General features: G+C 37.5%; 5 protein-coding genes across 6 annotated transcripts; 4 read left to right on the top strand and 1 right to left on the bottom strand.

The window, feature by feature from the left end:
- The first annotated feature begins 9493 nt into the window (after nucleotides 1-9493).
- ghrb (growth hormone receptor b) lies at nucleotides 9494-26249 on the top strand. 2 transcript variants are annotated; one of them, XM_053648840.1, is made up of 9 exons: nucleotides 9494-9934; nucleotides 14714-14806; nucleotides 19675-19807; nucleotides 20084-20256; nucleotides 21829-22013; nucleotides 22658-22799; nucleotides 22902-22992; nucleotides 23232-23301; nucleotides 23428-23520. In XM_053648840.1, exons 2-9 carry the CDS (start codon nucleotides 14725-14727, stop codon nucleotides 23449-23451), a joined length of 900 nt encoding a protein of 299 aa, XP_053504815.1. In that variant the 5' UTR covers nucleotides 9494-9934; nucleotides 14714-14724; the 3' UTR covers nucleotides 23452-23520. The 2 variants fall into 2 exon arrangements, with proteins under 2 accessions (XP_053504815.1, XP_053504814.1); XM_053648839.1 differs by lacking the exon at nucleotides 23428-23520 and adding an exon at nucleotides 24673-26249 and having other exon boundaries at nucleotides 9497-9934.
- A 265-nt stretch (nucleotides 26250-26514) lies between these two features.
- On the top strand, nucleotides 26515-38144 carry LOC128622391 (coiled-coil domain-containing protein 152-like). Its single transcript, XM_053648853.1, has 4 exons — nucleotides 26515-29471; nucleotides 32223-32350; nucleotides 34353-34448; nucleotides 35100-38144. Exons 1-4 carry the CDS (start codon nucleotides 29405-29407, stop codon nucleotides 35223-35225), a joined length of 417 nt encoding a protein of 138 aa, XP_053504828.1. The 5' UTR covers nucleotides 26515-29404; the 3' UTR covers nucleotides 35226-38144.
- Nucleotides 38145-38923: 779 nt separating this feature from the next.
- nim1kb (NIM1 serine/threonine protein kinase) lies at nucleotides 38924-43874 on the top strand. The gene is made up of 3 exons (XM_053648857.1): nucleotides 38924-40290; nucleotides 41459-41727; nucleotides 42704-43874. Exons 1-3 carry the CDS (start codon nucleotides 40014-40016, stop codon nucleotides 43451-43453), a joined length of 1296 nt encoding a protein of 431 aa, XP_053504832.1. The 5' UTR covers nucleotides 38924-40013; the 3' UTR covers nucleotides 43454-43874.
- A 1887-nt stretch (nucleotides 43875-45761) lies between these two features.
- gadd45gb.1 (growth arrest and DNA-damage-inducible, gamma b, tandem duplicate 1) lies at nucleotides 45762-46927 on the bottom strand. The gene is made up of 3 exons (XM_053648858.1): nucleotides 46619-46927; nucleotides 46276-46480; nucleotides 45762-46156 (listed from the first exon to the last, which is right to left on the bottom strand). Exons 1-3 carry the CDS (start codon nucleotides 46759-46761, stop codon nucleotides 46043-46045), a joined length of 462 nt encoding a protein of 153 aa, XP_053504833.1. The 5' UTR covers nucleotides 46762-46927; the 3' UTR covers nucleotides 45762-46042.
- Nucleotides 46928-50590: 3663 nt separating this feature from the next.
- On the top strand, nucleotides 50591-51536 carry LOC128622392 (growth arrest and DNA damage-inducible protein GADD45 gamma-like). Its single transcript, XM_053648854.1, has 3 exons — nucleotides 50591-50697; nucleotides 50818-51022; nucleotides 51142-51536. The coding sequence occupies exons 1-3, from the start codon at nucleotides 50597-50599 to the stop codon at nucleotides 51253-51255; spliced, it is 420 nt and encodes a 139-aa protein (XP_053504829.1). The 5' UTR covers nucleotides 50591-50596; the 3' UTR covers nucleotides 51256-51536.
- The last annotated feature ends 8464 nt before the right edge of the window (nucleotides 51537-60000 follow it).

The raw sequence follows: 60000 nt of genomic DNA, 5'->3' as shown, positions 1-60000 counted from the left end.
CTTGTGCAATAAATGTTTTTTTTGGAATTAAAAGTCCCAAAATGCTAATAGGGTCAAAAGTCTAAACCGATAAGTCTAAAATGTTTCTTTTTTTGGATTTCAGGCCAGTTTATACAGAAATATGATAGAAATATGTTTTTATTTTGTAGCTATGTAAGGCAGTGTTTACATCGGGCTGCTGGAGAAAGCCACTGATGATAAACAATAAAAAAGAAAAGAAAAAAAAGAAAACAAACCAAGCAATAAACAACAAGAAAACCAGAATAGTGCACCTATTCATATCATGTGAACATTTTTGGTCTTTGTCCCACAATCCTCATACTAGTGTCTTCAAGAGCTACCACGACTTCGCTTAGGATTCCTGTGGTGAACCTTTCTGGCAAGCTTTCTAAAAAAAAAAAAAAAAAAAAGAAAATCCTGACGATTCGTTTCGTATCTGTATTGGTATCTGTTTAGAACTTGTTATTTGTTCAATCTGAATGTATCTGTATTTGGTTATTCATTTTGTTTATACCTGCCTGCTATATTTTATCCTAATAGCTAACACCACCATGACACCATGTTAGCGCCTTGCATGGCAGCTCTGCTACCATTGGTGTGTGAATGTGTGTGTGAATGTGTGTCTGAATGGGTGATTGAGACACAGTGTAAAGCGCTTTGGATAAAAGTGCTATATAAGTGCAGACCATATACCCTGGCCAGGCAGTTAAGTACTGCCACATGTTCAGCTTGAGCGAATTTTTTTATGTTGCTGTCTTAATTGAGCATGTTTTCATAACCCAAACACTGGCACCTAGTGGACATAGTGGAAACGAACTATTAAAGCATTCTTTCTTTCTTTCTTTCTTTCTTTCTTTCTTTCTTTCTTTCTTTCTTTCTTTGCTGTACACTGCTGACAGTGTACTAATTGAACCATGTGCTAATTTTATAAAACGTTTTTTGAAGAGTTACTTTTTTTTTGTAAGCTCTTACTGTTACAATCATAAAAACATTTTGTATAGTTTGACAATGATATAACATTTACTTCAGAATTTTCTTCCCTATTACTGCTCTCTGGCTAAACTACAGGCATTTTGTTGCTTTTTGTTTGTTTGTTTGTTTTACTAATGTTACAGAATGATGCTGTCCATGTTAGATAACTGTTAACTCGTGATCCTCCCTGTGAACACTTAGAACTAATCAAATAATAAGGGTTATGTGATGCAGCCTGACACATAGAGGAGTTACTATTACCCTGTTTGATTATTTTCCTAGCAGATCCTGTTGTAGTGTTTTATTTCTCTTATACCTCAACAATTTGCCAGGGATTACAATTTTTTCGCTTACATTTTGCACATTTTATCCATCCATCCATCCATCCATCTTCTATACCGCTTAATCCTTTTCAGGGTCACGGGGAACCTGGAGCCTATCCCAGGGAGCATCGGGCACAAGGCGGGGTACACCCTGGCAGGGTGCTAATCCATCACAGAGCACACAATCACACGCCCATTCATACACTACGGACACTTTGGACATGCCAATCAACCTACCATGCATGTCTTTGGACTGGGGGAGGAAATTGGAGTTTTTGCTAAGCTTGAAATGAGTAAACATGCATGCAATTGGGTTTAATAATCTTTTATTTAGTTTGTTGTAATCTATTAATAGGAAATACTAGACAAATTTGACCATATTCAAGATGTTTTCACTTGCTAAGATGGATTTTTTTTTCCAGAATAAGCAACATTAAACGATACCCTACCCTGTTTATGAACTTACATGTCAGCCTGTCCGCTACTCTCCTACTCCTCTACTCCTCTGATTCGCTTTTTCCTGTGTTCAGAATGGGCAGAGTGATTTCCCTCTCATATTGTCCAACATGATTGGACAGGAAGCCATCCTGAAGGCATGCTGTAATAACACAATGTTTCCTCCATCATTAAGATAATGGAGATTGCTCACGCTGCATTGTAACTGGAGGCTGTGAGATGTTTCACTCCTGTTTTCAGCAGACCAGTGATGAGATTCTCTAGTATACCCAAAAAAAAAAAGAAAAAAAAAGAGCCTGTAATAGAAAGATGGAAATAGACCCAACAGGAGTGATTTGTGTGGGAACACTGATAGAGGAAATTACAACAAAACAACAGCTTATCAGATAGGAATGAATCCAATTATACAGTATGACTCTAAAAATAACAATTGCATAAATCAATTGCATAAAAAGGAAATTAGACAGTGCTCGTGTTTACTTTATAATGCAATATTAATTCATTTGCCACTAAACTAAAACAACAACAACAACGACAACAAATGTCTTTAATAGTAAAATTAATTCAATGAAATTAATTCGAGTGTATAGCGTTGAGTGATGTGAAATTACACTATCAATATTGCAATGTATTGATATAATGTATTAATAATGTATTAAGATCATAATACACTTTTAACCACCTCAATATTATGGGTATTATTGTGTGCCAGTGTCAATGCTTAAATAATTCTCTTTCCTCACACTAACACATTTTCCCTATTAAATCGTTTAAGGTTTTGTAAATGTTGACTAAAATCATATCTAAAAATAGATATATTTTTTTCCTAATATGACTGCTTGTTTGTTTGGATGTTTTGCGTTACAATATTTTATCATTCTTAAAATATGGCGGTATGAAATTTTTCACTCTTTAATGATCTGGTGAAAAATCTTCGCTTTTTTAAAATAAAAATATATATATATATATAATCTTTTGATGCGAGCTTAGCTGAAAAGTTAGGACTGACCATGTGAGAGGAATGAGGTGAGTGTTATTGTATGTTGTATGCAATATAGTGTATGTATACAATGGATTTAATTACCAGAGAAAGGGTTAGGGGACATGTTGGGTTAGGGGTGGGTCACTCAATGTGCATATTCATACAATATGGATTTTTTAAGGGTGACATGGTGGTTCAGCAGGTAAACTTGGTGGCTCACAGCATTAGGGTTCTAGGTTTGAGCCTGAGCTTAGGTTACTGTGGAGTTTCTTTGCATGTTCTTCACATGTATTCATGGGTTCTCTGGTTTCCTCCCACCTCCCAGAAAAATTCCAGTAGTTGGATTAGCTACGATAAATTGCCCTTAGATATGAACGTATGTGTACACGGTCCGTGAGATGGACTTTCTTCTCATTCAGGGTGCATTCCAGCCTCATGCCAAGTGTTCCTGGGATTCTCTCTAGAGCCACCATAACCCTGACCAGGATAAGCAGTTACTGAAAGTGAATGAGTGACAGTGGAATTCTTGGTAAGGGAAAAATTATAGATATATATATATATTATATATATATATAACTTAACAAATTCACTGGAAAACTGGCTTGCAAAATAATAACTAAAAAGTAGAAAAGTAGTTACTTTTTTATGTATGCAATGACTCTTGGTGTTTGATGTAAGAAGTTTAATGAAATTAGAGGCATGTACTTTTTGCGGAACCAATGGGTGAAGAGATTTATTTTTTATTACTATTTTGTATTATTTTTTAACTACAATCACCCACCCACACACACACACATATACACACAATAATACTGTACATACATACACATCTCCATCCATACATACATGCACACACGCACACACATACACACACAGTAATACTGTACATACATACATATCTCCATCCATACATACATGCACACACGCACACACACACACATGCACACACACAATAATAATAATACTGTACATAAATACATATTTCCATACATACATACATACATACATACATACATACACACACACAATAATAATAATAATAATACTGTACATACATACATATTTCCATACATACAGACATACATACATACACACACACAATAATAATAATAATAATACTGTACATACATACACACACACAATAATAATAATAATACTGTACATATATACATATCTCCATACATGCATACATACATACATACATACATACATACACACACACACACACACACACACACACACACACACACACACACACACACACACATTCTGCATACTTTCTACCAGCAGAATGGAACCATGTGGAATTTGTCTTATAGTTTCTGTCTGGCTCCTATAGAAACATGTTCTTCTGGAGGGGGAGGGGGAGAACCAGCAGCTGCTGCATTCCTACAGAGCACACAGACACATGATACAAATCCACAAAACAATGCACACATTCATAGGGGTCAGTGTAAATCTCTTGTTTTGCTTGGTTTAAACAGGAACTACAAAGTCTAATTAGCTTTATGTGTTCATTTCAAAATAATGCTAGATCAAATGCTCAAATGGATGCAGCAGATGTCACTGTCTTTAAAGTTCTTTAAAGGTTTTTGTTAGAAACCTGATGTGCATGTGTGGCCACAATGTTCACTTGTGCAAATAAAGTGTCTGTTTGAACAGTGAGTCCATGGTCTGATTTTAGCTCAGCAGGCTGCTGAAAAGTTCAAATCAAACATAACAGCTATTTTATTGAGCGCTAGGATTATCATTCAAATATTTACTGTCAATAAACATTTACTGCTATCATTAAAAAAAGAAACAAACGAACATACAGTATACAGTGAAAATGTTTTGTATCAGTCTAAATGTGCTTATAGTTATATTTGGAAAATGAAAAAGATGCTAATTATAGCTGTCACATAACCAAATGGTTACTGAATCCAAAAATCACTCATCACACTTCTCTTACCATACAGAAGAGCTAGTGTGTTGTTGGCTTGAACTGCAACAGATATGCTTCTAAGATATGCATCTGACCTGAATGACACTCACTATATTCAAGACAAGTGACATTCGTGACTTTTAGAAAACCTCACATTTCACAAAAATGGCTGGATCCTACTCCAAACTAGACTTCACAATTTATGCCATTTATAATGTATATGATTCATTTGGGTTGGTATTTTTTGTGTAGAATTTTTTTTTTTTTTTTTTTACAGATATAGCAGAGACATGGTGCATTAAGAATAATAAATAATCTAAAGAGCCATAAAAATCAGGATAATTATTTATGTTATATTACAATAATAGTCTGAAGTGATTTGGAGGTGATTTGCATCTTATATTTTCCTTAAATTTCCTTAAATGCATAACATGTTGAACCGGGAGGCAGATAGGCTATGGCAGCAGAAGATCACATCGGGTTCCACTGCTGTCAGCCAAGAATGGAAATATGAAACTACAGTGGGCACAGGCTCATCAAACCTGGATACACTTCTGTTATTGTTTGAAAAGCGTGGAACTTGATGTGGCTTTCTACTCTTGCAGCCTAAGCGTCTCAAAGTTCAGCGTATTGTTCATTCTGAGATGCTTTTCTGCTCAGCACGGATGTAAAGAGTGGTTATTTGAGTTTCTGTAGTCTGTCCATTCTCCTCGGACCACTCTCATTAAAACAGGCATTTCCACACAGCCTCTCGCTGGGTTTAAAAAATATATATTTTTTAAAAAAATTGTACCATTCTGTGTAAATTCTAGAGTTCTATGTAAGAAAGTCTCAGGAGATCATCAGCTTCTGAAATCCTCAAACAGCCATGGTCCAAGTCACTGAGATCACGCCACATTTTTGCCCATTCGAATGTTTGATACGAACATTAATTGAAGTTGATTAGACAGATGCACGAATGAGCAGATGTACAAAAAGAGCTCAGAAAACAGTGGGTTATGATACTGAACATGAGCTTGTTCTGCAAGGATTATCAAGGATTATTGTTCTGTAAGGATATAATTGATATTCAATCATTTATCTATACTCATATACTAAGAGAATGAGTGTAACTGATAGTGATGGTATAAATTAAACATTAAATACAATGATACGTTCTAATAAACAAACAAATAAAAAATGAGCATGTTCTTTATGAGGTCCTGTTCTCTGAGATTCGAAAACAATACTGAGGCTGACCTTAGGAGGAAATCATTTATCACAAAAAAAAACCTGTTGTAATCTGAAAATGCAGCCCTTTTGTTTTTCTCTATTCAGGCCATATAGCTAACTAATTCATTAAGAGAGATATTGTAATATTTGATCTATCTTAAGAAAGTTGGAAGTTGGAAAAAGAATAAAAGTAAGTTACACAAGGCAGTAAATTACAATTTTAGACATGTCATATTGAAAGTAATGCAACTTTTAGAGACAAGTGGTGACGTAATCCGAAAATCCTATCTTCCAATATTACAGAAATTAATATTTCTGGTAGTGTTTACTGTTAGATGTAGTGGTAGAATTTTATGAACTTTGTTTTATGTTGGGAAATAAGAAGGGGTGATTTACTGATGATAAGGACTAAGAGGAGTGATTACATAATCCTTGAGAACAAATGTCTAAAGTGCACTTACTGTTGTGTTTGTTTTTCTGTTTGAAAATCAATAATGTCTTTCTGGGGGAAGAAAAAAAAAAAAAAATGAGACTGGATTTAACTAACTTTTAAAAATCATCAGGTTGTTCATTCAGTACCATTCTGTGCAGTTCACATATTAAGATCAGCTACACGGATTTACCGATTTAAATTCATGGTTGTGATGTCACTACATGAACACGTTTACATCTATGAATATGCACTGTACTAATATGCAAGTAGAGATGTAGAGAATATCAATGAAACATGGTGCTGTTCCTGGCTCTTGGAGGTAAATCTCTCTTTGCAAAGCCATCCAAAATGAATTTTGTCCCACATTGCTGAGACGTTCAGTCCAAATGTAACAGTTTCCGTCGAAAAGGCATTAAATCGTGCAGGGGTCATCAAAACTAAGAAGCCATTGAAATATTATTGAATTAAGTATACAGTGGCAAGAAAAGTACGGTGAACTCTTTGGAATTACCTGCATTTATGTATAAATTTGTTTTAAAATCTGGTTTAATCTTCATCCAAGTTACAGTAATCAACAAACACAATCTGTTTAAACTAACAACACACAAATTCTTGCATTGTTTTTGTACTCGTTGAATATATAATTCAAATACTCACAGTATAGGTTGGAAATAAGTATGTGAAACTCTAGGCTAATGACTACAACAGAAGCTAATTTGAGTTGGAAGTTGGCAAACCTGGTGTCCAATTAATGAGACAAGACTGGAGGTGTGGGTTCGAGCTACTTTGACTTATAAAAAGCACTCAAACATTTTGAGTTTGTTATTCACATGAAGCCTCTGCTGATGTGAACCAAGCCTTGCAAAAAACAGATCTCAGAAGACCTATGATCAAGAATTGTTGAGTTGCATAAATCTGGAAAGGTTTAACAAAGTTATCTGTCCACTGTTAGACTAAATGTCTATGACTGGAATCGATTTAGTACTCTGGCTACGCTCCCTAGAAGGGATCGTCCAGGCAAGATGACTCAAAGGGCACACCACAGAATTCTCAATTAGCTTGTTTATACCTATCCATCCTGTACATGGTGTCATTAATAGTAGTAATGACGTTCATCTGATTATGTCTACATTTTAGCAGGTTTGGACTATGTAATAATACTAGCGACCTTGAAATTTTGCGTTACACCACTGGTCTTAGAGTGAGATTCGTGAAAAGTGTTGGAAAGATTGTACATACATTATACGGCCAAAGGTTTTTGGACACCGGACCATAACACTTATATGTGCTTTTGAAAATCCCATCCCATATCTAGTCTCCCTTTGCTGTTATAATAACCTCCACTCTTCTGGGAAGCCTTTCCACTAGAGGTTGAAGTGTGGCTGTGGGGATTTGCTCATGCAGTTATAAGAGCATTAGTGAGGTCAGGCACTGATGTCACGTGAAAAGCCCTGGGGAAAAGCTTCAGTGTTCCAGTTCATCCCAAAGGTGTTTAGGGAGGTTGAGTTCAGGACTCTTGCAGGACTTTTGCAGGCCACTTGAATTCTTCCACACCAAATATTGGTAATCCATGTCTTCATGGACCTCTCTTTGTGCACAGGGGCACTGTCATGCTGGAACATGTTTAGGCTACTCTCCTTAGCGATGTAATGCTACAGCATAAAAAGACATCCTATACAACTGTGTGCATTCACCTTTGTGGAAACAGTTTGGGGAAGACCCACATATGGGTCTGATGGGCACGTGTCCACATACTTTTGGCTGTATAGTGTATAAAATGGTACACGTTGAGCAGACATGAAATTTCCTGATCATGTGAAGCCATGAGGTTACTTGCTTACACTATAGAGTATAGCATGCATAGATAAGCTAGCTAAGCTAGATAAGCTATGCCCAACCAATGGTTTCAAGTCAGACAATGATCATGCAAAATGTCGCAAAATCAAACCATACACATTGTGTAATTTGACTTCTGAGGAAAAACTTAAAAAATAAAATTAAATTAAAATAAGAGCCCTTTTAAACCTAATATTGAGCTTGAGTTAGGTCTGTCAAATACTGAACTAACAGGAAAGACAATTCTATACAGTAAATGTATTACTTATATTTAAATTCATTGCCAGTTGCTGCAATTCAGGTGACAAACTGAGCAAGCAACTGCACTAAAAGGTTAACGTCAGTTTGTTTGTGCCCTGAGGCAGAGTGAAATCACAGACAGGTACAGGACATGCTGTGCAATGCCTCCAAATAATGATACTTGTGTAACCAACACAGCGCAGTACAGCGGGTCATTCGATTGTTTTATTCACATGTCAGTCTGCCTAGTCTGGGGTTAAAGGTCGCTTTTCTTCTTCTTCTTCGGCTGTGCGACAACACTCAGAGCACAGTGGGTCATAACTCATGTAGGTTCAAACACAAAGTATTGGCACCCTATATAAGAATAGATCTAAATCATTCTAAACAGCAAACATTCAGTATAACGATACATACATACGTTTCCGCTCGAACACTTGAAGAAACATTTCCTGTAATAAAGATTATTCTTATTAGACCGTCTCTGAAAACAGACTGTTTAATGAGACTGAAAGTACATTTCCCCTATGTGGCGAAAGTAGTGGCACCCCTACGTGTTAAAAACAAAAAACAAAAACAAAAACAAAAAAAACAAACCCAAGGAGCCCACACACAAAACCTGTGCTTTTATTGTGACATCAAGACATTTTTATTTAATTTTTTTTAAAAATAATAATAAAAAAATCATTTTTGATCATTTTGTTTACACCTTTAAAATAAACGCAAAGTAATGATCCTTAAAAGTAATTATATAAAGGCATGCTTCCCTGAAAACAATAGCCTAAATAAAGCTTTGTATATCTGGAAAAAATAAATATAGGCCTATATATTGTGTTAAAGTCACGTCAACGTCATGAATAATGGATTATTCATTTTTTGGCGCATTTTCATCAAGTGTGCCAAATATTTTGGAAATGTTCCCCATCGTATCTCGTCAATTCCTGTTATTCAAAGCAGTTCAGTGCATCAGGGTTTTATCTTATCTGTCCCTTGTTTGCGAAAAGTAGGACACACGGCTCAGAAAAGCTGGTTTTACATGTTCAGACATGCTGAGTATTTGGACAGATATTTCCAATTAGATTTTTCCAATCGTAGAGCATGTCTGATTACTGAAATAATCTGCAGTGTTAAAGTCTACTCGTATTAATGACAGTGATTTAAAAAAAACCATGACATGAATTACTAGAAAACAGGCGAGGACGGAGCGCGCGCGCTGAGGGCGGAGTCCCCGCCTCGGTTAGGACACGAACGCAAAAACACGTCTCAGCTCAGGGTAGAAGATCGGAACAGCTTCACCCGTCGTCTGATCTGAGTTGTGCATTTATTTAGTGAGTCTCACCATACAGGCGATCGCCAGGAAAGTCAAACGGATGAGGGATTAATGAGAGCAAAACTCGGAATCTAATCTAGATTGACCAGCGCACGCGGGTGTTTATCGAGGAATCCGATACGCACTCTGCTAAAGCGGGTTACATGCAGCTCCTGGCGATTGGATCTCCCACAATTCCCTGGGAAACCTGCTCCTGTGAGGTTTGAAGGCTCGCTTACTCGCTGTAACGGTGAGTGATGAACTGTTGTAGCACTTCCTAAACATGGTATTAAAAACAAACAAACAACAAAAAAACTAACAAACAGGATTCCCAAGGTCCCCCTTTCCCAATGGGGGCTGGGAATGCTGTGGACATTCCCAGTGTGGAATTTTGTTTTTCTTGTCAGGGTTCTTGCACAAGAATAATAAGGGGTTGGGATATGGAAAATAAAACCTCAGCCTTCATGGAAAATTGTGCAAATTCAGACAATGTTTTTAGAAAATGTTTTTTTTTTATTATTATTTAAAAAAAAATGTATTTTTTTTTTTTTTACGTAAATAGGTTATTGTGTTTTTGCTGCTTTTCACACTTTTGTGTGTTTGTGTAGGCTATATAAGATGTGTGTGTGTGTGTGTGTGTGTGTGTGTGTATTTTATATTCTATATGCCTTGAAAGTTCACATAGTTCAAAAAAGTTGTTGAAATAAACAGGACAGAGGAAAAAAAGAGCAAAGCTCAAGATATTGAGGTGGTTTACACAAGGTTGTTTACTCCTTACAATGGAAAGTCTTTCTTTTTCACAAAGAAACTACAAGGACCCTGTTTTTCTGTTCTTAGTTATACCAAAAGTAACCTTCAGCAGTGTCAACATTGTGTGTGTTAGGTTATTGCTCAATGCACAGAGACACTGGTTCAGGTTACATGCTGAGAACAGATAAAAAAGTTTTAAAAAAACAAAAACAAAAAAGCAATAAAACAGTATTTTTTTTTGTGTGTTAGCATTTTATTTGTATTTAAAGTTCTGTGAATATTTGCACAGAACTCAAGAATATGAGTCAAGTACTTATAGACCGAATGTATGTAATATGCAAAGTAGCTCCTATGGTGTAATATTGCCCCAAGCGCATTTTGCTTGAGGTTAAGAATTCAAAAGCTAGAACAAGAACAGAGTTTCTTAGAATTTGAAGAACTGTTAGATTAGTTTTAATTCACCAAGTTGCTCATGAATATGCTCATGCAGTTAAAGAGGTTGCAGGTTCAAATCCCTTATGGAGTTAGACAGACACATGCACACTTACACAGAGTAATACACTAATATGTCAAGTACCGTAGTCATGCAATAATGTTTATCTGCGTATAGATTTAAACATGTTGTGTTGGTCACTCGTGTGAATTCTTTTTTCTATTTCTTTTTTAAACACATTTATTGGATAATTTACCACAACATGTGTTGAAATAGTAATAACACAAAATTCTCAGAATAAATCTAACGGTCTGTCGTGTGAAAACAAGGCACGGTGGCTTAGTGGTTAGCACTTTTGCCTCGCACCTCTAGGGTTCCCCTTGTGCATGTGGAGTTTGCATGTTCTCCCTGTGCTTGGGGGTTTCCTCCGGGTACTCCGGTTTCCTCCCCCAGTCCAAAGACATGCGCTGTAGGCTGAATGGCATTTACAAATTGCCCATAGTGTGTGAATGGATGTGTGAACATGTGTGTGATTCTGCCCTGCGATGGGTTGGCACCACGTCCAGGGTGTCCCTTGACCTTGTGCACCAAGTTCAGATGGGTGGATGGATGTTTTCAATTATGGATAACGTTAAGATCGGATGGATTTATCTGTAGCAGCTGTGTGTAATGTGATGCTAACATTCACTATATATAAAACATGGATTTGGATTACAGCCAGTCGATATGGTGATATTGTTCTAACTTACGTTATGAGTATTGTAGGAACCATCACTGCTTGAATGCTTGATTATGAGAAGCATTAAGGTGTTATGGTAAGCAAATTGAAAAGATTCGTGAGCCATTGCTTTTTAATTTCATCCACGAGTGATTTAAAAAAAAAAAAAAGAAGAAGAAAGATTCAATTCAAATTGACACACTGAACAGATTCATTTCCAAGATTCTTGTGCTGTATAGGCATTGACATATGGAAGAGGAATTTGTTTAAACCTGCTTATTTTGCACCAAAATCTTGATTTTTGGTTTTGTTTTGTGTTATTTGTGTTTTTAATATTTTTGGAATATTTTTTTTAAAAAAAAGTTAAATACATTTTTAATAAATGCAAGATCAGTGAGGTTAAGATAGAGGGGGAGAATTTCTAACTGCTGTATTATTTTAATTAATTAATTAATTAATTTAGTTTTTTTTTGTAATATAAAACAAGATAATTAGAGACTTAGAGATTCTGTACTTTGGCACTCCTCAACAAACCAACATCCATCATTAGTACATTTGTATCCATACATGATGTGACCGTTTTCTCCCACCACTTATTTGTTCTGAAAATGAAAATAAAAATGAGAGGACGAGCTGCATGGAGATATTTATTTATTTATTTATTAATATCTCAGAATACACAGTACAGAATTTGTCAAGCACAGTTCAACAATTAAATGTCGTTAACGATACAATCAAATATAACATAAATGTAATGTAGTGCAGATATTAAGAAGTAACTGGAAAGAGTTTAATAGTAAATGGCCTATAACCTCCTTACATGAGATGATGTTCTCGGTTGGTGTTAAGAGAATTGTGACTGAAAGGCTGCTCCTTATTTGTGCAAAGGTAATAGCTGCTGATTCGGAGATGCCATTTCTGAGAATCCAGTTTCCAGTAGCAGGAGAGGACAGAGTGGAGCACAAACATTTCGCAAGCTCTCCATGTAGCTCGGGTGTTCTACTTAAAGGAGTGTTATATTTCATGCTGAACTATTTACTGTGTTCAGTTTCATGATCCCATTAACACCATGACAGGTGGCTGTCCATAGATTGACCATAATTTTACAAAAACTGAGGACGTTGGACAGGCGGGGGTTCTTCTTCTTCTTCTTCTTCTTCTTCTTCTTCTCCTCCTTCTTTCCCTTCGTCTTCTTCTCCTCCTCCTCCTCCCAAAAACGTGTCAATAGATGGATTGGCTAAGTTAAATTGCCACTATTTGAGAATGACTGTGTGTGTATGGTACCCTACAATGGACTGGTGTCCCATCCAGGGTGTATGGGAGGGTAGTGTGTTCCCACCTCACACCAACATACTCATGATAGGTTCTAGATCCCCCATGACCCAGACCAGGATAAAGCAATTACTGAATATGAATGTTTTCACTGCACTACTTGATATCAGTTATTTGTGACAAGAACCACAAAAACCAGCATAAATTCAGTGCAGAGAAGGACAGAACCAGGACGTTTAAGGATGTTGGCTGTCTCTATACGTTGTTACTATAACAACCGGTTTGACTCTATGAGCAAGTCCAAGCAAACAGATCGGATTTGGTTACTGCCCATAAGAATTCTTTGGTTGTTCCTCCTTAACGTTTCTATATCGTATTTCTATAACATTCCTACAACACTCTCAGAAAGAGGGTTGTTTTTTTAAGCTAAGAATTCCTAATTATCCAATGAAGCCTCACAGAACCCCAGAAGAACAATTTTTTAAAAAGATGTTTGAGAAATAAATCAGATTTCCTCCGCAGTGTGGAAAGATTTCAAATTGTCAGTGTCTTTAATTTTAACAGTTAAACTTCCCACATGTTACACAACTTCCTGGCTAAGAGCACATATATTTATTTTTAGCTCATGTAAATTTATATTGTCTTTAATTGTGTTTAATCGTATTGTGCTTGCACTCTGTCCTCCTCGCTGTGAACTGTGTCCAACTGCCAGATAAACTTTTGTTTAAACAAACCCCTGCACATTTCCTAGCAACATCTGGTACAGAGTTCACATAATTACTATGTCATGCTGTGTGCACCTTCCAAACATCCACTACTGGTGCATGGAACAAATGGGAATATGCAGGCTGTTGGTTAAATATTCTGAGAAATGATTAACCCAGAGTATTAGAAGCTCTAGGAATCCTGTCTCAACATATATTTTAAGCCTTAAAATATATAGTCACCATACTGTGATCTGCATGTCATAGTTTGGAACATAATACAGACCAGTGTTCAGTAATAAAGATAACACTGATTTGATGTCCATTATTTATTCTAATCCAATTTTGAACAAGCTAACCGGTGATTTTAATGCTATACGAGGACATTTTATTTATTTTTGACTGTAATGTTTTTTTTTACTGGTAATAAAATGACTTTATTTATACTCGGTATAAATATGTATTAGGCTGGAAGTCCTGTTTGTTTATAAAGGGTTTATTTAAATAAAGAAAAGCTGCAGTTTTGCTTAACATCTGCTGATGGATATGTTTTTTCCTGTTGGTCAAGAGGGAACTTCAGGCATGGTAACTTTTTAGATGGCTCTATTAAGTGAAGTGCTTTATTTTAAGGTTATTGCGTAAATACATACCAGATCAGTATCAGCCGAGACTCAAGGTTTCAGCACTGGTATTAGAAAAGAAAAAGTGCTGTCGTCCTGTCTCTATTAATTAATTAATGAAGGAAGTACACAAAGAAGTTTTTGTTCATTTTTTCCCCCTCTTAGTTTCAACACTATTTGTGTTTACAATAAAGTATAATAGAAAGGGTTTATTACGCAAAGTTTTACTTCATTTTCCTTGAATTGTTTTAATCAATGTTCCAAACGTTCGGCTCTCCATACTACTTGTTATGGCTAGCATTAGCACACAAAGTCCGAGTTCAGAAACTGTTTGAAATTTGCATTTAGTAGGGCTGGACAATATGATATAATATGATTACCTCAATGAGCTATATCCTGATATGCTTTTTGGAGAGTATCATTGGAATAATGTATATTTTATTAACACTGGTTAATGACCACGTTCTTTCTTCATTGAATACTATATATAACTTCAATACAAAAGTCTGAGTTATTATCCTACTCTGTGTAGGGGGCCGTGCCATGGGGATCCATCACTCCTTCTTCATCTGCCTCTTCCTTGTTGCTGCTGTTGCAACAGAAGATCTACCAGCCTCAGTGCAAGGTACAGTCTTGATTTTTTGTCTTTGCGTTATGGGCAGTTCCAGCATTATGGCTGTGCGACTGTATTGACTTGCAAAGCTCAGCCTTGGCAAGACAGTTTGTGTGTCTGGTCATGTGATTCTTCAGAATAAACACAGATGCATGTTTAAAAGTAAGATATTTATTCATGTATTTAAAAACAGTTGAGGTGAGCACACAGCACTGTTGATTGTTATCCTGACATTTGCATTGAATTACTCATCAGTATATTCCTGTATAAAAGTTCAAGCATGCAAGGGATGCTTTGCTTGGGATCTGGCTCATTTGGGCTGTATTGCTGAAAGTGCACCAGAAACAGGATGTTTTGATGAGGACACTCCTTCTAATATGGGAGGAACAATCACTAGTGATTGTGAGAAACAAATAGAGAACCCCTCCTCCCCCTGGAAGCACAACGTCTCTATAGGAATTCGCTTTCGTCCTCAAGAGGCCATTGTGTGTGTCCTGTTCAGCCGTTGCAATGCCGCTCACACTTATAGTATAACAAAAGGTATAATTCACAGTTGTAGTGTTAAATGTGACGTATAGGACATGTAATTTGTGTTTAAAAAAAATGAATTAATTAGTTGTAAACAATGCATACTAAATGAAGGAGCTATTTGGTCCCAGGACCAAAATTGGACAGGACAGAAAGTCTTGTAGTAAGTATGTGGGATATAAAAAGAAAAACGAAGCAGAGCTTGAGGACAGAATCCGTGTGTTAATTAACAGTGAGCGTTAATTTCTCAACCTCTACCTTTGCCATTTTTTTCTCTGAATATTTCAGCTGAGGAGAAAGACATGTTTTGGGTTATAGTCTGAAAAATTCAATTCAGTATGCAATATTTATGTAGCTCTTTTAACAGTGGACATTGTCACAAAGTAGCTTTAAAGAACCGCAGAAATAGATTTAAATTGATCCCTTTCATTGTATGTTTCTGTATATTTCAGTCTCCAGTGGTAACTTTGGCCAGCTAGCTAAGTTAGCATAGTCTGTGAGCATAATTCATGGGTGGATTGTTGTGCATTTGATTGACACCGTATTTCATCAACCAAGTTTAATTCTCAAACTGGAAAATGAGGAAGAACATTCGTGTTCTTATCTATATATCGAGGATGGATCAGTCAAACTTGGAAACAGTACAAATTAATATAATATTTGATGCTAAATGTAGCACATTTTGAGTCTATTCCCAGGAGTTCCCTCCATTGTTTGTTTTTTTTTTCTTTTTTTTTTTTATATAGCCGTAAAAGTTTTTTTACAAGGTGACTTGGCAAAGATGTTCTTTTCAGGAATGCTAGTCGAATCTTCACATTCCTGGTACTCTGAAACAGCACACTTGTAGCCTTGAAAGTGCACTTTCTCCTTAGCTGTTGACATGGTTAAGATATTTTGTTGGCTGCTTCACATCCCTAATTTCTCCACCTGGGGATTAATAAAGTATTATCTTAACTTATTTAAATGGTAATTAGACATGTACATTCATTTCTCTGCTAAAGGGGGCGATGCTAGCTTCTGACACCAAGGGTGTACTTTTTCCATTTCCATTTATATATTCCGAGTTATAACTGTATATTCGGATTTACATTTATATCTTGTGAATTATAACTTTGAATTCAGGATTCATAAATATATATTAAAATTTCATACATATATATATATATATATATATATATATATATAGAGAGAGAGAGAGAGAGAGAGAGAGAACCCAATTAAACAAATGAGACAAACATATTATACATGGTCATTTATATATTAAGGAATTATTATGATAAGAAATATTAAATATGATCCAATATTACATATCTGTGAGTGGCGAAAGTATGTGAACCTCTAGGATTAGCAGTTAAATTTCAAGGTTGGTGTTGGTGTAATAAATCGTTTTTAAAATCATAACAATTTAAATATATTTTCATATTTAGGTGTTCAAACATGTTTATTGGCATTATTATAAGTTCATAATTTAAATTCATTTAAAATAGCTATACATGTTTATGTGGGAACAGTATCAGATAAAAAATGAATGTGTGTGTGTGTGTGTGTGTGTGTTTGCACATTGGCTTGTTTAGTACAAAGATTAGTTACAGATTAGTTACACTGCAGTGCTTCTGATTGCTTCATGCTTAATCTGCCTCCTGTAGGACAAACAGAGGAACTTCATATCTAGCAGCCTTTGATAAACAGGATATTAATATTTTGGCTCTGAGCCAAAAATGGAGCTGCTGCAGCATGCTAGTTTTCCTTCCAAATTCCTCACACTCACACTGATCTACCTTCATATGGAGAAGCTTTGACCGGATCTATCTTCCATATGAAGGTGTCTTTAAACTGTTTAAAATTCGCCATTCTCTTCTTGAGCACTGATTTTGTCTTGTGTATAAACATAGGCTTACAGGTACATCTCAAAAAGTTAGAATATTGTGGAAAAGTTCCTTTTTTTCCATAATTTAATTCAAAAAGTGGAACTTTCATATATACTAGATTCATTACACATAAAGTGAAATATTTCAAGCCATAATCTTGATGATTATGGTTTACAGCTCATGGAAATCAACAATTCCAGTATCTCAAAATATTACAATACAGAATTTATAATACAGAAATGTCGACCTTCTGAAAAGTATGTTAATTAAAAAGTATGCACTGCATCAATGCGGCATGACATGGAGGTGATCAGCCTGTGGCACTGCTGAGGTGTTCTGGAAGTCCAGGTTGCTTTGATAGCGGCCTTCAGCTCGTCTGTATTGTCGGGTCTGGTGTCTCTCGTAGATTCACCATGGGGTTCATGTCAGGCGAGTTGGCTAGCCAATCAAGCACAGTAATACCACGGTCAGAAAACCAGTTACTAGTAGTTTTGGCACTGTGGGCAGGCGCCGAGTCCTGCTGGAAAAGGAAATCAGTATCTCCATAAAGCTCGTCAGCAGATGGAAGCATGAAGTTCTCTAAAATCACCTGGTAGATGCTGCATCGACTCTCGACTTAAGAAAACACAGTGGACCAACACCAGCAGATGACATGGCACCCCAAATCATCACTTCCTGTGGAAACTTCACACTGGACTTCAAGCAACTTGGATTCTGTTCCACTCCACTCTTCCTCCAGACTCTGGAACCTTGATTTCCAAATGAAATGCAGCATTTACTCTCATCTTCCCCATGATTGTGGTTGTGTACTGAACCAGACTGAGAGATTAAAGCCTCAGGAAAACATTGGAGGTGATTTGAGTTAATTAGCTGATTAGACCTCTTCTCAGGTCGACTTTTCTGTATTATAAATTCTTTATTCAAATATTTTGAGATACTGGATTTTTGAATTCCATGAGCTATAATCCCTAATCATCAAGATTAAACTACAAAAAAAGGCTTGAATATTTCACTTTATGTGTAATGAGTCTAGAATATAAGAAAGTTCCACTTTTTTAATTCAGTTATGGGAAAAAAAACGATATTCCTATTTTTTTGAGATGCATATGTGTGTACATGTATGTATGGCAAAGATCTGAACTTAAAATATATAACAATGTGATTTTTTAAAATTGTTTTCAGCAGTTGGAGTTTTATCTGTCCTCCTGAGTAAATATTTAAAATACACATTTAACTATCAGGGCTCAGAGAGGGATTCTGGAAGCTTTGGCAGAAGCCCCATGCTGACACACCAAGGCTTTTACACATAAAGCATGTTAGCCAGCACTTCCAGGAAACAGCCACCTGCTGGCCTGAGAACACCATGATGAGTGTCAACATGTCTACAAATAGGCTAGAAGTGGATATACTCTACTTCAAGTCCTTCATTTCAAAGCTTATAAAATATGTTTAAAAGCAGTACTAATCCTGATGCAAGTCCATATTGATGTGCATGGTGTTTATATTAGTTTAATAATGCAATTTTTTTTTTCATGACCAAACTGAATAATTTAATCAGTATTATTTATTTAATCAGCTTTAATAGAGTATCAGGTGCACTATTAAGGTATTAATCTTGGAGCAAGCATCGGCAGTACTGATTCAATTCTGGTTATACACAGGATAAAATATAAAGCCAAAAATATAGCAATAAGGAAATAAAAGGAAGAAACTGATTAGGTATATGAATAGAAAATTAATTCAGCTTTATTGTCATTAGGGTTGTTTCTTTATCTCTTTCTATTTTTATAGATATAAAATATTATGGAATATAAATCATTTTAATGTGACCGTAAAGCAGGTAGTCAAGGATAAATTCATTTTTGACAAATTCTGAGAAATCCCATCTCCGAACCCATTTTAAATCTTGTTATGATTGGCTAGTTGTTCTTAATCAAAAGACATCTCCAAAGCAGCCATGACCAGGAAATTTTATTTCATGTCACATTATGTTTACTATTGCACACAGATACACTATATATGACATTATACTTTCTTCATATATCCCAGTTGTAGACAAGCTGATGTGAAAGCACAGTGTGTACTGGTACTTCACACTTCACCAGGAAACTGTTGGGTGGAATATAATCTTTAGTTTGTTAAATGAAATTCGATCAAAAATGATTTGGCTTTAAACTATCATGGATAAACTTCTGATATCAGGTGTTGGACAGCAACAAAAATGACATTTAAAAAGCATTTTGTGGAGTTATCTGGTGGTGGTGGGGATTGGGGGCATTTGAAATTTATGGTGGGGGGCGGGGCAAAGTTTTTTTTTTTTTTTAATATTACTGAATTATGTTGTACTTGTTTATTTTTTAACCATTTAAAACCAAATAAAACTTTATCCTTGAAATATGTAGCTATTCAATGATTAAATCTTCATATCTTTCTAAGTGTAGATTAAACCCAAGCCATTGTATTAACAGTTTATTTCTTTTCCAGCTCAGAACAAATCTCTGCCTCATCTGACTGGCTGCTATTCCCGGGATCTCATGACGTTCCGCTGCCAATGGGATGTCGGATCTTTCTGGAACCTGACGGAGCTGGGCGACCTTAGACTGTTCTACTCGCTGAAGTACTGACAAAAATTTATTTTTATGGTTTATCCATTTGCATTTCATGTTTCCCTGCACTAACCCCCAAATTTAATACGGAAAAGTTTCAAATTTAATACAGCATGGCGTTGAAAAGGAAAGAAAGAAAGAAAAGAAAATTAATAATCAATTCTTGATCTCATTACTGTGATTAATATGTTACCTGTACCCTGTTTGATCAGATAGGTGGTGGTTTTGCTGTTATCTTGATGCATGCCTGTGCTTAACATCCCTTATTTCTCTTTTCTGCTTTGCAGAGATTCGAAGAGTGATAGCACATGGCACAACTGCCCAAGTTACAGCACTGCAGTTAAAAATGAATGCTACTTTGATACCAACCATACAAGTATCTGGTTACATTATGCCATCCAACTGCGTTCACAGACCAATGATGTTTATGATGAAATGTTCTTTACAGTGGAAGAAATTGGTAGGTCAACAGAACAAATCATTTTTGACAGTATCTGAACAAAAGAGGGGGTGTGTTCACATTTGGTGGCTGCTTTTAAAACACAATGTCTCTGGAATACTTTGGCCACAGTGGAGCTTACAAAAAAAAAAAAAAAAACCTTGCAATGCAAGGAATAACAACATAACGAGTGAAAATAACAAGTGTGTATGCTTGGGACCTTCACTGGTATAGGATGCAATGGCCCACTTTAGTGACTGTGGTTTAGTGCTGCAAGCAATCTCCAACTAGCACCTACACTGAAGACTTCAGTTCATAGGGTGTTAAGAATGTGAAGTAGGTGATGTCTTCTTTTGTGCCTTACCTGCTGAATCACGATATGGCAAACGACTTGAAACCAGCTCAACAGATTATTCAACTGGGTTGCCAGTCCAAATAGAAAATATGGACATGTGGACTTGTAGAGCTCTGGCTGAATTTCTTTTCACTGTTTTTCTTGGAATGCACTGTTGGAGCTTTCTAAACCATGACTCTGCCAGCACAAAAGCTAGAGACTGATGTCAACATGCTCAAATATGACAAATCGCACGCAGATGGTGGTGTAACACTTATCCTATAGTCTTATACAGAAGAGTTGGTGGTCTGCAAATGGCAGATGGCTAGTTGAAGGTTGAATGGTTAGCTGTTCCTTTTCAGCCTTAAGGTTATTATAAATGAAATTTTCAATTATTCTGACAACGTTGTCTTGGTGGCCACTTGTTCAGTGCTCCAGGGTCCTCGGTATGATTCTGAGCTCTGGGACTGTATGGAAATTTTAATGTTCTCCTCATGTTCATGTGAGTTTTCTCTGGGTTCTCGACCACTCAGAAATGTAGCTGGATTGACAGCTCTAAATTGCTTCTAGGTGTGAATGAGTGTGATGCCCAGTGGTCCAATCCATAATATATTCCCACCTTGTGCCCAGTTTTCTGTAGATAGACTTCATGTCCTTTACACTAGGACAGTGGGTCAACGGTTAAGGGTCACTGATCAGAAGGTCAGGGGTTCAAGCCCCAGCACCGCCAAGCTGCCACTGTTGGGCTCTTGAGCAAGGCCCTTAACCCTCTCTACACCAGGGGTGCTGAATCATGGCTGACCCTGTGCTCTGACCCCAACTTCCTAACAAGCTGGGATATGCGAAGAAAATAGTTTCACTGTGCTGTAATGTATATGTGACAAATAAAGGCTTATTTGTGGAAATATTCATACATTGTCTGTTCACCACCTCATGAGGGTGTTGCATTTTTTGTTCTATCACAGCAGAGGGAAAACAGGGACTGAGTTAGAAAAACATCCTGGATGATATGCCAGTACATCACAGAGCACCATGTATACCTAGTGCAATTTCACATAGAACGTGCACAGAAACTACTCAAAGACATTAATCCAAGATCAGGATTGATACAGGGAGCTGTGAGGCAGCAACTCTACCATTGTAACAGATGATGTTTAATGTTTTCTTGTATAAAGAAGCTAGCCTGATGTAAATCAAACACACTCTTATATTATCAGATCATATGATATATGATGATACATCATACTTTGTGTTTGTAGTATTTCCAGACCCACCTGAAGTGCTGAACTGGACGTTGTTGAGTTTGGGCCCAACTGGATTGTACTGTGATGTGATGGTGAGCTGGGACACACCCCCCTCAGCAGCAGATAATGTAAAGACGGGATGGATGACGCTTTGGTATGAGACCCAGTACAGTGAGAGGGGCTCAGAGCAGTGGAAATCTGTGAGTCTGAATGTACTATTATAATGAATCTATATGACAATATTTATAATTCTGGTTACAAGTTTCTGAGCTACTGAGTACTGATTTTTTTCCCCCATACTTTTGAGTGTTAAGTCTTTCATTTTGGTATACTTTTTATTTAATACCAGTATCATCAAACTGAATTTTACATTGTTTTTAAAAAAATGATATTTGTATCAGATCACCCACCCCTAATCATCCCCTAAACATAGCTACACTTACCTGCTTAACTGAAATCAGCCAAGACATTGCTGTCCAACAGTGGGTACTTCTTGAGTTGCTAACAAGTAATGGAAGCCAATAGCCTTCCTTGTGTAAACTGTGCATCTAAACAATCACATACTCACGTCACTTCAGTTGGCTTTATGGAGAAGTCGTCATAAAATACAAGAGCCAATCCCAATATACACCTCTATTTTCCATTAGGCAGAAGGTTGGTGCATGAGATTGTTTGTTTGTAATTTCCCTATATAAAGGATATGGATTTCTCGATGAGAATACAGCTGTTTCATCATTTTTAGGTGTGATTCCCTATGATGAACATTATCATACTCATTATGTCTGTGCATTTTAATACAAAACAAGCTTAATTTGTACTTTTGGCTTAATTTGTCATTTTCCAGCTCGACAATGGCAAGGACACACAGGCAAACATCTACGGCCTTCACAGCAACACCGAGTATGAAGTCAGGGTGAGGTCCAAAATGAGGGGCTACAACTTTGGGGATTTTGGTGACTCCATTTTCATACTTGTTCCCAGCAAAGGTGCAACTTTAGGCTAAACTTATTGCTCATAATATAATCACCTCATGTTCAATTAACGTATTATTTGAATGATCGAAATCTCATCTCTGCTGTTGTTTTTAGGCTCAAGAATCCCCATAACTGCAGTGTTTATCCTCATGGCTACTGCTATTGTAATCATGTTGATCCTGATTGTGGTGTCACGTAAACAGAAGTAAGCGACTACTTTGATATTGTCATCCACAGAATGATTGTTTAGTCAAAAAAAAAACATGCTTGGGTTCATTAAGAATCCAGTAATTTGCAATATGTACAGAGAAAAATTACACTAAAGTCAAATGGGAAAATTCACAGCTGATTTAGTGCTTTAGTGTTTCACTTGTATGATGAGTAACCAGCATTTGATGGAATGAGAATCGAAATTTTAAATTAAGATTAAAACTGTTCTTTCAGGCTTATGGTGATTCTTCTGCCACCTGTTCCTGGACCAAAAATCAAAGGAATTGATCCACTTCTCCTACAGGTATTAAGTCTGTGATGCCTATTTAATAGTATACAAACTAGGGCTGGAAATGTATTAAAAATACACATTATTACAAATGCAAAAAAAGATAATCATACTTTAAATTTCAATTTCTTGACATGACAGGGCCTCCTGAATATGAAACTGTGAGGGAACAGGAAATGGCTCGTAAAATCTCCCTTATTGTAAATATACAGTGGATATGAAAAGTCTACACACCCCTGTTAAAAAGGCAGGTTTTTGTGATGTAAAAAAGAAACCAAAATAAATTATATCAGAACCATTTTTTTTACCTTTATTGTGAAATTTTAACCTATTAATTAATGTGGAAAACAATAAAAATCATTTTAGGGGAAATTTTTTTTTTTTTTTAAATAAAAAAACTTCCAATACCCAGCTTGCATAAATGTGCACACCCTTTTATAACTGGGAATTTCGCAGTGTTCAAAATCAACCAATCACATTCACACTTATGTTAAATACTAATTAGTATACACCTGCCCTCAATTAAAGCGACTGATTATGAAGCAGGATCTGATTGTTGAAAAATATCAAATTGGAGGGGGTTACAAAAAAAAAAAATTCCAATGCATTGGATATACCATGGAACCTTGTAAAGGCAATAATCGACAAGTGGAGAAAAATATGGCAAGTCAGTGACACTACTAAGAACAGGACGTCCCTCTAAAACTGATGAGATGGCTACATAGCTAGATTGATTGATTATTGGCACCATGAAAACGACAAAATATGATTGTATAACAAAACACACAATAGTTAAAATTTTGATTCAAACAATAGGAAAATCTGTTTATTTTTGTTCTAATAAAAAAGGATACTTCTCAATAGAATTACTTTTTAAGAAACAATACTGTTTTCACTTGCAAAAATGATTGAGACCCTGAAGAAATATTTTAAATAAATTGCAAACAAATCGTCATTCCTGTCATTTTTCATTTGCTCTCAATCCCCCAAAACTCTGGTATTGCCTTTAATCATGTCCTGTTTCCCTGGGATATACATATAAATTTGCAGACATTTAAAATCCCTTTAACAACCATCACTATGAGTAAAACCAAAGAACTTTCAACACAAAAGAGACATGATTGTTTTTGACCTGCACAAATCCGGTATTGTAAAAAAATGTAAATACATGACAGGGTTAATTAGGCCCAAAACAAAAAGTTTTACATGTCTAAAATAGTTGCACATTTGCCATAATAATTATAATAAAAAATGATAAAATAGTTAATTAACTACTTCACATTGCTTTATCATACCAGTATACCATTACACCCTGCATTCACACTTATTGTTTTTGTCTATAAGGTTAACATTTCCTGAGATATTTTGCACTTTTTGTCTTTATAGAAAGGCCAGCTAACCGAGTTCACCTCGGTCCTGGGTGCTCACCCAGATCTGCGTCCAGAGCTCTATAGTAATGACCCATGGGTGGAGTTCATACAGGTGGACATTGACGAACCGACTGAGATGATTGAAGGCTTGGACACACCACTCCTCTTTGACAAATCTCATGTCTCTGACTCCCCTCCGACATCCAGTGGGTTCCAGGATGACGACTCGGGTCGGGCGAGCTGCTGTGACCCCGATCTGTCTGATCATGACCACCAAGATGCTAATCACCCTTCAACCAGTGCCCAAGATTGTTTTCACACTTTTATACCTCCTGAAAATTTGGGATCTCTGCAACCTGTTGTTCCTCCTGCACAGGAACCTGCATGGCAGAATTCCATTTACTCTCAAGTGGCTGAAATTATGCCATGTGGTGAGACACTGCTGTTCCCAGAGCAGAACGTGACTGATGGCTGCAGTGTTCAAAATAAAGCTGAGTATAAAGAGAAAAATCCCTGGATGATGGTGACCCTTAATGAAAGAGGTTACAGTACCAACGAGCCAAGCTCATCCACAGCAAACCCTGGGTCAGAAAGCAACAGTACTCCACAACAGTGTCAGAACCCCATTGCAAAACCAGAGGTGACACCCATCCTCTCTGCCTTTCCTATCCTCACGATGCCGAGTCCTCCAGTATACACTATGGTGGATGGAGTGGGCTGGAAAGATAGCCTTGTTTTGAAGGCAAGCAAATATCCTGGGGGATATTTGACTCCTGACCTACTAGACAGCATTACTCCAAATAAGTAGTGCCAGAAATGTACTGAGATGGGATTTGGGGAAAGAATGCATTAGCTGTAAAGCATGTTGGACATTGTTAGCCAACACCAAACAAGACTGGGCTAAAAACTTGGAATCCAAGCAGATTTTTCACTGACTGGTCCTTATTATATTGCTGAAACATTTTGGCAAGATGGACTTGGACTGCTGGAGCTGCTGCCCCCGCGACCCGATTACGGATAAGCGGTTGAGGATGGATGGATGGACTTGGACTGGATTAGATTTATTGGATGAAATTACAATGACCTATTTTCTGAGCTGTATAAATATTGCAAATCATAGTTAATTACTGTTTACAACTATAAGGAATGATGCCGTTAAATGGAATCATAGCTGGGTGGATTAGTATATCTTTTGTATAAAATCTTCTCAGTGGATTAATGAACTTTAACATGGATGAGGAACCTGCTCATTTGTTTGCATACAGTAATTCTCTATCTAACAGCACCGTTTCTAACCCTAGCAAGCATAAGCCAATTTTTGCTGAAGTGAACTTGTAAGTCCAGAACTTTTTCTCTAAACCCCAGCACACAATGTATCTGGGTTACACCACAAATGCCTCATCTTGTTTGTGTTTCTTTTCTATTCTGTTCTGCTCTGCTCTGCAGTGCCTAGCTAGGTAAGTTTCTAAAAAGTAAGTGTCAATGTCAATAGATATGACTCTCTGTGTGGCTTGTTAAAATGTAATATATATTATAATAAAGAACAGATGTATATATTTACAAAAAAGTAAGCAATTAAAGTTTACATTTATACATTTCTGCTTAATCATTCGAGTCGATTCGTGAATTGATTCAAAGACTCAACACTTTGGATTCGACTCTCAATTCCTAATACACGGGAATCGAAGAGCCGGCTCTTCGTTTGATTCATCTGCCAGCTGCGATTCAACCGTAGATTTTCAAGTTAAAATGAAGAAAACGGTTGTCAACCTCGATAAACTAATTCAAGACTTCAGTCTTCTGGAGCAAGTATATCACTGACAACACGATACAACCTTGTTTGTTTGTTTGTTTGTTTGTTTGTTTTTCTTCCTGAGAGAGATTAACAACTAGTAACTGTAAAGTCTGTGGTTAGCGAGTTAGCTAGCTGAGGACGCCATGTTTGATTGATTTGATTTACCTGAAAGCAGCCGTTCTTTTTTTGTGTTCATAAAGAAAATAACAGAGCTAAGGGGGAAGAACAACATCCTTGAAATAAAACTGGACGAGGCCAATAGACTTCTAAAATGGTCACAGAGCAAGGAAAAACATTTAACTGAAGGTGCTTACAGGTTTAATATTTAGTTAAGAGGATTTTGGTGCTGCAGGGTGGTTGCCACGTCCATTTATTTTACTCGTATTTTCACTCCAGTCTTAACAAAATGAATAAAAACTCAGAAAAAAACATTCAGAAAATCAATGGATAGGAATACAAATAAATAAAAATAAAATCCTATCAGTGAAATAGAGCTGTAGCAATAGAAACAGCTTTGTGACTTGTCTGTACAGTTGATTAAAATATTCTGTAAGCATTTTATACCAATCCTTTTGTCTTTATACCTGCCTCCAATATTTTCATATCTTGAAAATTACTTTTGGATCCTCTAAGATGTGATTTGCTTACATTTCCCTTGTCTTTTAATCCAGACCTTAAGGGGGGGATGCAAATTCATGTTGGGGGGTGGTTAACCAGATTAACTAGTTAGTGTAATGCGAATTAAACAAAAATACTAGTTATAATAGTTAGTTAAAATAATAGTTACACCATACCTCAGTATGCACTGTACACAATAGCTCTCGATGGCATGGTGTTGTTTTCGAACAATTTAGAAAAGAACAAAAAGAATATGTTTAAAACACCACAGTTTTTGTATGATACACCATCTCAGTGTGTCAAAATTGAATTGAAGTGATTCCTAACCGTTTCACAGCTGAATGGATGTTCATGACAGAACGCATAATTCGCACCCTGGCTGTAGGTATTAAAGTGATAGTTCACCCAAAAATGAAAACTTACCCTCATGTCGTTCCACACCTATAAGACTTTCGTTCCCCTTCAGAACACAAATGAAGACAGTTTGAATGAAATCAAGCTCCACAAAGATCATAAAGGCATCGTAACAGTAATCCATGTGACTCCAATGGTTTTAACCCAATTTTATCAAGTGCTTCGAATACTTTGTGTGCGCAAAAAAAAAGTCTCTATTCACAAAATATCTTCATTCCACATAGACCTCAGACACGCGTTCACGAGAGAACCACGACGCGTGCGTGTTGTGTTGACCGAAGAACGGATGTTCTCACGATACAACGGGAACCGGAAGCGCTGCACTGTTTACAGAAGAGGAGGAGGGACGCTGTACACAAACTGAATCACATGGGACAATCTATGTAACAAAGATGTCTGCAGATTTCCACATCGAGGAGGACTTTAAAAAAAAAAAAAATGTAAAAATTTGTCAGCTTTCTGGAACATCTTTCGCGTCGCTCTCGTATCAACACAACACACATGCATTGGGGTTCTTTCTTGAATGGGCCTCTGCGATGTATGCGAAAGTGAACATATTTTGTGAATAAAGCATTCGTATCGCTTTAGAAAACTGGGATTAAACCACTGGAGAGTCACATGGGTTACTTTTACGACGCCTTTATGAACTTGGCGCTTGAACGTTTTGGTTACATGGAATGTAAATGGAGGGACATAAATCTCCCAGGTTTCATTAAAAATGTCTTCATCTGTGTTCCGTAGATGAATGAAAGTCCTATGGGTTTGGAATGGCATGATGGTGAGTGATCGATGACAGAAATTTCATTTTTGCGTGAGCTATCCCTTGAACTAACCATGTAATATTCACCTACTGATAGACTTTGTTACCCTCTAGTGGCAGATAATGTGTGTGAACGTATTAGTGCAATATTCTGCTTACTGTAGTTGTAATAGAATTCAACCTGTGTCTTCAGAAAAAGATGGATTGTTGGGAAGCATTAAATGTCTTCAGAACAACTTGGAACAACAGTGTAACCTTCGAGGTAGGATATCTGCTAGACATAATTATGTGTATGTAATGATATAGTGTATGATAGAAAAAAAAAAGATTGCAGTGACTTCTGGATGAGGTCCTTTTCCCTTTTAATCTAGGTGAAAACGAGAAGCTGAAAAATGTCATCCTTGAGCTGAAGAAGCAAAATGAAGATCATGTGGCGGTAATCTAATTCATCTTAAACTTAAAAAAAAAAAAATATGAAAAAACAGTTAGAGGTTGAGGTGGGAAAATTATTTTTCACAGTGTTTAATTAGAAAATGTTAAATAAAAAGCTTTAACACAAGTAAAACAATGGTATAAAGTGTTGTAAAGAATAATTATGAAGCAATATAATTAAATTATTATTATTGAGTATTATTATTCTTATTTTCTTATATAGTATATTATTCTTGTGAGTTTGTTTTAATTGAGTTTCTTGTTGTTTTTGTTGTTCATTTGTTTGAATTTAATATAATATGCAGGGGTTTTTTTAAATTATTTTTTTAAATTATTAATTTAAAAGCAGATTTGTTAAACCCAAAGTTGCTTTACAGGACGAAAGCAGAACCAGGTGGAATCAGAAACTAACATACATTAGATACAACAACCTCTCTCAAGAGAAAAAAGGACAGTGAGGGAAGTATTGAGAGAAAAGGAAAGTTTTCCTCTCTGCTTTAAAAATGGAAATGGAAGAACAGGAAGAAGAGTCCGGTTATAAACGTATTCATGATACCTACAGTAGCAAGTTTATTCTAATATGAATATTATAGATATTGTCATGTGGTTCATGCCCATTTGTAGGATCACATTTTTCCCCCCATAATGCATCAAAAGAGCGAAATCTGAAAACCTGCCTGATTGTACATGTAGGAGAGCAGAGCTTGTGTTCAGAGGCTGCAGTGTGAGATGAGAGCTTTGCAAGAGCAACACCAGAGGGAGACGGAGGACTGTGCTGCAGATACTAAGAGGAAACGTGAGCGCAAGCACACACTGACTATATCACCCTCAGCTCAGTAAAGATACACATATATTTATTACAAAATGTAGATCAGTACTGTTAAATATGTCAACTGACACACTTACATACAAGGAGGAGTATACAAACGATTAAAAAAATAAACCATTTTATGTAGCATTAGGCATTTAAACTTTTTAAAAACTGGTTATTGTTCACTTATTCCTCTTAAGTAAGGAATAAATCACTTGGGGACCTGAAAATAATCAGACGGGTGGTGCAATATGACCCGACTTGAAGTGGAGTTGCTGTTACCACCCCGAAGTTGATTATTTTCCTTTATACAACAGTTAATTCCAGTCCACTAATTTGATTGGTCGAGCAGTGTTCCAAGAGTGCCAATATTTTGTATAGCAGCCCTGGGATGTTTCACTGTGTGTTTCACACCATTCATCTGTGTTGGCCATGCAAAATTTCCCTTTCCTAGTTCGAAATATTTACTACAGTAGAGTCTGCGACATCATCTGCGGACATGGCAGACGATGCTTTTGACTTAAAATATGAAAGCTCGTCGGATGACGATGAAAAGGAAGAAGGAACCCCAATTTTTTTCAGAAGATTGTGTGGCCATATTGTGTATATTAATTTCTTGTCTATTGAACTGTTGTATAAAAGCAAATGTGCGGTTATACTGCCATGCCAATATTCAGTATAACTGCACTTTTGCTTGGGTAATTTACCTAAATAACAGCACATCTGAAGTGGTTCAGATTTTACAAATTAAGAGAATGAAATGCCATACTTTCTATTCATATATACACTCCTGGGCGAAAATGAGCCAAGCTTTTAATGGTCTTAATAACAAATCGTTGGTCAGAAAATGAACAAGAATTAAACAAATGCACTCCTGAGACCTCCTGTGCCACCATTTTACTCGTTTAGTTTTTCTGCAGTGAACTATTTAGGGGAAAATCTAGAAACAGGGAAATTCACTTACAGTGCCCTCCACTAATATTGGCACCCTTGGTAAATATGAGCAAAGAAAGCTGTGAAAAATTGTCTTTATTGTTTAATCTTTTCATATTTTGTTCAAAACATTCACAAAAATACTCTGCTCTCATGGATAGCAAACATTTACATTTACATTACATTTATTCACTTAGCAGACGCTTTTATCCAAAGCGACTTAGAAAGGAGAAAGTTACAAGCAAAGCGATATATCAAGCAGAGAACAATACAAGAAGTGCTACCATACAAGATCTATTCATTGAATTCCAGAAGAAGCAAAGTGCAGAATAGAGGTGGAAACACAACAATAGAGGTGGAAACAACAAAACAATTGCAAACACAACACAGGTTTACCAAGAAATATCATTGTCAAATATACAACAATTATTGGCACCCCTACGAATTCATAGAATTCAGGTATTGAATTCATAGAATTCAATTGATATTTTACATTTTTTTTTAGTACACCTGGGTGACTAGGAAGAGGAAATTGTTCCACCATGACTTCCTGTTTCACAGAGGTATAAATATGAGGTAACACACAGGCCAAATTCCCTTAGTCATTCATAACAATGGGTAAGACCAAGGAATATAGCTGCGATGTGGGTCAAAAGGTTGTTGAGCTTCACAAAATGGGAATTTTCTATAAGAAAATAGCACAAGCAATGAACATGCCCATTTCCACCATCAGGGCAATAATTAAGACGTTCCAGTCAACTGGAAATGTGATGAATCAACCTGGAAGAGGATGTGTGTTTATATTGTCGCTACGCACTGTGAAGAGGATGGTTCAAGTGCCCAAAAAATCTCCAAGGATCTGGAGAATTGCAGAATTTAGTTGCGTTTTCGGGTCAGAAAGTCTCCAAAACTACAATCCGAAGTCACCTACATCACCACAAGTTGTTTGGAAGGGTTTCAAGAAAAAAAAGGCTCTACTCTCATCCAAAAACAAACTCAAGCGTCTTCAGTTTGCCAGACACTACTTGAACTTCAAATATATTCAATATATTTTTATTTAAATATATCTCAAATATATTTTTCTCATGGATTCAAAGGGTGCAAATAATTCTTGCACACCTATATTTAACAAAGTTTATTTATTTATTTATAAACCTGTGTTTGCAACTGTGACATCCATGAGCGCAGAGTGTTTTGTGAATTTTTTGAACAAAAGATAAAACAATAAAGACTATTTTTCACAACCTTCTTTGCTCATATTTACCAAGGGTGCCAATATTAGTGGCGGGTACTGCATATTCTGCATCATTCAATCCTGAAGTAAAAACGTTTTTTTTTAAATCTCAGTTTTAATCACGTTCATGATTTTTTGGCTTACTCCATTAATTATATTAAGCAAATATAAATGGACTGTGATGATTGCAATCTTATCTAAATCAATTTAATTGGCCAGATGTCGTTGCATTAAATTACAAGTTCTCTATTCGTATGTTTTACATGTCTGTTTAGTTGCTTACTACGAGGGCATACATATTTATTTAGTCTTAGTATAACTGTATTTATGTTTAGTATTTTAAAGATCACTCATTTTGTCATCAAGATTTATATATTGGAAGGACTACAAGCGTAAAATGCACAGAGTCAAAGAAAAGCCTTTTCCCCCTGTTTATTTAAAATGATTACGTGTTAAATTCCTTCACTGTTTGATATAATTGCTTTATTTCAGCCAGTATTATATAGCTTTAGTATGCGGGGCTGACCGAATGATAATTGACGACTTTGCATACTGTGTTCATTTAAAAGTGGAATCGAAAGATGTTGAAATGAAAGCGGCTCTGGACAGAGAGGAGCGTGCGATAGAAGCGATGAGACAGAAAATGAAGGACCAGGAGAAAGAAAAGCAAAGTGAAGTTATAAAGCTGCAAATGGAGGTATATACATCTGACATTTCTGCTTTGCAGGTGCCGTGGTGTTGAGTTACATCTCCATGCCCGACCCCCTTTTAATTGCACAGTTTAGTGTTATTCCTACATGAATAAACTCTCCTGCTAATCACACCGCTCTGTGCCATCTGTAACATTTAGCCTTATTTGATTTCGCAAACCATGCATCCCAAGTGAAGCTTCATTTCTATCTGAAGAAGTGAATATAACGCTGATACCATTTCGCTAAATCGGTTTAGGGTTTAACCGTTGCACGTTCACGTTTCAGTGGGAAAGGAAATGGACGTATTACATTCAAACTTAATGTAACTTAATAACCCCCGGATCCAGCTTTATTCCTTAGCGGTTGAAAAGTAGGGGAAATGGAGCTGAGTAACTGAATAACATTGCTGTTATCAATTTGTTTAGTATGGATTTGTGTAAAAAGTCGATAGCTGAGGTACGTGCCCACTTGCAAATTCACCACGCCACATCTTATTAAATTCATCGGAGAGCGGAATGACAGTTGCAATGTGGCAAAATGTGATTCAGCAAAAAAGCTCACGGAAACGAAACTTTACACGAATGAAGTTGAACTGTGGATTAGCAAAAAAAGGTTTCTTAGTGTTCAACTGTCAAAATGAATAAAGGAATGTTGCCGTGTCCTATTGTGTTCAGATGAGTAGATTCAAACAGTTTGTTTACTGTTATACCACAGCGCTGTTGAATTCTCAAATCTGATTGGTCAGAAGGTGTTAATTAATTTTCTGTCACAGCAGCTCTGACAATACTGCAGCTACAAATCACAGATTTACATTAATGCACTCATTCTAATATGTTATCATTTCTATAGTAACACACCCTTAACAGGGACATGTATGGCGGACACTATAAATGGACACTATAAATGGATATTTGAAAGTGTTTAACAATGGAAAAATATTTCAACTTTGCTCTAGTGAAGCTTTCTATTAGGAAATATTTATTTAACATCTATGGAAGACTTTAGTCAGTGTCGATGCTGCGAGGTAAAGCCGTAACTTTTTTTCTCTCCACTAACGGGTAAGTCTTCAGTACAGAGGAATTTTTGTTTCTGGGGTTTCGTATGACAAGCTGCAATTTTCATTATCATTCATTTGAAGAGAGAAAAAAGAATAGCCAGTGAGGTTAACTTACTTTTCTCACAACAATAAACATAACTGTAAATGGGTAAAATATGAAGTGTGAAGTGGCATTTTTAAATAAAAAAGATCTAATTATTGGAAAATCCGTCCGTACAGGATTTCGCTGGATTTTTTTGTGATTTTCGCAGCCAAGAATACTTGATTTTCCTGCAGCTTTTTTAAAAAAATTTTTTAATTGCTATGCAATTTGTTGTTTTTTTGTGCTTTTTTACTTGAATTGGTGAAATTGCAATTGCACGAAATTCTTTCTCAGTGATGTTTGTTGGTAAATGAGACCTTTTAGACACTTGTTGACGTGCGTGAATCGAAGAGGACTTTGACCGAATGCCCGTTGTGATGATGTCACATCTGCGGAAAATCTGCAGTAATTCTGAAAAATTGCAAGCTCATCCAAATATTGCAGAGTCTGCTTGATTTTGCGTTCATTTTTGCGATTGCGAAATCCTGGAGGAACTGGCAAAATTGCTTTGGTATAACAGGAAATAAGCTCTGGGGATGTGCTTTTATAGGAAAACCGTTAACTTCAGGCTGGTGAATCTGTTTCATCACACCACCCTATCATTTATTGTTTCCATATGGCAGCGTGACACACACTGCTTTATTCCTTGATTAGCATAAAGACAACCAGGTAATTCAGTCTGGAAAAGGGTGAACTGCTGAATGCTGTAATCGTAAGCTCACTTTACATTCTTTATCAAAACATGTCACAGCCTACAGTTTATCCACGTAAAATCATAACTGAAAGTAACTAAGACGGGCGCTTTAGTGATTTGACAGATTAAAATGAGCTCTGAGTGCAAATAATAGTTTTTCCTTTTTCCCTGTAGTTCAGCGCTAAGCTTGCGAGGGCTCAGAGTATGTCGGTGAAGAGCCAGCTGCAGCCACAAGCATCTGGGATCATTCCTCAACACATCTTTAAAAGAGTAAGTTGTCATTTCTGTGATAAGAAATTTGTTCCACCATCATTGGACGATAGAAAAGCAATGGATATAGTGTGTATATTGAGGTATACAGTACTTAATTACTTAAGTATTTACTGAGTATAGTGACCTATCCAAGGACTGAAGCAAACACTAAATTTGGCTATGCCATTAGGGGCACGAAAGTGCCATTATCGTGGTATTGGCATGTATACAAAAGATGTACACAAACATTTATTTAGACACTGGGCTATTGTAAAGATAAAAGATACTTAAAGTGTGTCAAACCCATTTTAGTTAACAGGCCAGATTACACTCGGTCCAAAGTCAAGTGGGCTGAACCAAAAAAAATCTGTAACACATAAACAACTAGTCTTAAATGTGTTAATTTATATGCATTTATCTGAAAGGTACACTCTCAATGTACAATTGAGATTACTCTTTTATTGTTCTATTATTTATAGTATTATTTTATCCTATTGATCTAAATTAATTAGGTTTTACTGGGCTGGTCCTGGCCTATGGGCTGTATGTTTTGACACCTTTTGTCTAAGCAGGCAGAATTGGATCTTTTCATAGTCCAGAACATTCTGTATGTGGTATGGTCAATGTTATTTTTAGCCATTTATTGTGTGCAATTCTGATGGTCTTCAGAAGCTGCAGTTCCTGCAGGAGCAGAAGGAAAAAGAGATTGAGGCTCTGCATCAGAGAGTTAAAGAACTGGAGCAGCAGAGCCTGTGCACCTCCTCCGAGTCCCGTCTGAAGAGGAGGAAGATCTGAAAAGCTGTTTCGGCATCAAGCATTTCACATATGCAGCACATTGTGCATTAACACAAGACTACATGATATATTTTGTGACAGTGTGAAAGTTTGCCTGGTTTTGTATTCAAAATAATATCTATATATGTTCTTTTTTTCCCTTTTAAAAAAAAAAAAATAATTTCAGTATATGAAGTGGTGTCGCAGAGGCTGTTGAACACTGAAGGACATTTGTGTTCAAATAAAGACATGCACAGTGCAGGTCAAAACCTATAATCTCTTCATTAGAAATGCCTCAGCGTTCACTGCTTTACACGCACATCATAGAAATATGGACGTACGCAGTATTATGTACCTGGAATGTGTGGCCTCATTTATATAATCATCAGTAACTACCTCAGTATATTTATTATTTATTATGCCTACTCACACTACACCAATCAGGGGTCTGAAATGTAAGGGGGTGGGGACATTTTCTGGGGCCAAGCACCGACACTCCGTGAGCCGCACATTCACCGAAGCTCTATAATTGTTTCATAAGCAGTCACAGGAAAGCAGAGCCATAACTATAGACAAAGGGATTCAAGAATGATTTGGGAGAGCATTTTTGAATATCAGAGTTCCTTTGATAACTTTTGTTTAGACAGGTCTCAGGATGAAGAGAGCCAAATTTGGTGTAGATTGGACAAAATTTGGAGGAAGAGTAGCAAAAATTCCAGTTGGATGTAAGCATTTTTGGTATGTTATTGTAACATTTGACCAGTAAGTGGTGCTATCACGAAATTTGTTTTGTAGCCTCAGGGCATGAACTTGAAGATGCCTACCAAAATTTGTGTCAGTGTGCAAGGTTTTGTAGTTGCTGAGGTGCAGCCTCACATGCTGTTTGGTGGTTTCACCATCAGATTTGTTGACACCTTAGGAGCAGTGGTAGCTCTGTGGTTAAGATGTTGGACTAGTGATTGGAAAGTCGTGAGTTCAAAGCCCAGTGCTGCCAAGCTCCACTGCTGGGCCCTTGTGCAAGCCCCTCAACTGCTCAGTTGTGTAAATTAGGTCAATGTAAGTCACTCTGGTTAAGAACAAATGCCATAAATGTAAGTGCAAACAGTTTGCATTATCAACATTTTTTTGATAATGTTTTTCCACGTTGGTCTGAATATGATGTTTGCCAAATTTGGAGTTGATTGGAACTAATTAGTAGGAAGAGTAGCGAAAAAACTGTTTTTGACAAAATCCAAGATAGTCGACAGGAAGTACATTTGAATTTGAGATTTTGGTGTGCGTTCACTTCAGCATACCCCGGGAATTATAGGAAATAAGAACTGTGAATTTAGCATGGAAATGAATGTCATAGGGTGCGTTGAGACTTGTCTCGACCCAGTCTCGAACTTTATGGTCTGGGCCAAATGCCCCAAGAACAAGCAGGATCTGATGACCAGCTGCAGTAAACGCCTGGCAGAGCACCACCAGGGAACAAACCCAGAGTCTGGTGGTGTGTATTAGTTCCAGACATCGGGCAGTCATTGACTACAAAGGATTTGCATCCTTTAAAGTATTAAAATGACAATTTCATGTTTGTCCAATTACTTTTGGTCCCGAAAAAAAGAGGGGGGTGGTATCACATACACTATATCTCCAAAAGTATATGGACACCTGACCATCACACCCATATGTGGGTCTTCCCCAAACTGTTCCACAAAATTGAAAGCGCACATTTGTACAGGATGTGTTTGTATGCTGTAGCATTACAATTTCCCTTCCCTGGTACTAAGAGGCCCAAATATGTTACAGCGTCACAATGCCTCTGTGCACAAAGCAGGGTCCATAAAGACATGCTTTGCCAAGGTTGGAGTAGAAGAATTTGAATGGCCTGCACAGAGCCCTGATCTCAGCCCCAGTGAACACCCTTGGGATGAATTGGAACGCCAACTGCACCCCAGGCCTCCTCACCCAACATCAGTGCCTGACCTCACTAATGCTCTTGTGGCTGAACGAGCGCAAATCCTCACAGGCATGCTCCAAAATCTAGTGGAAATCTTCCCAGAAGTTTGAGGGTCATTATAACAGCAAAGAAAGACTAGATCTGGAATGGGATTTTCAAAAAGCACATATTTGTGTTATGGTCAGGTGTGCACCAACTTTTGGCCATATAGTGTATAAAAAGTGCCATAGTTTTTATAGCATTCACCCACTTTAGATGTAAATACCTTTACATGAAAGCTGAAAGACTGTACCTTGAGCTCATATCCATTATTTAATTATTTAATCAACTACAATATGCTGTGGTAGACAGCTAAAATAACTAATAAAGTAATAAAAAAAAAAAACCGTCACTGTCCAAATATTTATGCACCTGACTGTTGTTTACATTTCCCATTAGAAGTGTGCAAACCAGTATACTGTACTCTGTAACTGAGTAACACCTGCCATACCTCACCATTATAGTGAGAAGTAGCAGATGGTATATTATTATTATTATTATTATTATTATTATTATTATTATTATTATTATTATACTGAATCATTTGCATAAGATGAAATGTAGACTTGTTACATTTGTGAAATTTTAGCCGATGATCACTGTCAGCTGTGATTAACCGTTTTAATCATCCTTCTTGTAACCTGTATAAAATAATCCATGATTAATGCACAATAACATTTAAGAAAATGTTATATAATGTAATATTTCTGTCTTCCATTTTAGCCTGTGAAAATATGCACAAGATTCGCCGAAATACACAAACAGTTTTCTGAACAATAAGCAATTAGGTAAATAAAAATAAAATTAAAAAGTAGTCTTAAGTAAAATTACTGAGATAAAGCATGCTACATCCGCAGTATATCGTTTGAAATAGCCCTTGACTAAAAATAATAAGCAAATTTTGGTGGTGCAAATTTAGTATATCAAAACAATCCTCTCCAATAAACCTGATGTTTACTGATGGTACTGTGTGCTTATGTTTAATCATGTTCAGTCCTGATATGATTGTTTGATGTCCGTGTATGACTTATCCATCCATCCATCCATCTTCTATACCGCTTATCCTTTTCAGGGTCACGGGGAACCTGGAGCCTATCCCACAGAGCATCGGGCACAAGGCGGGGTACACCCTGGACAGGGTGTATGACTTATCCATTCAGTTTAATTGTCTTATATTCATGTTAATGAAATGTGTATATTCACAGGTAGTGACTATTTTTATATCATGATATCTCAAGAGTTTGACCATAAAATCCCTACGTTTCTGTTTGCAATGTTACGCATATCTGTAGCTTGCACCTAATCCAGACTTTCAGATTCGCACGCTTATACTAAAACGATGAGCTCTGCCTCTGGGTAAATATTATTGAATATAAACTTTAATATTAAATCGTAGCACGCTCAATGAAAGCATTACTCGAGTTGCTCAGGTAATCTACACATGCTTATATTGCACCTTGTTCACAGTAAAAGGGTGAGACTGACTCGAACGATTACGAAGCTAAGGATAATCACATTGTGTCAAAGAGGGACAGATCTAATCTTATTTATTAGGAGTTACATAACATCGGACGTTTACACTGAACACAAACGGTAGATCAACCTCGTTACAACTCTTAGACCGATTTAAAAGTTCCAAACTAATTTTTATTTAATTACTAGGGTGTCTTTTTCTCAAGATGCCAAATGCAACATAAATCTGATGAAAGTATGAGATAAAGCTCATGAGAGTATGCAGATATCCATGCTGGAAACAGGTGCCTTCATCTCATTTGAGAAGCAGAATGCAAGGGTGAGACTTTGAATTAGACTTATGATTAGTCATACGTTATTCTTTGTTAATTTAACTGTTTACTCCTGCTGTGATCTAAAGTATTATTATAACTATTATAATGGCATATGAACATATCAGTGGATAACAACCTCTATCACAATATTTAGTTTATTTAGATCTAGTATATATTTAGATTAAATACATACTAAAACTATGGTTATGATGATTATTTCTAGATGCACTGCAGAAAAAAAAATATCTTAGTATCTTAAGAAATGGAAATACTTTGAATATAGTCAAATTAAGGCAGTATTTCCTATAAGATAAAGGAAATACCAATTAAGCAAATTTAAGACAATAAGCCAAGTATAAGATTACTCATTTCAAGCTGGAAATTGTCTCGTTCTACAGGTAGATCATTTTGCAAATTTTTTAGCATCTATTTCAAGAAAAAAAGCTAAATTATCCATTAGAATAGGAATTTGGTTAAAATTATTTCTAGAAATAGGTATAATAATCTTATATTGGGTTTATTGCAATCTTATAATAGGAAATACTAGGTACTAGACTATATTCAAGATACTTTCATATGCTAAGATGGTATTTTTTGCAGTGTGTAATGTGTGTAACAACTGGTACCAAAGTAGATTTTAAATGTGCAGAAATTTAATGATTTAAATGTATTTCTGTGATCAAATCGTTTCAAATACACCTTAGAAAATATGCACTATTGCCAATGCAATTGATCTCATATGTCATCTTCTTCATATCAGGGCTGGCTTTGCATTTTTACAGCCCTAAAATAGACCTTACACCTGTTCATTTTTACAAGTTTGTCAGTGTTTAAAAAAAAAAAAAAAAAAAAGTCATTAAGATAACAGTAATGCTGTGAGAAAAGCATATTGTGGCATACTGTAATGGAATATTGCTGTATTGCATACATTTATTTTATGAATTACAAAATCACCAAGGTTTGGTACCATACACTCATTCAACAATGTTTTGCCTTAGGATTGTGTGATAATTTTCTCATTTTAGCCTTGAAGAGGAAACGGCAATGCCTGCGTGCATGACACTGGTGTCTGCACGTGTGCCGTGGCACAGCCTGTACAGTCTGACAGACAGCTTGGACTGTGATCCAGATAACGAGGAAGAAGAAGATTCATCCAGGCACCTCACACCTCTGCAAAAGCTAATGCTGGATATGTGTCATGATGAAAAAACCATCAAACAGCTGAATGTGGGGAAAAGGGTGGGGTTCTATAAAGTCTGTGGTGAGATCGGGTGTGGAAACTTCTCCAAAGTCAAACTGGGCTTCCATGCCCTTACCAAGGGTAGGTAAGATACATGCTGAAACAGAGGTGCCAACATCTCTTGTTTAGTTGTAGCATTTATAATATTTGACCTGTTGCTACAGTGATGCAGGAGACACCTGAAAACTAAGCTTTTATGTTTTTTCAGCTAAAGCACAGGTCTGCACAAATGCAAATCATATACATCCAGTGGAAAAGGCAGTTCACTGAAGGGGAAAGCAGATTCAATTCAATTCAGTTCAATTTTATTTGTATAGCATGTTTAACAATGTTAAGTTAACATTTTAAATGTATAAATTTATCACTAATGAGCAAGCCAGAGGTGATGGTGGCAAGATAAATAAAATATCTGTCCATATCATATCGTCAGCAGCAGTGAGTGATTTCAAAGCCATGAGAACTCCAACCAGAAGTAGGGCATGAGGGTGGATCGGGCAGGTCCACAGAGCAGAAGGAAGAGAGAGACAGGGAGAAAGAAAGAGAGAGAGAGAGAGCGAGCGAGAGAGAGATTATTAGGTATGTTAATTGTCACATAATGGTTAAGGACAATATACATTGTGTGCAGAGTGCAAGCAGGGACTCCAGCAAGACTAGCTATGACAGCATAGCTAAAAGAGAGAGCCAGAAGATAACACAGACATAAGGGTGCCCTGGGACATAAAGTGGCTAACCCCTCCACCATCAACAAACCTGAGTGAACGCATGAGAGTGGGGAGGCGACGACATCCAAACATCCCAGTTCACCAAAACGCTATATGCCTGTGAACCCTCTAGATCTGAAAAATGCTTGACTAAACAGATTTAGGTTTTTTTTAGTTTTGAGCCTACACATGGAATGTGGAAGAAGTTGATCATGTGATCAGCAGGACTGAGGACTATGGGCTCTTTGGATCGTAAAAATGGAGGGGCTGCTAATTATTAAGTAGCTCTCACACCAGACATTTTCCTTGCTATTTTCCTTCTGCTGCTTGGCGCACGTCTGATAAAAAAAATAATAGCGGTCTCATCCATATACATTAGGGTTTTCGTGGTAAAATTCATTTTTTTCTTCCTGCCTGCTTAGATGTTCTTGTTACCAATATTGGCACCTCTAGCTCAGGCAACTAATTTTTTTTTTTATTTAAAGATCAGAAATCTGATGCTAAATGGACTGATTAGTAATAACCACATCATCGTGTTTTCCCTGCAGACAAAGTGGCTATCAAAGTCCTGGATAAGATGCGACTGGATCTACAGACCCAGAGGATGTTATCCAGAGAGATTTCCATAATGGAGAGCTTGTATCATCCAAACCTGCTTCGGCTCTACGAGGTGTTGGAGGCATCGAGTCGATTATACCTGGTGCTGGAGTATGCCGGAGGGGGAGATCTGCACACCAGGATCAGCATTCAGGGAAAACTCTCTGATCTCGAAAGCAAACTTGTGTTTGCCCAAATCCTGTCTGCAGTAAAGCACATGGTCAGTTTAATAGCATTTAGAAGATTTATGCAGATGTGTTTGTATGACCAATTATGACCAGTGACTAGAACACATGACCAACCTTACAGTCAAATAGTAATGCCATGTTTAGGGTCTGAGGTTTGTTACTTTAGTTTGGCTATGAGGTAATGTAGCTAACGAGTAAGGAAAATTTAGCCTTATGAATTTGTACATGAACAGCTTCATAAATTAGAATTGATCTGTGTTTAAAAAGAATGGGTGAACAAATCCAATTAAAAATTGAATATCATCCAAATTACTTTTACCATACAATTGGTAATTGTCCACACCTCCTACAGTGCTATAAACCACATGAACAAGAGATAGTAAACACTTAAAAAATAAAACAAAAAAAGCCAAAGTGTGATGGTATACAGTTTGCACCAAACATGTCTTACCTGACAGTCACACTATCAAGCAACAAAGTGACCATTCATATTTGAACATGGCACAGAGCTCTGATTTCAGTCACTGCGACAAGTGACATTTAAATTGAGATTTTCCCAATTCTGTGCAAACCCGAACAATTTTCTCGAATGATTCCCCAGACACATGATCCTTCACTCACCAAGCACTTTATTAGGAACACTATACTAATACCGGGTAGGGCCTCCCTTTGCTCTCAAAACAGCCTTAATTCTTCGTGGCATGGATTCCACAAGATGTTGGAAGACATCGCTTTTAGATTCTGGTTCATGTTGACATGATTGCATTACACAATTTCTGCAGATTTGTCAGGTCCACTTTCATACTGCGAATCCCCTGTTCTACCACATCCCAAAGGTGTTCTATTGGATTCAGATCCAGTAACTGGCTAATGCCATGATAAAAAAAAAAAAAAGATGCTGGAGAGTGCACTCCCAAAAGTGACAACAGTAGAGGTTGCTACAGGCAAATTTTTATGTTTGGCAGTATCTCTATATATTGTACATCAAATATTTCATGCATTTTTCAGCATGACAACAAAATCATCCATCGAGATCTAAAGGCAGAAAACATCCTCTTCACCAGCAACTACTACGTAAAGGTGGCTGACTTTGGCTTCAGCACAAACATCAGCAACTGCAGCCAGATGTTGGACACCTTCTGTGGCTCCCCTCCGTACGCAGCACCAGAGCTCTTCAAAGACGAGGCCTACAAGGGGCCACCTGTAGACGTGTGGGCTATGGGAGTCCTTCTTTTCTACATGGTGACTGGCACCATGCCTTTCCGTGCTGACACTGTTCCTAAGCTACGCCGCTGTGTACTACAGGGAGTTTATGTTCTTCCCACATGGGTATCTGCTCCATGTCAGCGCCTGATCCGGGGGATCCTCAAGCCCGAGCCTACAGAACGCTGTGCTCTGGATCAGATGCTAGGCTGTGACTGGCTGCTCCCAGTGGAGATTCTGCGTCCCATTCCCCAGTTGTACCAGCTTAACCCTGTCCATTTGCTGAAGCTGGGGCCAGGATGGGCAGAGCAGGAAGAGGTGCATGCTGCCCTACAGGAACTTGGAGTCACAGAGGAACACATTCTCAACAACCAGCGCAAGAATAGTCAAAGCCCTTTAACGGGTATCTATCGTATTGTACTCCATCGGATACAAAGGAACAGGGGAACTGAATGTCTGCCTTTAATCACAGATGTAATCAAAGACCCAAAGCGAGACGGTCTTCGCGCCTACAGGAATTTACGACACACCTCGAAACTGTGTGTTATCTCTTAATGAGCTTAACTCTGATGTAATGGGTTTTACTTGTTCTAGTTCACAAGGTTCATTATCTTACATGGGGAGCTCTGCTGTCAATAGGCTATGTGAAACCTAAAGAAATCCTAAATCCTAAATTTTAAAAAATTAGATGAAAATCTTAATATATGCTTTAGGAATATGAAAGGACTAGGCCTTTTTTGGAGGCTCCCCATATACTATGATTAGACGATTGCCTCGTCTGTTTCACATCACCTTCTTGTTTCAACTTGTCACATTGCTATTAGTCCTACATTGCCCCTGTCCCAATTTTTTGGAACGTGTTGCATGCATTAATTTCAAAATGAGTGTTTAACTTTAAAAAATATATATATGCACTTGATTAGTTAAAACATCAAATACCTTGCCTTTATACATTTTCTGTTTAAATACAAGTCAAAGAATATTTACAAATCGCTCCTGTTTGTTTTTATTAGCATTTTCAATACTGTCCCAACTTTCTCAGAATTAGGGTTGTATACAATGAAGATCTTTTTAACTATAGAACTATACAGAAAATGATTATGTTCTGTTTACAACATCAATTAGCATGAACACATTATTTGCTGTAAGACTGCCGATCTCATCTCAACTCCTGAATTATTTTGTGGTGTGCCAATTTTTCCGCTAAATTGGGCCGAATGTTACATGTCTCACTTTGATAAATACGTAACTTTCTTATTAGCTTTACTAGTTACTGTATAATATATATGTCTTAAGAAGAATAACTGAAGAATACCCTGAGAGTTCAAAGTTAACCCTCTGGTAATAAAGCGTAGTACGTTTACACAGTTCTAAATACCACAGCACAACAACACTGCAGTACTTGATCCACTCGACCAGCACCATACACATTACCATATTGTTGCTGCTGCTGTGCTGAGAACAAACCACCATCCAAATAATATCTGCTCAGTGGTGGTGTCTTTGCACTGATGGACAGAATAGAGAGGAGCTGAGTGCAACAGATGGACTACGGTTAGTAACTATATAACTAGTGTGTGCCTGTATGGTAGGCGATAAAAGGAGCAGAGAGTGTGGACACAAGGTGTATCTGAGAAGTCAGTGTGTAGGCCTATATATTATATAACTCTTGCAATACCTACCCCAAAAAATTGGCAGAGAACCCTAAATGTTTTTTTTTTTTTTTTTTTAAAAACTATTAAAATATGTGGATACAGTGAATATGTAGAATATTGCTATATAAATCACAGAAACTGGTCTAAATTACAGAACCTTTTACTCTTAGCACTCAGGTTACAGCAACGCCTATGGAGTTCATGTAAGTGCGTCTGGACACAAATGAACACAAATTCAACATTAGATATTCATCCAATATTGTCTTTAATTAAACACTTTGGGTTTGTATGTGTGCATAGTCACACTGGTGTTCAATATGACGCTCATTTGAAAAGAGGGTGTAGCTAGTAGTGGCCCTTGCACATGCTACAGGCAGATGTAGATTGTACACAATGCAGCAGGAAACTATGAGCCAATGCAAACGTGAGCTCAGCATTCAACCACCCATCCGCCCCATCCTATTCACACCCCCCAACGCCTGCTCTTCACCTCCCATCTGCTCGCTGTGGCAGATGGAGTTTGTGTGGCAGCTCGGACATCTGCCGCCCCAAACAATGGCTCCCTTGTGCAGGGCCCCAGTCTGAGCCAGAGGCGTGCTGCTATTGTGTTTGAGTCATACACATGCAGATCAGCGGCCACGGGGCCAGGATGGGGCCAGGCAGCTGACAGTATACACGCCTCCCCAAAATGCAAGCATGTGCAAGTAACAACACTTATGACGGTACTTAGGTTTGGGTTCAGTGGATGACTAGAGTGCACAAATAAACACACAGGCAGTATTTATTTCACCAGTTTATTCATTTTTGTTCCATTCTTTAAAATTACAATTACAGTATTAGAATTAAAACGAATTATTATTATTATTATTTATTAAAGTTTTTATTTTTTATTTTTATGATGACATATGTCTAAAGTGAAACCTTTAGACTTAATTTCTTGTCATAAATATTTCTAAAGTTAAACCTTTAGAGAATAAGACAATTCTGGAAAGTGGAAAGAAGCATATTGCCGACAATAAGGTACGTCATACTGTGCGGCAATTACGTTTTTTTTTTTAAAAAAAAGAACATGTCAGATGTTAAGTCCATTTCTTCTCAAAAACGTCGCTACGACGCACCACCGCGTCCTCTGCGTGTCTAACGCATGATGCGAAATTTGCGCTGTGGAACACAAACTCGCTTTCTCCTTCCTCTCCAAACCTCATCCGCACAAAGAATGAGGGCCGCTGGGTCGCTCTCGTGGCATGCCCGGCCTCGTTCACATAAAGAAGGAGGACCATCTTGGCATGGACGGGACGAGAAGCGACAGAACCGTGAGGCGAAAGCCCACTTCGGGCCTGCATGCCCCGCGCTGCCTGGACTGCATTAGAGCCTCCTCAGAAGCATCCAGGGATGTGAAGATACATCATCATCATCCTTTATTCAAAGGATGCATGTATTTCCATGAAGGGTTAACAGCATCTCGTGTGAGAAGAGTCCCATCAGCAGATCAGCGAGCTGGCAGACTGATCTCCGGAAGCCAGTCGTTGGAGCGGCGGCTTTCTTCGCAGAACATGTGCAGCTTCTCCAGAGCTGGGTCTTCCCACGAACCATCAGCTGGACTCTGTGGAAAGCAAATGAAAAAATCATCATGAGCAACCAATATGAGATTGAAAAATGCGTTGTGAAATGCTCTGGCTGATACTGTAAGTATAGTGCTCTGGCACATGTGGCATGTCTCACCGTGATAAGAAGGCAGTGACAGTCCTCAGTTTGATCTTTAGCGCCGACAATTTCACCCAGACGTTGCACGTCGTTCACTCTCACGATGCTGATGTCGTTATCGAAGCAGAAAGCCTGGATGAGAGTGAAGTGGATTTGGAGCGCGATGTCGCACTCGAACTCTTCATCCATGGCCAGGACGCAGAAGGACACGCTGTCCGGATCACTGCAGAAATAATAATAAAATTAAAAAAATAATAAATAAACAGTGCATGAGTATCACGCATCATATTCAGGACTTCATCAACCTCAGTGATGTAGGTTTGTGAGTCTAAAAGCAAGTGCAAAAAACCCGAATACTTACACATTCATCACTTTAGCAGATTCATACACGCCAATGGTGAGGCAGTCGTTCGTTTTGGCAGAAACCAAAAGCTCCTCCAGTGCTTTTCCAGTGTACTGAGCTCTCTCACTAGGCTTCTTCATGGCAATTTCCTCAAAAGTCATGATGCTGGGGTTAAGAGTCGTTCCGAGACGAGCACGGTAGAGACGTAGAGATTAGTATAGTCCGAGAAAGACTGGTGCTGAATCAGAGCCAGGCGTCGGCTTTTATATTCTTGGGCTCGTGGTGCGCCTGAAAGGCACTTGTCCTGATTGGACAGTGCTGCATTGGTATGCTAATACGCTACTATTGTCACACTCCGGCTCGTGGCAGATTGATGGATATAATCCATGACCTTTTTTGGCACCCTGGACTGCACAGTACTTTAAAACAATTTTGCATATGAGGAGAATCAGAATCTTATATATCAGATATGGAAATACAGGTTTGTTGTCGAATGCATGGTCTATGTGAATTAGAGCAAATGGTTAAGCTTGATTTAAATATTGCGAATTTGTTTAAAACGTGCTTTACACTTTTAAACCAGCATACCTTTATAATTAGCCTTTATCCTAGGCTATAAAGGTTCTAGACGTCTAAATTGGACATCATATATACACTAATTATTATAAGACAGTGAAACTTTTTAAACTTATAACAAAAAAGCTAACAAACTAGACCTAGTTTGTTTATTTATTTATTTATTTATTTATTTATTCATAGTAAAAATGAAAAGGTTTCGAGAATTGAGTAGGCCTATTACAGCTGCCGAAGGGAAAAAAAAAAGAAGTGTGCATATGAGCCCCTCCCCGTGCAAAAGGACAGGTGGAGTGTGGCCATCTGTAGACACTCTGAAACGGCCCTATTGTCAATTCAGAACTTCTATTATTGGACGCCTATACACATGCAAATGAGGAACGCGTGCCATGACGCCCTGCCATGCAATCTGCCTGGCTCTGTGGCCCCGAGTCACGTGACACGCACAAGCTTTGCAAAGGGGGATCACTTTGCAAATTCATCTGAAAAAACAAAACAAAACAAAACAAAACAAATAAACGTAAACACGTAATGCACGTGTGGGATATGCAAAATGTTTCACGCGAGTTGCATCACATGAGCAAATATTAAACTCATGAACTTTCACACTGTCACTTCGTATTCTAACAATACTAGCTTAATCATTTGGTGTAATGAAGCTTAGCGTTTGGAGACGCAAAGACGTTCAGCAAACTAAATATAGGTTCTAGGACCATTTCTGATCAAGTTGTGCAATTTGTGCTATAGCATTAGAGATCGGACACAATATGCAATGCAATGCAATGCAAAACAAACAAACACACAAACAAACAAACAAACAAAAAATACAGGACTGCAGATTTGAGAGAACAGAGAGAGCAGATTGACGCTGACAGATTCAGGCCTATTGTTACTGTGCAGGACAGGAACAGATGGAGAGGCCTCACAAGGATACACCCACTCCACTCACCCTTTACCCCTCACCCTGCAGCACCTAACGCTATTGTTCATCTACCACACCAATGTAATTAGAATAATGCATACCAAGTTTGTATTGAGGTTTTGTATTGAGGTTTTTTTTTTTTTAACTTGAGAAAGGCATACGACTATGTTAGAAAAAAAAACAAAAACATAGTGCACCTTTTCTGAATTTATGCGTCAATACGACAATAAGAAATTCCCGAGTAATGAGATTGTATATAGAGTATAAATACTTAATATTGATTCACTGCAACATTCTGCAATATAATCTATAGGCTAGTTCACATGCATGATCAGCTTGAATCCCTGTGTATAAGTAGAGTAATTATTTGACCAGTTTAGTAATCTAATATAAAAGCATATATGTATCTATATATAGGCAGCTTGAGTATTGCAGTCTTAATTAAATGCACTCGTGCAATTTGCATGCACGCGAACCGCAGAGTTGACCTCAGCAGAGGCGCGTGCAGCTCGTCTGCCTCTCGGTATTGTGTGCGGATCACATCTGCAGCCCGTCGGTCCGTCTCGCGCTGCTGCGCTGCAAGCGTGCTCGCCAGTGACAGGTGGTACCGTGAACAATTACTTTTAGTACCCTGCCTATAATCTACTCCACACACACACACACACACACACACACACACACACACACACACACACACACACACACAGAGAGAGAGTTGTAGATTAGCCCTCATAAATCCGGCTCTTTTTAATGGGCTGCCCTACTTCTTATTGTCCTGAGAGCAACAGCAGGCGCGTGCTACTGTCAGACAGGAAGAGGAACGAGCTACCTTAAAACAGAGGACACTTTCAGATGATCACTCTGCACTCAGCCGAATAAAAGATGCAACAAAGCGAAACCCTGTGTTTTATTAACTTTATGACGAATTTAAAGCATTGGAAATGCCGCTTACTGTAGTGTCAGTAGATTTTGTCACAAGGCTGCAAGTCATAAAATATTTTATTACCTATTATATATATATTTTTAAGCAAATCTATTCACTGTTTTTGTTTTGTCTTGAGCAAGCTGGAGCAAAAGAATAACTTTGTGATCAATACAGTTGATCATATCTTCTTATCTTATCTTATTTTCACAGAAGTAACATATTCACTTCATTGATCAGTTCAACTCATTTTACAGCCTGTGTTTATCTCTGTAAAACACTTCGAGCTGTATTTTATATAAGACAGTTGCTATGCACAGTAAGTGATCTCCTGTTGTTGTTATTGTTGTTGTTGTTGTTGTTCTTCTTCTTCTTCTTCTTCTTCATTCTCAAAATATATCCATCCAAATCACTGCACGTGCAGCAAAATGCTTATTAAAAAAAATGCTTTAAACATTTAGCACGAGCACGATGGCTGGTAGTACAGAGTTTATTGATCCTTTAACCTTTAAACCCCCATGAGCAGATGTGCCCTGCCACTGCCATAGAAAGGGGGGGGGGGGGGGGGGCTGTCTAAACATGCCACGCGACTAAAGTCGGACCACCTGCAAAACAGCCACGCCTGTCTTCTGTTATCAGCTACAACCAAACGACCCTTCGTTTCAGTACTAACGTGCAATATTAAATAAATAAATAAATAAATAAATAATAAAAAAATTTAGCATCGTGCTCCTTTTTTTTTATTTTTTTATCATGAACATCACCCAAAACAGAACTGTAATTATGGGCTGTCATACTTTAAAAATATACATAATTTCCTTTATTTTTTTTTCATTTTTTTTAAGACACCACGACCAAACCTTTTCAAAACTTTACTTTCCTCAAGCCTGCTTTTTGCAGTGGTGCTTAAAAACGAACTGAAATGGGAAAAGGGGACGAAAAGAAAAAGAAATAAATTGATTTGCACACTATGAGCTGGACATTCGTTTATTCACACGAAACGATAAAGTGGGTACACCTCTATTTTATACTTCACTTACTGACAGGTTTACATACTGCAGCACTGTTTTTACGTTGTACATGTATTTGAATATTAGTGTAGCAAAACTTTGCCATGTTCTTTATCAAAATTACAACTGCATTTTTTTTCTGCATCTAAAGCAGGTCATAGTTGATACTTTTTATAAATGCGCAAACTTCACAGCCTACGACGTGAAAACAGATCAAATCTATTGCAATCCGTGCAAACTTCTATGCATCTTGCAGTGCACGTGCCACGTCTACAGTCGACAAAGGCTTTCTATTAAAAACAGAAACAAATTAAAAAATCACCAAGCGTGCAAAATTGACCCTTTTCCATTATGAATTCTTTTAGATGTCATGCATGTCTATAGGCACGCGCCTCAGATGGCTCGCCCCTTTCTTGTCCTGCCTCGGCCAATCAGATTGCAAGCGCGTGCCGGCTTCCGACTATAAATAAGAGACGCGTGTCACCGAAAAATTCATTCCAAACTGCGCGAGCGTGCTAGTAGGATACATCGTACAACTTCTAACAAAAACAAAAAAAAACCAACTCAAGATGGTTAATGAAAGCAAATCTCTGGATGAGGCTCTGCAGTCCGCCGAGGCTGAGGGTCGCGTCACCGTCGGTGTCTACGAGTGCGCAAAAATCATGAATGAGTGAGTAGCTCTGATATGCATGACTGGAATTCAATTTTAACATTACTCTCTATGCTAAGTGAATTTTAGCTCATGCACTGTTTTTTTTAATTTTTTTTAATTTTATTATTATTTCTGCAGTGATCCGGACAGCGTGTCCTTCTGCGTCCTGGCCATGGATGAAGAGTTCGAGTGCGACATCGCGCTCCAAATCCACTTCACTCTCATCCAGGCTTTCTGCTTCGATAACGACATCAGCATCGTGAGAGTGAACGACGTGCAACGTCTGGGTGAAATTGTCGGCGCTAAAGATCAAACTGAGGACTGTCACTGCCTTCTTATCACGGTGAGACATGCCACATGTGCCAGAGCACTATACTTACAGTATCAGCCAGAGCATTTCACAACGCATTTTTCAATCTCATATTGGTTGCTCATGATGATTTTTTCATTTGCTTTCCACAGAGTCCAGCTGATGGTTCGTGGGAAGACCCAGCTCTGGAGAAGCTGCACATGTTCTGCGAAGAAAGCCGCCGCTCCAACGACTGGCTTCCGGAGATCAGTCTGCCAGCTCGCTGATCTGCTGATGGGACTCTTCTCACACGAGATGCTGTTAACCCTTCATGGAAATACATGCATCCTTTGAATAAAGGATGATGATGATGTATCTTCACATCCCTGGATGCTTCTGAGGAGGCTCTAATGCAGTCCAGGCAGCGCGGGGCATGCAGGCCCGAAGTGGGCTTTCGCCTCACGGTTCTGTCGCTTCTCGTCCCGTCCATGCCAAGATGGTCCTCCTTCTTTATGTGAACGAGGCCGGGCATGCCACGAGAGCGACCCAGCGGCCCTCATTCTTTGTGCGGATGAGGTTTGGAGAGGAAGGAGAAAGCGAGTTTGTGTTCCACAGCGCAAATTTCGCATCATGCGTTAGACACGCAGAGGACGCGGTGGTGCGTCGTAGCGACGTTTTTGAGAAGAAATGGACTTAACATCTGACATGTTCTTTTTTTTTAAAAAAACGTAATTGCCGCACAGTATGACGTACCTTATTGTCGGCAATATGCTTCTTTCCACTTTCCAGAATTGTCTTATTCTCTAAAGGTTTAACTTTAGAAATGGTTAGTATGACAAGAATAAATGACATCTAAAGGTTTCACTTTAGAAAAAAAAAACACCAAAAAAAAAATGATAAAACAATAGCAAAACGAGTTACATAAAAATGACCTTTCTGTAAAACTTTCACTAAATTGTGATTAAAAAAAAATAATAAAGAAGGAATAAAATCTTAGTGTATACCTTTGTTTCATTTGTACATATTCTGCTCATATTCATTTGGGGACATTTTTTTCTGCTCAGACAAGTGCAATTTAAAGACATGGCTAGTTCTCTCAGTTGATCCAACTGAATAAGAGTGGGTCACGTGTACTTAAATGTTAAAAATATCTGATGAGATATGATTAGCATGGCACTATCAGTATACATTAGCCAATTGATACCGTGTTTACATTAATAATCTACACGTACATCACATTTTTACATTTCCATTTGACAGATGATATGATTTGTTCCAAAGTAAAGTCTAATAGAGGAAGAGTCTTTCCCAAGTGCTTACAAAAGAGAGTTTTGCTCAACTGATCAAAAGCACGTACAGAATATGAAGGAAGGACAGAGAACTGAACAACTGAACTCAGTAGTTGGATTAAGTGCTAAAGTACAGGCATAATACATTCAGTCAAGCAAACAAATAGTGTAATATGAATAGTAGAGTGGTATAAACAAACACAATATATACTGCTTTGTATTCAAGGCAGTTACATGATTGAAGAACACACCAAGGTATAAAGAGAACATGTCTGGATAGACATAAGCATCCACACATACACTCAAGCAGAGAGCGCTGAGGGTGTTGCAATGGTCAAGTATTTTTTGAAAATTTGTATCTTTAGGAGTTCTTAAACATTGTGAGGGAAAATTTCCAGAACTGTTAAGACCACTTACTGTTAACAGTTATAAGCATCTGGAAAATACAGATGCAGAACCAAGTTTGGTTAGCTTGGTTTAAGTAAAAGGATAAAAAAAAAAAAAAAAAACCTTAAAAAGTATTGCCTTTGACTGGTTCTGTCTGAGCTGCTCTACATCAGGCGTGTTAAAAGCATTTTACTGGCACAAATAGTGTTTATTAGTGAAGTTTTAATGAAGAAGGTGTTTAATCAAGAACGTGACATCTAGCTGCTGCCCTGTGCCCTGGACAAAACCATGTCTTGGTCAGTAAAATGAGAAATAGGCTCATGGCTCATGTTTCACTCCTCGCTTTTATAGCATAACATTAGCTTCGACATGTTGCATTGTTTACCAAGTTGTTACGAGATGAAACTTAAAGTTTGGAAATGTAAAATAGCATAAACCTTTAGCATAATACATGATTTTGTATCGGTTTTCTTATTCAGATTTGAAAGCAGAACGATCTCTACTGGAAGGTTTTTTTTTTTTTGTTGCTGTTAGTTTGTTTTTAACGTTAACTTAGCCCTACAACTATATGATTCCAGCATGAAACACTGAAAAACACTGAAACAACAGGACTGTTGGAAAAGGAAGTAATATTTCATTCATAATTGATGACAGCTAATTGCAAGAAATAACTTTATTTAATTGCTGGACTAGTTCACCTTTCAGATAAGGTTTCTATATTCTGTCTAATGTGACTTTAGTTTCCTATATTAATGTCTTTCCCAAATCCACAAGCTATTATTTAAGCTACAGTTCACAACAATAGCCATACAACAAAACAACAACAACAATAATCCATCCTCTATACCGCTTATCCTTTCTTCATGGTCACTGGGAATCCTGGAGCCTATCCCAGGGAGCATCGGGCACAAGGCGGGGTACACCCTGGACAGGGTGCCAATCCATCGCAGGGATCACAATCACATACACATTCATACACTACGGACACTTTAGACATGCCAATCCGCCTACCATGCATGTCTTTGGACTGGGGAGGAAACCGAAGTACCTGGAGGAAACCCACACAGCACAGGGAGAACATGCAAACACAGAGCCATGGTGGGAATCGAATCCCCGACCCTGGAGGTGTGACGCGAACGTGCTAACCACTAAGCCACTGTGCGCCCTCAACAACAACAACAACAACAACAACAATAATAATAATAATAATAATAATAATAATAATAATAATAATAATAATAATAATAATAATAATAATAATACACATTTTCTGCAGATTTCCTTTGCATAATGTTGGAGAACTATTATTTAAAAACGACAAAAAACATGTGCAATGAACTTACAGTTCTTACAATACTGAGCAGGGTTGCCAGGTCCCGTGTATAATATCCATGCCTATACATGCTTCTAACAGTTAGTTCTGGTCCACTGGGACATTTCACTGTGTGTCACATCTGTGTTCGCCACATAAAATTCCACTTCCTAGTTTGAAATGGTTACTACAGTAATGTTAGCGACATCATCAGTGGACATGGCAAACAATACTTTTCAGGAATAGAACTTTTTGGCTTAAAGTATGAAAGCTTGTCCGTTGTAGATGAACAGGAAGAAGGGATACCACTTTTACAAGAAGCACCTTTAAGAGAATTTTGAAATCAATGTGAGCTAGCGATCCATCTAGCCAATGTGCTATATACTGTAGTGAGTGTAGCTTCTTCAGGATCTATTTCCTCTAGCGGAGCAAAAATAAACAGAACATTTGTCCATATTGTGTCTGAAATGTCACTTACTCGATATTAATCTCTTGTTTATAGAACTGTCGTATATTAGTAATATCGCACTCGCAGTCTTTTGAATGACGGGCTCGTGCCTATACGGTCAAATCACACCCGGCCAAATCACACCCGTGCCAATATTCAGTATAACCGCATGATTGTGAGTGCGATATTGCTTCAATATATACTGCAAATCCGAAACGTGCACCATTGTTAACTTGTTTTGCCAGAAAATAATTTTCCTATACCCAAACATTTTGGGCTTTTAGTCTTGTTGTACAGTTTTTATGTTGTATAAACCCTCCTCGCAAGCTTCCGCAAGCTAATCTTTAAAGTTAAGCGTTGAAGTAAAAACCTTCTGCATCCTTGTTTTATTTTGTCCAGTGGAATCCCGATGCACACACCTAATCTGAATATTTCTGGCAAGCTTCCTTAAAGAAAAAAGCACAAACACCCTGCCTATTTGATGTATCTGTATTCGTATTGGTTTCAATCTACACAATGTAACCCAGTATTAAGAAATTACATTTCATTCTGGAATAAGGAGCAAATGACATATTACTAATTAGGAGGATAACAATGGTACAATAAGTCGTATTAACACAGATCTCTGATTTGACCTAGAGCTTGGGATACTCTCTGTGGAGGTCTGCATGTTCTCCCCATGTCCACGTGGGGTTTCCTCAAGGTTCTCTGGTTTCCTCCAACCTCCCAAAAACATGTTGGTAAAAATATTGCCTATGCTAGAGTGCCCCTGGGTGTGAATAATTGTGTAAATGTGTGTGTGTGCATGGTCTGCGCAGGATTGTCGTCCCACCCTGGACCCAGTGTTCCAGAGCCACGTGATCCTGAGTAGGATAAAATGCTTAGTGAAGATGAATGATTAAACTTGGTTGAATAACCTTTGAAATAAACAGATTTTGTGTGCATCTTACAGAATTTTATTTTAAATAAAGTGCTTACCAATGATCTGCACATTGGATCTTTTGTAAGCAGGTTTAGGTAAAACAATTTACAGTAAATGACATTATAGTAATTAGCAACAACATGAATGGCTTTCAGTAAAAGATTTAATTGCGTTTAAAAAAAAAAAAGAAAAAAAAAAAGATTGAGTCAGACGAACCAAAAGGACAAACGGATACTCAATGCAAGCCAAAGGTCATGCGAGCAACAAAGAGACAGGATGAGGCAAAGAACAAAAGAGATAGCAGATACAGTTGAAACTGGATAAACAAGGCTCAGTCTCATCACTGTGTAAACCACAATTCAGACTTTTCAAAGAACTGAATTCAGTCCAGACTATTTAACTGCAGGTGTTTGAAAACTAATGATTATTTGAGAATTAGTCAGTTTTTAGTCATTTTCGTTTAGAACTGATTCGCATATATGCTCCAGATTTTCTTTTGTTCTTTTTGTTTGTCCATGTATTTAATGTCATTCATTCATGATTTTCTTTCGACATCTGAGCTGTTCATTTGTGTGAATGGTAAGTTGTGTGTTTGTTAAGGTAAGTGTATTAGTGAAGGTGATTGGTTTTCAGAATAAATGGAAATAAATCTTTTTAATGAAGCACAGACACAGACATATGCAACGCAGTGTTACCATGATAATGATAAGGAAGAGTATTATTGATTCTTGATTAAACAATCAGACATGCAGTAGTTAGGCAAAGATGAACAATTACTGGTCAGAATATCGCAAAACTCGTTTGGTTTGAAATGAGCCATTCGGATGCTGAAAGACCTGTGAGCTGAGCGAAATGGTATGACTCACTGAAAACTACTACTGTGAACAGGTATAAGTAACCAGAGGTCTAGCAAATGTGAGTGGGGATATGGATCATGTGTCAGGTCATGTGACGAGTTGGCTTGTGGGAAGTGTAGTTTGTGGGATTTCAGCAGAAAAAATGTGAGACTCTCTTGTGATATTTCCACTTGATAGCTTTACAAATAGTCTAGATTCTCAGCTCCGGGCCTGGAAGCCAACTGTTCTGCGCAATTTTGGATTCTTCCTGGTCAAAACACAGAAAACAGATTCTTTAGTTGAGGTTAGGATCAGTTATGGTGAGTGTATTGTGGGACAAATGTGCCCCAAATGTAAGCAGCCAAAATGGCCCAAATGCAATCAGTCACATGAGCACAGTCAGTGAGCACTGACTGACCAAAGATGTGCATCATTGACTTAAATTGACCCATGAAAAGATGTTACTGATCCAAGTTTTGATCAGATTCTTAAATATACGCCCTTTTTGAAATTAGGATATAATAATTTGGATGTCTTAAATTTGTCATCTTTTCTGTGAAGCTTTAAAAATGTAAAGATTCACTCTGGACAAAATCTAGATGTCCCATTAAAGTGAGACACACCTTTTAAATATGGAGTTCTCATTGGGTGATGCTTGTGTGGCTTTAAATTTTATCCAAAAGTGGCCTGACTATAAGTCCTATATCATATGAGGCCTGAGATGCAATCTCATACATGGACCAGTATTGAGCCCATATATGGATCCAAGTGCTGGAACAGATAGTACGTGAACTGCATGAAATTTTCCTGCGATGGATTGGCACCCTATACCCCGCCTTGTACCCGATGCTCGCTGGGATAGGCTCCAGGTTTCCCCGTGACCCTGAAAAGGATAAAGCAGTATAAAAGATGGATGGATGGATGGATGCATGAAATTTATCACATGCGGGTAAAAACTTGAAACTGGTAGTGGATGGTAGTGAGTTTTCAGGACTGGACCCTGAAATAGTCCCATATTATCCAGCCCACTGCTATAAATCCAGTGTACACAAATATCCCCTTTACCGCCAATGTCATTTATTGGCCAGGGCATGTTTGTTTCCTTAGTTTTGCATTGGATCTAATGAAATGTAGATATTACTAAAGAAGAAAAATCTAAAAAGCTTCAACCAGGGATTTAAACTGGAAGTAAAAGCATTAAAACCCTAAATTTCTGTTATTATGTGCAATAATGGATATTCATACGGAAAATGTGGAATTATGTGATAGAACAGGGCCTAAGGGATCATAATTTGGTATTAATGCTTGAAATGAATTAGGCAATATAAGCCACATTTATCACTAATGTGGATTTCACTTTGTGGAATAATAACCCTGCCTCTGATTTGCCCTTTATGACTGAAGCCCTTTCTCCTCAGACTCAGATGGAAACAGCTTGTGATTGGTTGAGAAAGTGCCATCTGGCTGACGAACAGCAACCCCCCCACCCCCGGGGTCTCAAATGTCTGAACCTACAGTAGGATGGGCAAACGCAAGAAAAGAGAACTACATACAACATAAGAAATAATAAAAAAGAGTGTTTGATCGTTAGTAGAACTTTTTCTTTTGGGCACTTGTTTATATTTGATGCATCCCAAACTGCATACTTATGCACTATTCCATGCCATTTTGTAGTATAACTAGTGTGAGCAGTTGTGAAAGTAGTCGTTGAAATTGTGTTCAAACTAAAGATTCCAAGTCCAGAAGAAGTGCACTTCGAGTATCTGGAGGATGCATTTATTCAACTGAAAAAAAAAACCAAACAAAAAAAACCAAACAAAAAAAACGAAGTGTGGAATGTTGGACATTTCATACACTCAACATTTGCTGCTTAGCTTATGTAATAGAAGAGGGGCAGAACTAGCAGGTGCTGACACTAGCACAAATTTGTTCAGAATAAAAAAAAGCAGTGTGAAAACGTTCTTCATTTTACTGTTTGTTACCTTGATATGGTGAAATTAATTTTCGTTGACTCTACAGCTTATACTTAGTATATTAGTAAAAAGCCATTAGTGTTCCATTTGAGATGATACTACTCTGTTTAAATCACATACACTAGATGGTAGAGTACATAGCACGTATTGTAAGTACATAGTGTATAGTATGTCATTTGGGACACAGCTATTGTGTTTTTGTCATAACCAAGCAAGACACCATTCGCGTTACTGACTCAATGCAAACATTAGTTAATGCAGACAATATGCTCGATCAAGCCTTAAATCAACTACATGTCAGTATTTCAAATCTTAAATGATTTGGTAAAGAATATCTGCAAGTAACATCAACAAATATCTATAAGTAATGGGGAGTTGCTGAGAAAAGCTTTCTCAAAAGCTGGTGGCATTTAGCACTCATGCTAACAATGCTCTTGAATGAATGAGTTGTAGTAGCTAACTAGCTCATTGGGCTATCTAGAGTAGAGATATGAAATATTGTAATTATTTCTCAAGTTTGAGATTTTACAGCAACTTATAAATAAAGACGCCAAAAAAAAAAAAAAAAGATTCTTCGAAATGATAACACGGAACAACAATTTTTTACTTTTATTTTTAAAGAATATTTAGGTTTATTGATCTTTATCCACTTTTGCTGGTTCCACAGAGAAGTCAAACAATGAATGGCATAAATATTGAGGAATCTTTGTGGTGGAAAAAACGTGTTAACAACAAAAAATATATCAAAATGCATAAGCGAACATAAATGATTGGACTATCATGTTGTTTTATATATTTTAGAACATTTTCCCAGCATGCCACCTTCCATCTGATTGGTTGGATGGAAAAAAGATTTTGAGAAGGACACTTGCTTTATCTTTGGTGCTGCACTCTTAGAAAAAAGGGGTCCTCTGGCGATTTGTAGATTTTTGTTCCTAAATGGATATCTACTGGGATTCCCCTGTAATAAATACAAACAACTGTTGTAGATTTTAAATAGAAGGGTTCCCTTAGAAGCCATGTCAACATTTTATAAATCTTTTTATATATATATATTTTTTCCACAAGCAATAACAGCTGCCGTCTTGATTGATTTTTTTTTTTTTTTTTACACTGTCTGACCTGCAATCTGATTGGTTGGATTTAATTTATGTTCTTAAAACCTTTTAAAACATTTGAAAGCATATTTGTTCTAAAAAAAAAAAAAAAAAAGTGAAGGCAGCACTTTCGTATGCTTCGTTTAGGATTACATGTAAAAATTTAATGCATGAAAGAACATTGGCGTTTGCAAGTAAAAACCAGTGTACCATGTTGTGGGAGTGAACAGCTGAACTCTGGATGCATCTAAATGGAATCTGGTTTTCTCCAAACATCCAAAATGGTTAAAAAAAACTAGAGGTAATCAAATGAGCCAGTGCGGAACAAAGCAGCAGCACACAGGCGGGCCTTAATGTCGACCCTGTGCCTGGCACAAGCCTTCTCCTTTTAAGCTACATTCCCTCAGGGGACCTGCTGCTGCTTCCCCAGTCATCATGGAGCAGTCTCTAAAAAGACCTCCTGTCAGGCCGACTGGGTGTTCTTCTAGTGGTTTAGGGAGCAACGGAAGGAGGGTGCACACATGCTGCTGAGATGAGGCCTGCTGTCACATAGGCACTGACTGATATATGCCTTAGGGAGGTATCTTGACTAGAATGGGGGTCTCCTTTCGCCAGTGCTTTCAGCTGTTCTGGGACTTGAAAGAGGGTTGCAATGTCACAATATTTCATTTCATCTATGCCTTACCCTCCCTCTTTTGGACTCCTGTTTTACAAGGGTCCTTGCTAACACATGACTGTTGAGTGTCTTCTCCAGATCCCTGTTGACCC

The sequence above is a fragment of the Ictalurus furcatus genome, chromosome 18 (assembly GCF_023375685.1).
Source record: "Ictalurus furcatus strain D&B chromosome 18, Billie_1.0, whole genome shotgun sequence".
NCBI lineage: Eukaryota > Metazoa > Chordata > Actinopteri > Siluriformes > Ictaluridae > Ictalurus > Ictalurus furcatus.
Note: the sequence above shows the minus strand (reverse complement) of the source record. Positions and strands in the feature narration are given on the sequence as shown.

Bases quoted from the DNA above. Each gene is read 5' to 3' on its own strand.
- ghrb (XM_053648839.1), top strand. From the start codon at position 14,725: ATGGGGATCCATCACTCCTTCTTCATCTGCCTCTTCCTTGTTGCTGCT. The intron at 22,800-22,901 runs GTGCAACTTTAG...TGTTGTTTTTAG, and splicing joins CATACTTGTTCCCAGCAAAG to GCTCAAGAATCCCCATAACT. The intron at 23,302-24,672 runs GTATTAAGTCTG...TTGTCTTTATAG, and splicing joins TTGATCCACTTCTCCTACAG to AAAGGCCAGCTAACCGAGTT.
- LOC128622391 (XM_053648853.1), top strand. From the start codon at position 29,405: ATGAGAGCTTTGCAAGAGCAACACCAGAGGGAGACGGAGGACTGTGCT. The intron at 32,351-34,352 runs GTATATACATCT...TTTTCCCTGTAG, and splicing joins TTATAAAGCTGCAAATGGAG to TTCAGCGCTAAGCTTGCGAG. The intron at 34,449-35,099 runs GTAAGTTGTCAT...GATGGTCTTCAG, and splicing joins CTCAACACATCTTTAAAAGA to AAGCTGCAGTTCCTGCAGGA.
- nim1kb (XM_053648857.1), top strand. From the start codon at position 40,014: ATGCCTGCGTGCATGACACTGGTGTCTGCACGTGTGCCGTGGCACAGC. The intron at 40,291-41,458 runs GTAGGTAAGATA...TTTTCCCTGCAG, and splicing joins CTTCCATGCCCTTACCAAGG to ACAAAGTGGCTATCAAAGTC. The intron at 41,728-42,703 runs GTCAGTTTAATA...TGCATTTTTCAG, and splicing joins TGTCTGCAGTAAAGCACATG to CATGACAACAAAATCATCCA.
- gadd45gb.1 (XM_053648858.1), bottom strand. From the start codon at position 46,761: ATGACTTTTGAGGAAATTGCCATGAAGAAGCCTAGTGAGAGAGCTCAG. The intron at 46,481-46,618 runs GTAAGTATTCGG...TTATTTCTGCAG, and splicing joins TCTGCTAAAGTGATGAATGT to TGATCCGGACAGCGTGTCCT. The intron at 46,157-46,275 runs GTGAGACATGCC...TGCTTTCCACAG, and splicing joins GTCACTGCCTTCTTATCACG to AGTCCAGCTGATGGTTCGTG.
- LOC128622392 (XM_053648854.1), top strand. From the start codon at position 50,597: ATGGTTAATGAAAGCAAATCTCTGGATGAGGCTCTGCAGTCCGCCGAG. The intron at 50,698-50,817 runs GTGAGTAGCTCT...TTATTTCTGCAG, and splicing joins TGCGCAAAAATCATGAATGA to TGATCCGGACAGCGTGTCCT. The intron at 51,023-51,141 runs GTGAGACATGCC...TGCTTTCCACAG, and splicing joins GTCACTGCCTTCTTATCACG to AGTCCAGCTGATGGTTCGTG.